This window comes from Zeugodacus cucurbitae, chromosome 3 (assembly GCF_028554725.1).
Source record: "Zeugodacus cucurbitae isolate PBARC_wt_2022May chromosome 3, idZeuCucr1.2, whole genome shotgun sequence".
NCBI lineage: Eukaryota > Metazoa > Arthropoda > Insecta > Diptera > Tephritidae > Zeugodacus > Zeugodacus cucurbitae.
The window spans coordinates 61146661-61218749 of NC_071668.1; the positions used below are offsets into that span (position 1 = coordinate 61146661).

Below are 72089 nucleotides of genomic sequence, written 5' to 3' on the forward strand. Positions count from 1 at the left end.
TCCTCTATGACCTGACCAATATTATAGAAGCGAATATTGGAAGGTAATGCGTTTTTGGATGGTCTTCCTAAATTTCTATTTGAATTACCTAAAAAGTGAGAATTATTTGCAAGTTGGGCTTCTTCGGTTTTCATCAAACTAACAGCAACGTAAGATTTAAATTCTAATTGAGTCATAGATCGCCCATTTATCGCACTATCTATCAAATGGATGAACAGTGACCACCACCACTTTTTCCCTCTTACTCGAATCCTATAATTGGCAATTCCATTATCATGCAGATCGGCTCAACGTTCTAGAACCAACTGAATAATAAAAACAAAACAGAACTACTCCTTGAATAGCGAGAACCCATTATTGACAATACACTTCTAACACGAATGGCATGCTGAGTAACAATAACAACTGACTATTGTTACTCCCAACGTTGCTTATACGCAATGTTTCCTAGAGATGTAAGATAAACAACACGTGTAGGTAGTTTTGTCCACCAAAATGGTTTATATCACAAATAAGATATTATTAAAGTTTTGTACAGTGTAAAAAGTAAAGCTTTATTTAAATTTATATTTTTTATGATTGGATGAATATATCGATCCCGAGATGACTCAATTAGCAGTTTTTGAATGATAAAAATAAAATGCATTTGTATTTGAAAAACCATAAATAAAAATTTTTGTCTATCTGTTAGTTCTTCTTTTTGAGACTGGCTTAGATTTCATAGATTTATTTCCTTATTTTAGAAATACAAAAAAAAAAAAAACAAATTTGAAATGTTGTGCTTGCGCAACGTTGGGTAAAGATGGGTTAACTTTACATTGTATGCCTTAAAGGTCTAGAAGATATTGAGTATTTAATTCAAATTGAGTTAGCTTAGCTGCTTTTCTTCTGTGATTTCCGCTTGGGAAATATTTTAGGAGATGTCTTAAAGGGTATTTTTTGTTGGCATATGTGGTGTGTTCCCCCGATATTTTTAGTAAAAAACTATTTCCACTTACAACCGTTGTGAAGGAAAGCAGGACTTGCAGGTACGTGGTTTCCTTCGACTGACTACATTTCAATATGTATTTTATTTTTATATATATTTTGCAATGCTCGATTTTTCATATACACTTTTCTGAACTTTCTTTGCATACCATCGAATTCAACTAGAACAGCTGCTCAGTTAGCGTATATGCAAATATTGTCTTTACAGGATACAAATGCAAATGGCTTGATAGAATTATGTGGGTTAAAGTGTACAACGACCGGAGAAGCTCAAAAAGTATTACAGAAAGAAATGCTTAGAGTTGAATAATAAAATTTGAAATAGCTTAGCGTCTAAAAACAAAAAAATCACTCTATTCTGTAGCTTCAGCTTCTAGTCAAGCATTTTTTGATGTTCAATTGTTTAAAGTAAACCACTCTAATTAACATACACTTTGGCTTTTAGGAAGCTGAAGTTATCCAAATTTCATTTAAGTACTGGAGGATTTTTCGGTTTTCTAATCAAAGTTAAATTTTTCTTTAACTTTAAATCTCAAAACAGTGTCTACCATGAAACACAAAATTATGCCTCTTTTCAGTAGCTCTAACAGTTGTTTAAATTAAATAAAAAAACGTGAAAAAGTCATACTTTGTTTTTTAATTCCTCTACTCGAAGTAAATGCTTCTAATTGTATATATACACAACCCGACGATATATAATTACATTTTGCGGTTATGAACAATAACAAAGCCAACAAAGAGTATGAGTTACATCTATCGGTTATCACTGAAGCGTTGAGTTCCACAGTGCCGTTATTCAAAGCGATTCTAGTACAGTAGGTTAAAATATCAACCGTCAAAAAAGCAATAACGAAGACTGCAATGACAATTCGTTTTAGTTAAGTTCCAGCTGAGATAATATCTAGGTCTGAACGAAAAACTGAAAAGGGTCTTAATTATCATTAATGTTAAATTACTCATGCCATTAACAATTATGCAGGCACAATTATATACATGTATTTAAGGTTGTAGAACTAGCAGACAATATGCTAAATACATGTTGTTCAAATGCTGGCCAACGATGCATACGCTTCGACACACAAATTGTACCACATCAACAGAGTAGCCAGATAGGCGAAGTACACGCTGGCTCACGTTTGCTTTTATGTATATGTGTATCAATGCTGCGTGGCTATTCACTTACATGGCTTTTATAACCATTACAAGCCTATAGGCGCCATGCTTGTAAGAGAAATAGGCCTGTGGCCTATCCGCTAATCTAGCCGCAATCATTCAATGTCAGTGACTGACGACTTATGGTGGATGTTAGCCGCTGGTTTCAAACCTTTGATCGTTTATGTGATGTTTACATGCTGTTGCTGTTTGATTCGAAGCAGATGGCGGTAGAGTGTTGTCTTCATCGCATGTTTGATGTTCCTGGGAAATACGACGTAGACACTTAATGTGATTGGAATTTTAAGTAGAATGGTGTTGTTAATGATTCCTGAATGCCATCTCATCCTTAGCCATCAATGTATATTTGCTATCAGAACTAAAAATATTATGGCCACTCAATAATTGGTCCTTTCGATTGAGTAGGCGCCGGACTTCAAACTCTCGTATGTAACATATTATATATGTATATATTTTACAACTATTTTTGCAGCTAAAACTTTTATGTTCATATTCTGTCTATGCATAATGTACATATATTTATGTGTATGTATACACAACTTTACACTGGACGCGCCATTAATGGTGCTATTATGGGAGGCGAGATCGGCGCTTTTTCACGTAACTTTGCTACTTCCGACTTTAACACGATTTGCTCATTAAATTTTTACGCCTTTATGCAATTTCAATTGGTTTATGTGTTTTTCCAGTTTTTCCGAGTTTTTGAGCTCTGCTGCAGTACGCTTGAGCTCCAAGGACGTAGCGCCCGACCTTTGAACCATCCATTGGGGAGCTAGGTACACTGATTGATTTGGTGCGCAACGACTGCTAATAGTTCATTTAGTGGACAGGTGTAATAGTGAACATTTTTTACGGTGCTGCAGCTCGAAACCTTTGCTGGCATTTCTCTTTTCTCATATTTCTTTGCACTTTCCTTTATTCTATTACAACTTTTCCATAAATGAAGATTTGCCAATTTAAGCTTTCGACGAGCAATATTTTTCAATCATAAAGTATAATTTACAAAATTTAAACCACGCAAAGTTTTTATTTGTTTAAGTGTGGCTTTATTGGGTAAAAATCACTGTTGCAAAAATATAATTAAGGTAATAAAAATGTGTCATTGTTGGTAGTCTTGAAATAACATATTGCGCCTTCATCTGTTTGGATTTAATTAATTATACATGTACGAGTAAGTGTATCAGCTCTTAATTATCATATAATTAACAATATTTTGATTGGAATGATAAACACCACTCAAAGTGAAGTATGATGACGCGGCAGAATTTAAAAATTTTCAATATACATATAGTAGAAAAAACAATTTAAATCCATTAAAATTTTATACATTGAAATACCAGATCTTTGCGATGTAAAACAATTCAGCGGTGGCACAATAGTATTACCAGGTTATATATATAAGTGTGTGGCGATTTAACGCTATTGCTATTGAAAAAACTGACTGTTCTATTTTTTTCCCAATAGGAACATGAGTTTCTATTAGAGTGACATTATGAAATTACCTTAAAAATTACAAAATGTTATACCAAAAACTGTGCATATTTGACTAAAATTGAAAATATTCTAAATAAGCGAAATAAAATTAATGCAAAAATAATGGATAATGGCTAGTGAAACTCTATATGTATTTAGGGATGCAAACATCGTGAAATGAAACATCGATGGTTCGATGTATCGATGTTTCTTCAAAACCCATCGAAATCAAAAACATCGGCCATTGAAACATCGATACATCGAAACATCGATATATTTTTGAAATTTTTTTTGGATACAGAAGAAGAAGCATAAATAAAGGAAATGAAGTACGTCTTAAGTTGATACATTTTATTTCACTTAGCATTATATGTCTGTTAAAGTTTTTTCTCAATAAATAACAGAATTTGAAAACAAGGACAAGGAAAGTTTTTTCACTGATATTTTTTTCGATTTTACTTCTGCGTGATAGTTGCCCTGGGTTTAGAAAACGGTCGTTTACTCGGCACTGAAGTAGCCACAATGTGTAAATATTAATAAGTCTATTTATACAACTCCGGAAACACAGTATTCATGTCAACCCAAACTCTATTGGCTTCTGATTGGTAGGGGTAACAGCTGAGATACACTTTCCTTCAACCTTCGGTCCCTGTAACTGTAGATAAATTTGATGGCTTATATTTCACCTTTTGGTGGACCAAATGTTTATTCTGGTTCCAAATATCAAACGAGTATTCTGTTTCACACTCATCCGAAGATTCCGTTGTATCAGCGCGATTCTTTGATTTTTTTATAAAAAAAAAGGTATTTCTTTTAACAATAGCATCTTTAAAATGTTAATTTGAATCTGATCTAACGCAGTAGCCTATGGAGTTAATACCCGAAAAAGTGTGAAGGTGTGAAATCAAATTTTTATATAAAACATCGACATAAAACATCGTTGAAAGTGACATCGATGCATCGATGTTTTTAGATTCGAGACATGGCTAACATCGATGCTTTTTGACGAAAACATCGATGTTTCAAAAACATCGATGCATCGTTTGCATCCCTATATGTATTATAATATAATAATTAAAACGCATAAATTTGCAAAGGATTTATTTATATATACATAATTGAATGATTCTATGAAAACCAACATTTATTATGGTAACTCTATTACTAGATCAGGCGATTGGCAGTGTTGCATTTTTATAAGCCAATATATCACGTATACGCAGTGTATGCCGTAAAGAACCGCATGGGCATATTTATAGCATCACTGTTGTCAAATAATTTATGTTAATAACAACACATCTATTATACATCTATCATAAGAAAACGGCACAAATTAAAATACAAATATAGTCAATAACACATTCCCGCAAAATTTATTTATTTTTTATAATACGTACTTGTCGGCATATGAAGAAGTTGTGGAAGTTTGCGATTTTTTCAGTCATTTCATAAGTAATATATCTTCTTTATTATTATTTTCCATACTCTTCTGATTAAATGAAAATTTTATTGAAAGGAAATATTATTAAAGTAATTGATACTCAACATACATATCCATTTAGTTATAGACAAATAAGTGATTTGGTTTTCAGATGAGCACCTCACATTATACTAATATATGAAGTGTTTCCGAATAATTTCAGATTATAAAGTGTGTAAGTGTACTTTTGTGGTATGCCTAAGGGGTTTTCCCATCCTATTTTTATTTTCTCCAATAATTAAATTTATTTGTCTTTTCTTGCTAATCTATTAAACAATAAATTCTCTAATCTATCAATACCTCACACTTTGCGTTATTAATGATAAATGCGATTTTCTCTAAACTGACAGTTCAGCAGAAAACATGCTTATGCTTACATGCTGCCACAAGTTTACGCCCATAACACTACTAATACAATTTTAACAGAGATTTTAGTTAAGCCGAATTACAACAGTATTTTCGCAAGCATTTCAGATATGAATATATTTTATATACTAACATATAAACTAAAGTTGCATTATTAGCCTATGTTGGCTGTAAATTATATGATTTACACTGAATAAACATTGTATTATAATTATTTTTATTATTTTCAGACTAGTGCATAACTCGTTTTCAGTTTCATGAAACCATTTTATTAAGTCTTAATACTTCTCAACATACACACTCTGAGATACCATATATCATTGCTTTGACATGTGGTCAAAGATATGTTGTAAATTTTCACATAAATCATATGTTGAGGTTGAACTAAACGGCATATTAAACCAACACTGGCAGACAACATGTCACCGAATGATTGTCAAGTTTATAAGCTGTAAAGGTTTTGTTAAAATTGTGCGATTATCTGTAAGACATGTGTTGTCGTCTGAGAAAAATTTTAACACACAATTTCCACATTAAATGTCTACGTATCACTAATCACCTGTATTTTTTCAGAAGTACATTTAGTTGTGCTCAATAATTTAAACACTTCGTAAGGAAGGCATATGAGAGTTTAAAGTTTTCTAAACTTTAATGGTTGAAGGTCTTTAAACTATGCTTTCTGATGTATATTATAGCCAAAGGCTACAAGGCTGAATATCAGTGATAAAGTGTACCGCCAGTGTACCACCACAGCGCACCAACACGGTGATGGCATAAGTTATATATCAGTCCACTGCCCGTACTATTATTTTGCCGCATGCATAAACTAAATTGCATATAAACTACGTTGTTACAATTTCCGACTGTTAGTTTTACCTACACATATTCGCTTTTACTGCCCATTATTCGCGTTATTTGTGGTAAGATTAACAAGCGTGTAATTCATGTATATTTGATACTCTTTCTCGCTCCGACGACTTTAACGCATAAAACCTTTTTGTGAAGTAAGCTGAAAATTCGAGTGTGTGTCAGTGCTTTTGTACAAATACCTTGTTGTTGTTAGCCACGTACCGTAAAATATGCAATGGATTGTTAATAGTTTGCGCTTTGTGGGACTCAAATCCATTCAATACACAACGATATCCCTCAGTTTTTAAATGCCGTAAATTTATTTACGATTGTGCTATCAAAATTAATACATTTATATAAGCTTTTTGTTTTGTAAGTTTGATGGCACTATTTCTTGTTTTTTTTTGATTTTTTAATAATGCGTTTGAGTATTTGTTACGGTCAGATATGTATGTCTTTATTACAATTAAGGATGATTTAGTTGACTTATTGACTTGACTGACTCAGCGATCACAAACAAAACAGCAACACGAATTAAACACAGTCGGTGACTTTTTAGTAAATTTTTAGCAGACGCCCGTCTCTTGTGTTACAGTGTTTACCATAACAATAAAATCTGAAATATTCCAATCTAATGTACACAAAACATGTTGTATATATATTAGGGCTGTACTTTATCTTATTAAACGAATATATAAATAACGATATATTTGAGCTCTTTGAATTGTCGCATAGAAGGACACGATACATACTAGTTTGGATTATCCATGAAGAATCAATGCAAAAGCTATTTATATTAAATACACTACTAATAATTATTAATAAACCTTCGATTATTACAGCTCCTACCACTGCATAACATTTCTTAATAATATCTCCTTAAGGGGCTATACCAGTGTAACCCATGAAAAATTAGGCGATTTTCGTGTATTTTTTTTTTTTTTTTGAAGTACTCAATCGAATATTTCGAAGTTTTTTGACATATGTAATAAAGTATACTTTCAACTATATTTTAACATTTTTTTCACAAAAATATTGAAAAATAACGGAGTTATGTGCTGTCTTGGGAGGTGCCAAAAAAAAGAATAGCTGAAACAAAAAAATTCACAAAGGTTATCAAAGTTGAAGGTACTTTCCATACAATGTGCTACGATTTTTGAAAAATATCAAAAACTAGCATACAGCTCCGGCTTCGCACGGGATTAAACAAACATTTCAAAAGTTCGCCCACACCCTGGAACTATTTCTAGAAAGTTGATATTCTAATAATAAATATAGCCTATGTTACTCGGTATAGCTTTCCAATGGTGAATGAAGAATTTTTGATTTCGGCACAGTAGTTTTTAAGTTTATTCCTTACAAACATACATACAAATCGTTCCTTTTTATAATAGTAGTATAGATTAAGAAAATTGCTGAAAAAAAAATTTCGTTTTTTTAATGCCACTTAAGTATACATTTTTTTACAAATCACAGTGATATAAAGCTCTACAAAATATGCTTAAATCGTATTATAACACAATAATTACTATGTAGATAATAGCTTCCTTAATGATCTTTTCATTAATATTCCTGCATTTTAAGACCCTTATTCTTCAACAGACACATTATGTCAACTATGTCTATGAGTAGTAAATATATCCAAAAAAATTAAATGCCAATGGAAGTCAGATTACCTATCAGTTATTTTTGCACCGCTATACTGTTGATAACCGTTTCCTGCCGTTTGCTTTAATTGTAGCCACCCGCTGTACTTAGGTTGCCTTCTATTAATAAAATTAATTACTATTTGTTCTGTTATAATTTACACAAGCATTTCGAATCACGTGCTGGTGTCCATTAGTAAACATTGAAATAATTGAGACCTTGTGGCTCTTCTGTTTTTACTTCGGCGTCTTCTTGTTTTTACTCCAAATAAAGATTTTAGCATGACAATGGTGCAGCAACAACAACAGAACCCCAAATATTTATCAGCTAACTAAGAAGTGAGAAAAATCATATTTGAATCATTAGAAAGCTCAACAATAACTAAAAATTAACTTGTATAAAGTTTGGTTGTGGTGTCATTTTTAATATTTTTATGTTATGAATTATGAATATAATGATCTAACAGTGGAATAGTGCGTATGAGCAACATTTTCGCTCATATTTTTAACGTTGTGCAAATATTATATGCTTACCAATCTCAGACGTAGATTAAAGATATTGATATCTGTGGGATCTTGCTATAGAAAATTAGACTCAAATGTTTTAATTTTCTAATAGTCAAACTCTGCGGTGATTATCCAACTACTAGCTACTAGCTAACTAGCACTTTCAAATGCGAACAAAAATCAAAGTAGAGGAAATAGATTTGTGAGTTGAATGCATATATCTTCTTATGTTTTTAGTTCTCCTTAAATCACATTTCGGATTTCAAAGTGGCATTACGTATTTTTCTTCGAACCAGAACTTTTACTTAACTCCCAATAAAACTTCCATTAATTTTTGGCCAAACCCTTAAATACTTTACAACGCATCATCAGCATTATTTAAAAAAACTTAAAATTAAAATTTATTATTTTATTGGAAATATAATATAAACATAAATTTTATATAATATAACGCTTTCATGTTGCCTTAGGCAAATGTATATGTATGTACAATAGCTGGAAAATTTGTATACATTTGTGTAATGTTGCCACCTTATTATCATATGAATTTTCTATTAAAATTCCACCCATGGCGCATGACGCTTTGCAGCGTTGGTGTGATAAGTTTATTCACATAATTGCTGAATTTATTTGCTGACATTTTTTATGCGATTTTAACGTACACGAAAGAAGAACAACAAAAAACGTCATATAGCCAGGTGTGCACATCACAGGGGGTAGTTATGTAGCGAGATGACGCATATAAATACATATAAGTATATATACAATAATGTGGATATGTTCCGTAAAAAATTACTTGTATCACTATATACCTGCATATGCAAACAAAGAAAATTGTGCGTTAACTTTTTTGTGTTTGCTAATTTTCTGCAATTTGGCTTTCGGCAGCTTATTGCAGTGATGGATGGTGGAATTCACAGCCAGAAAAAAATATGTGTAAACAGTTAACAGAAAATGTGTACATTAAAAAAAAACACCAGCTCTGCTGCGGATCCTTGGTTTCTCATGAAGACTTGTATTTTCGTATGATAGGAGAGCTTAATAAGCCCTAGAAAATAGAGCTGGACATTATTATTATTGCAAATCTGTACTGAAAATATTCTATAGAACAACCCAAAATCTAATTAAATATTAAAAGCCTATCTTGACATCGACGTCATTGATTACCGTTAAGAAATTTAAAGAGGCTTGGTAACCGTTTAAAAGTAAAAGTAATTCAATGAAATAAATACATTATTGCTGTACAGTTTGTTTAAAACCGTTTGTTATAACCGACTAATTTACAATAATAAAATAAGGCACCAAAAAAAAAAATGATGATACAATGAAAAATTATACATTCCTAATTTTTCAGATTGTCTCAGCGATGGTTGGCAGAAAGAGAAGCACACAACTTTCAGTGTACGGAATTGTGCCAGATTAATTACGAAAACTCTTGAGAGATTGTTGATGAGATATAATGAACGCCAATCAACAAATTGACAAATGACGACAGAGGCAATAATTTGGCATACATTTGGCAAATTATTTGCAACAGCACTCGGAAAGTTTATGTTTATACCGCACCATAACAAAAACGATAAGAAATTGAGGAAAAGGAATATAATGAATAAGCTTATAAAAAACTGGAAAAAATCAAATCAAATTAATTTTCCTCATCGCCTTCATGCACTTTTCTTCAATGGTTTTTCATACTTCTTTCATTTTTCGTGTTCTTTCTTTTCATTTTATGTACTTTTTTTTATTTCCGTGATGGTGTAGCGTCGCTACCTCATACCTACAGCCACCAAAAAATGCCTGCGGTGCCGGACAAACGAGTGTGTGACAGGCAGCGTGAACTTTGAAGTTTTACTAGCTCACGCTACTCTGCAGCGATGTACACTGACACTGGTAAGCATACAATTGATCTCGACTTATTTACGGGAATTGGATATTTACTATGAATGTATTTAAATTAGAAATCATACAATCCAATGGCTACCATAATGCGGAATACACAAAGCTTATGAACTATACAAGATTTTCGCTACTAAGGAATTATATCATAAATACATACATATATGCATATGTAACCGTACATTTGAAGTCATTTGTGGGATTTGAAGACGTGTAGTTGCACCAATCAGCAGACCCCTTATTGCTACTGACCGGCAATCATTATTAAACGTTGTGTGTTTATTTTTAATTTTTTGGTACTATCTGTATTTAATTCAATTTAGACTTTATTCCACACTTTCTTGTGAAGTTTACACGTACCGTTTTAAAGTTATTTCTTAGACCTGTCAATTCTCTTTACAGCCACATGGGTCCCATTAGCACCGCCAAACGTATAATTTCACACCATACTCTCTAAAGGTATACGTTTACTTTACGTTTTACACAAGTCGCTGTCATTTGAAACTCTCATTCCTTCTTCGTTACTTCTTGTCTTCAATCTGCCCCATCGGAATAGCTTTACACAATTCGTCAAGTGAAGTTATGCAAAGGCAGCAAGAGTGGCTGCAGCGGTCGTTAAAATTGTCAGGCTTCACCACTACAACTACAGCCATAAGAACAACAACAACAGCAGGAGCAACAAGTAAAACAGTCGCAGCTATAATTTATACGGTACTTGGACAGCTACACTTGGTGGCGGCAAATAAGACACGATTGCACCATATGTGGTCCCTGCTTGACTTATCGCTGATATCTTCCAACTGCCATTTCTCATATCAGTGATGAATTAAGACAATATCATATTAAACTATATTGATTCTGAAGCATACAGTGGTATCTATTTCGAAGATCGAGCAATATATATTTGAATGCAATAATTTCGGTGTAGTAATGTAATGTAGTCTTCTATTTGTCAGTTAGCATAAAAACTATAAAATTGTGCTTGGTATATTTTTCAAAATCAAAACGAATCATAACTTCGCTACGCGATTCAATTTCAATAGATCTTTTGCCTTTAATACACTCACACTGCGCGATCAAATTGGCGTTCCATTGAATTATAAAAAAAATACACTCACACACAGCTGCGCAATCAGATTGACGTTGACATTGTATTATAAACAAAAAGCTTTAGTATATTACTCATACGCCGAGGTGTACTGCGAATGTTGTAAAGCATAACCATTATTAAGGGTAGATAGGAAAATAATATGCCCGATATTTATAACTTATGCAGATTCAAAGAAAAATTTGAAAATGGTTGTTTAAAACTTTTCTTTTAGCTTTGAAAAATCATTTATCAAACTGCCTTTGTCTGAATTTCAATGTTTATTAGACTACGGTTTATTTAATTTTAACATATTTACTACTTACTTTAAAATCACAACGAACATTTGGTCAAATTATAATAATTACAAAAACTCTTAAAAGCCACGCGAAAATTTATAATCACTTCAAAAAATTTATTTTAGTTAATTTTTTCTTATCTACATTTTTGACATAGAAATAAAATCTTGCAGAGGAACTGATCTTAAGCAATTTATGGCTAAATTTTCGGTGACCCTTTATATTTAGTTTGTAAAATGCGTTTGGTCGTTTGTCATACTTTTGCCGCAGTTTAACTACAAAACACATAAATATTCAATTGCGAAGCGCTAAAATACTTTATTAGACACATTCAATGGATGAGAAAATGTATATGTTTGCAATAAAATGAGTGCAGGAAATAATGACATCACATATCGAAGTAACGCAGTCAACTTATTTGTAAACGTTAAGGCTGCTAATGTTTTTCGAAAACGCACTCGCGTTCCAATTTCTGTCCAAATTGACTTAATAGTGCTTTTCCCCCCTCTCTTAAATTTAAAGTCTCAATTTATCACTCAACTACTCCCTCATAATGACGAAAGTGTTGATTTGCGAACTACATCTTACTCTCTCCAGTGCTCACTTATTTAGTACACTGAGAAAAATAAGTTTGAGTTTCCTAGTTCATAGCTCACATTATTTGCGGCGAATTTTCGCAATCGCTCTAATGTTGTGGTTAATTCATTAAAAATGATAGTAAACAAAACTGATTTACCTTAAGCTAGTTTACTCTTACATATTTACATATATTTTTCTGAGTACATCGTATATTTATTCCGTAGCTGTAGCGACTCACAGGCGAACGAATGTTAAACAAAACAAAGTCCAAGTGTCGTGAAGCACTTAATATGCACAAATGTCAAGAAAAAGTTAAAAACAAAAGTGTAAATAATCATTAGAGAGAAGAAAGAGAGAATAGACAAAACTACGACGGAAAAATTATGTGATTTACCAAAAAACCGTCGTATAATAATGTCACACCAATAACAATAATAGGGTACTAATGATCTTACGTCAGGCAACGAAAAATGAAGCTGTTAAATGTCAACGCATCGTCACACTTAGCTTTTTGGAAAATAACAATTGAAAAGAAAAGAAACAAAAGAAAAGTTTCAACTTACTTAGCACAACGTTTGTTTTCAAATTATATTTCTCAATTCAGTAAGTGTCTTTCATAGAACGTTCCCTTGGCAATTCGTCTGTTACTATGCAGTGTTGTGCAATTAAATACTGATGGTACCTTTCACGATAATTTTCGACAATACTATGCTATACCATGCAGCGTTTGAAAGAATAGCAAAATAATCTTATTGTATTTAAGTACTACATAGCGTACATAACACACTATGAAGGGGCACATTTGGATGTAATTTTTTTGGAGAAGTGGGCGTGGCCCCGCCCCCAAATTGGTTTTTTGTACATATCTCGGAAACCAATAAAGCCATATAAACCAAACTTTCTGCAGTCGTTTTTTAAGCCACTTCTTAACACAGTCCAAAAATTAAAGAAATCGGATCATAACCACGCCCACCTCCCATACAAAGGTTAGGTTGAAAATTACTAAAAAAATTACTAACGAAAAACGTCAAAAACACTAAATTTCACATAAGAAATGGTAGATGAAAGCTGCACTCAGATTTATTTACAAAATGGAAAATGGGCGTGGCGTCGCCCACTTATGGGTCAAAAACCATATCTCAGGAACTACTCGACCGATTTCAATGAAACTTGGTTTGTAATAGGTTCCTTACATCCCAATGATGTGCTGTGAAAATAGGCTAAATCGCTTCACAACCACGCCTACTTCCTATATACCACATTTTTGAAGACGATCTGAATCGTTTACTTTACAATATATAAAGTAAGCACTAGTTTATAGTGTGACAGCCCCATTCTAAATATCGCCGAAATCGTACCATAGATTTTTAAGGCCCAATATATCGAACACGAATAAGAATGATATTCTTAGCTATGATTGTATAAGTATATGAATCTTTATGAAAATATATGTGCGATATATTTATAGTAAGTTCAAGGCTTCTTTACATACATATACGTATGTAAGTTTAAATGTGCCATGTCTTTTGTTGCCCTGTCTGCCAAGTTTGTAGACCATTTCAGACTTAGACTCAGTCTGGTCGTTTACTATGTATGTTAGCATACGCAATGTTATTATTCGGTAGAAATGTCCTTCAGCGCACTACGAATTTTTTTCACATTTTCGTTATTTTGTCTGCACTGCTTCGGTTGAATGTCTGTATGAGAATGAATTCGTTTTGTTTGTCTTACCAACTAAATTGCCGGCTGGTATTTTATTTTGTTGGTGGCATATCTTCAGCGTACAATTGGACTCCAAACTGCTTATTTCAAGCATATATGGACTTCCATATATAGATATACTTTATTCTTGTTCTTCTAATGCAGTTTGTACATGTTTGACCTTGCATATAATTTCTAGTTTTTTATTCCTTGTTTACACATTCTCAGAAATATATACACATACTGAGAGAGTATGGTAATAAGAGCACGATTAGTTTGCGAAGGTTTGAAAAAGGAGCGTGCCATGTATCCTGTCACAGTATGGCATTCGGTTGCACAATAGCGAAGCAACCGCGCTGTCAGGTGAATCTGCGGGTTTTTTTATGCGATAGTGGGGTACTTCGTTATTATTATTATTATTATGCTTCAATGCATATATACATATATTGTCAAATGTCTTGTGCAAGAATTACTGATCGGCTTCAATGAATGAACAAGTAAATGCTCCACTTCTATACTAAGAGATTAAAGTCACATTAGTGGTAATACAGTTAGGGGTTTTGTGTATTTAGGGGGTTATATAACTTTTGTGGGTCCGGAAAATTCGAAATTTTTTATGCCATATTTTCAAAAGCGTTTTGAGCCAAAGTTATATGTCTTTACAGCGCGCATTATGTTTATGTTACGCAGCATGATGACAACTAACACTACTTTTAATTGCAAAGTGAGTGGTGATAGTACAGGCAATTTTAAATAGTTTGGGATAATTGACCACGTCATCCTGGTTTGACGATTTTGCCGAATGGTGTTTCGTTCATTTGCAATTTAGGAGTAATTTCAAGGCCGAATGTGCCGTTTGTTTGCCTACTAACAGGTGTCAAGTTGTCCCTATTCCCGTTAACCTTGGTGGTGAAAATGAGTGGAATTGGTTCCGGAATTATTTTTTTCTTTTCGCTTTTTATATTTTTCTAGTCAACTCGAATAAAATTTTCTTATTATTATCTTCCTCGCAATTTTTCCATATTTACTCACTTTCTAATCTTTTTATGGCTTTCCACGAATTTTTCAAGACTAAAATTAGCCAGATTGGTTTGGCCGTTCTCTTTTTTTTTGCGGGAGAAATAAACAGCAATTCATTTTTATATTATATTATTATCAAGCGACAATTTTTTTTAATTCCGCACACGACCATTCAGTAGGGACCGCGCGAGTGATCTTAACCTCCCTCCCGTACCTACGTGCCTGAGTGACGCCTAAAACTCTACAACGCATATATACGCGATATTACACTAAACGAAATTCCAAAAACAAAAATTTAATTTTTTTGGAAATCCTGACTACCCCTGACCCCACTGCAGAGTGCACCAACGAATATTATTTATTAACATTATGCATATTTTTTTGGTTGTGATAGGGTGAAACGCCCTTCAATCGTTTATTTACCATAAAAATGGATAGCATTCACTGCCCAATCGATAGCAATTCATGATTTCAGTCGGCCGCATTAATATTTTAAAGCTACGCTTGTAAAAAATGGGTTATTTGTTGTGTTTGTAAGCAGTCGTTGATACTATCGGTAGATTTATACACCAACTTGCCGTGGTATAAATTTAATATTGTTTTCAAAGTGGCATGCATGACAACGCATACAAAGTCTCACTTATACTAAACACTACCAACTTATTTTAAAATCCATTGCCGTCATACCTCCATGACCCTGCCCTAGTCGTACCATGGCCATGTGCATGTTTTCACATATTCATTGTTGTGCCATGGAATTGTCAGCATGTTGCCGTGGTGACTAGACGGAAACGGTTATGATGCACGTCTATATTTGAAGTTGATAATAATTTTTCAAATTATGAATATACTTGTAGTATATTTAGGCATGGTCTTTAAAAGCGCTTTTGCTAAGTAAAAATATCTGCTGGTTATAAAATTTGTTTATAACACTAAAAATTCATTTTAAAGTTATATGTTTTCACATTGCACATCTTCTGTTGGTTATACTTTCCTGTGAGTATTCGCAAATTTAAAATTTATTTTGGCGCGCAAAAGGCAAAAGTTAACAGGCAACGCTTTTTATTTTTATTTGGTTGTCGGGAATTTGCTGCACAACTGAAGTAGAAATAACAAGTGTGCAACCTTACTACCCAAAAATTATGTTATTTTTATATATTTATTAAAATATTTGTAATAAAACTGTTAAACGCATTTTTATCTTGACATTTTAGAATTAAGATTTTTCGCTTTTTTATCGGATTTGTAGATTTGTCATATCGATCGGAAAAGACGTGAAACTGCAATGACCTAAAGTACTCTGCAGAACAAATCGAGCTGACCTATTGGTTACTATTTCAGTTGAACCGCAAACGACAGCTTTCCCAATCAAAAGCGAATCATTGATACGGTTTCAATGGAAATCGACGAAGCGACTGGTATACTATTCGTTTAGGCGCATTATACAAATTGACATGAATTCAAATTAAAATTGCTTAAACAAATGTATATGCACCTATTTTTCTATTGCATCATTCTTAGAAATGAGAATTTCGGAAATAAATGAGTTTTAATTGAAGATGACGAGATGTGAGCAACATCTACTTTGTTGAATTGAATTGTTTAGAGAAACGAGTAAAATCACATTATGTAAAGCATACTATACAAAAAGTATCTTATTAAGCCACTATATTCTAGGAATTGTATTCGGTCCAGAAATTTATTGCGAAATTTCAAATCATTAGGCCATTCCATAAATTATAGTTTAATTCCAGATTGTATATATTATATTTATAACTTTCCTATAAAAATATGAAAACTGCACAAAAGCTTGAAAAGCTTACGCACTGAAGAACATATGATTCTGGTCAATAAAGCTCTTGCTGCTTTCTAGTTGAAGCGAATCTAGATAGTGTTAAAAATCTCAAGAGCTGTTTATTAATGTGGAATATTTGATATTATTTGAATATTATTTCATCTGATTTAACCTGATGAATATTGTCTGTACCGAATATTTCATTGCATTTTGTTTAAAATTATATAACATACCAGCAGACCACACAGGCTTCGCACGGGCTTCAACAAACATTTCAAAATTTATAAGTTTTTACACACTTATATACACTCTCCCATACATATGTATATACTTTCCCATTTGGTGTGTGGGTTCATTTTAAAAAAGTGAAATGAGGAATATTCGACATGACTTATAAGTACGTGTATGTAATAGTTATTATGACAAAATTAACAGGACACCAGGTAAACAAGAATTGTAACTTTAATCTTTAAAAAGAAAGATGCAACTCGTCCTAGTAATCCATTTCAGTTACGACCTAAAGCAATGTAACAAAATAATTTTCTGACATAAGATCTAACCAGTGTTACTACAGGGTTTCTGCATGCATTCTCAATTTTCTAACTACTACAAATTTAGCATTGGCTTTTTAAGCTATAATTTGTGCAAAGTGTCGTCCTATCATTGCTAATATCTAGCCCCAATTCTTTGCCTGACTGGTGTCAAAGACAAACAACGAAGCAATTAACTAAAACACCGAAATCCTTTCATCGTCTCAACAAGTGGTTGCACAATTTAGTTTTTATGCCACTTCTCGGTTGAGAAACTTCTTTGCCATTCAACATTCAGCAACTGCCATAGAAATGAAGTAATCTCCATTTCGTTTCTGCATTGAGTCACCGGGGCATAAACTTGGCAGCATAACTAATTGTATAAGTATGTGTGTTTTTTTTACAGGTGTATACTGTGTGCAACACTGTTTCACGGCTCATTGCTGGCAAAGCCATTACATTATATATATGGTACATATGTACATATTGCTTATTGAAATTGGCGTCTGCAGCTACGAGCGATTCAAGAGCAAGTTTCATCTCAAAATCCACAAACATAGAATGAATATATAGCTAAATACTCGAATGAAATTTATTACTATTTTGTACCTTTCTGCAATTCCTGCTTCCGACGTACGGTCTTTACCTTATATATATGTTTGTATGTTTGTATGTATGGGTGAGGTTTTGCTTCCAATGCATTTGCTAATTTTTAAATAACAAAACCAACCGACCAACTTTGGAGTCTACGGTGCAAGCCAACAATACCAGCTACATTCGAACTGGCATCCAATCCATACTTAGGTGTCACTGTATACCCGTGGGTATGTAGGTATGGATATGCGGTTGCCAGGCATTGGCTCTGCTTAAATATTTAAAGTTTTAACTACTTAAACTTAAATTCTGAACACTGCTACAACTACCATTAAATCTACAACTACACATAGAGCAGTGCATTCTATTATTTGTGCTATGTCTTAAATTAACGATCTATTATGTATACAAAAAATTTAAACAAATAACGTCGGTGGGTCGTCTTCAGTGAACATAACCAATCGTCTACGGACTCTCATTTTTTAAGCATATATTTCCATCCAGTCAAAAGTGGAAAGGAAAGTCTGAATTTTTTCATGAGCTGATTCCATATTTCAGATGAATATTTGATTTGATATATATGTCTATCGATATGTGGCTGTATCTCAGAAGGTTCCTTCGTGGAGTATGAAAGTTTTGTTTTCAATTTCCATAAACTTAAAACAAATAAAAGCTCCACAACACATCTGTTCCACGAGCAAATTCAATTTTGTTTACAAGATTGAAATCATAACCATTAGAGCCACATTTACTATTAGCTACTAGGTCTGATATCATAGAGAAATCTATGATTATCGTTAATATCCCATAATGTCGGGCAGAATGAATATGCGATGCGATGATTGTGACAAAAAATACTTTTCGATAAATGGGTGGATCATAAGCTGTCTGTGAATGGATATCATGAATTAATTTCAATTATCGGCGTATTTAATGAAAGCAACAACAATATTAAACTGAATTCAGCACGATAATATTTAACGTTTCTCAGAATATAATAATGTGCATATGCAATTAGCATGGCAAATCTGTTTATAGGATTTACTCAGCTTAACTCCTTGCCAGCACACAATTGTTGCAGCAACATAAATTAAAGCTGCCGCGCACATGCTCATGCATAGACTCAATAATAAAATGCCCAAATAAAATTTGCTGTCAAACGAATTGCAGACTAAAGCACCTTACAACCTAACAGCACTCTTGAACGTATTTCTGTACGCTTCATGAGTATCTATAAGTAAGATAGTTGTGAGTAATCGTTTAACTTGTGACCATTTTGAAAGTTGCTCTAAATGCATACCACTTCTAGTCACTTTATATTTCGCTCTTGGCAATCAATTGACTGTAACGTAAAGAGGCTCTTAAGTATGTCGTTGAGATTGCACAACCAAGCAGCTGATGAATATGTTACGAGATAACCATCCAACCGAAAATAAACACAGAGGCATTAATATGCATATAAAAGATCAACGAGTTAGCCTGCTGGGTAGTGTTTTTGTTGATGATTATTCGGCCAGACGTCTTGCTTAGTATACGTAAATTGGCTTGTTTCCTTTCAAGTACGAGGAAATATCATGTAACCCTTCAAACTAACCTCACACGAGCCATCCAAATGATAAACTAGTTGAAAGGAAGAAAGAAATTGATTTCTAATGACAATAAAAATTAAGATTTGCCATAGTAAGTTTGGAAGTAAACAATGTTGCATTCTTGTCTTCAACTATTAATATATATATTAAATTGTACATAAATAATATATTTTATTAATTTTACTAGAGAGAGTAGTTCCCTCTTCTTCTTCGACATAAGTACATAGAAATATAATCCAATGCTATTCTTAGTGCCTATTAGATTGATTAAACTTTTAAACAGCTGGAAAATTATCGAATGTAAAAAGAAATAAAATTGTTGAATCTAAAAATGCAATGAGCTGAAATTAATTGCCTGCAACTGCTAACGAAATCCGATTTCCGATTGGTATGAAGGATCGCACTATGAAGGGGCATATTTGGATGTAATTGTTTTACTAAGTTTTTTGTACATACCTCTAAACCAATAGCTACATAAACCAAACTTTCTGCAGTCGTTTTTTTAGCCACTTCCTAATACAGTCCAAAAATGAAAGAAATCGGGTCATAACCACGCCCACCTCCCATACAAAAGTTAGGTTGAAAATTACTAAAAGTGGATTAACTCATTAACGAAAAACGTCAGAAACATTAAATTTCACATAACAAATGACAGATGAAAGCTGCCTCAGATTTTTTTACAAAATGGAAAATGGGCATGGCGTCGCCCACTTATGGGTCAAAAACCATATCTCACGAACTACTCGACCGATTTCAATGAAACTTGGTTTGTAATAGTTTCCTTACATCCCAATGATATGTTGTGAAAATAGGCCAAATCGCTTCACAACCACGCTTACTTCCTATATACCCGAACTTTGAAGACGATCTGAATTACAATTTATAAAGTAAGCACTAGTAAAGATATCTTTGCACAAATACTATGTTTATAGTGTGGCAGCCCCATTCTAAAAATCGCCGAAATCGGACCATAGGTTTTTAAGACCCCATATATCGCACACGAGGACCTCGGTGCTTCTAACCTAATATTATGGTTTATAAATTTCAATGGACTTTATACAATATATATGACGAATATGTGGGTCAAATTGTGTATTATATAATATAAATAAAGTTAAATGAATAAATTGCGAGAGTATAAAATGTTCGGTTACACCCGAACTTAGCCCTTCCTTACTTGTTAATAATTATTTTCAACTTCGTTGGCATGCCGCACCGCTTTTATTTAATACAAACCATTTCAGGTCATTCCAAATATCACACTTCGAATCCTATATTGAATAACCATTACTAATATTTTATCCAAAAAAAATCTTTATATGTGATTTCTTCGCTGAAATATTTTTCAAATAAACATCCTCTCTTTTTAACTACTTTTGCTTTGACATCCTTTGCTAATAAAATGCTGCAAAATTCAGTAACGAAATGGGAATCGTTTTATGCTAACATACGTTGATATGACACAAAACGGTGGACAGGAACATTGGCGCCTAACAGCATGCGTCGAAATAATTTTTTTGCGTTTACACAAAAAAGTAAAAAAAAAACATGTTTACAATCTAAACTTTTCGTGAGTGCTGCAAACACATTCAAAGTTCAACTAAGCAAAGAATATACTTTATATTAATATATCTGTGACATGATATGACTGTTTGAAATTGTAAAGAATTATGATTAAAAATATGCTGAGAAAATAGAACATGGAACGAATGCGTTTGTGGCCGCAATTTTGGCAGCTGCAAGAGTCAGCAATCCAACAAGAGTGCAAAGCGTGAATATGTGTGCTTTTTTTTTGTAAAATCACATAACAGACGTTCGGCAGGATACGGATTGTCGTCAATTGGCGCTAAGGCGAAAAATTATATTTGTTTCATATTGTTCAAAACAGTGTTGAAAGATTTCGCAGCCAATCATGCAATTATGCTATTTTCAGATATACTTTGTTATGTGGTTTCTTCAATAACATAAAATTGTTTATTTATTGTTGATAAATGGGTTGAGTACTTTTTGTATTAAGTATCATAACAACAACACCAAGTACTAAAATATTTGTTTGTTTTTTTGCTTGTGTTAACAAGTAAGGAAGACTAAGTTCGATTGTGACCGAACATTTTATACTCTTGCAATTTATTTGTTGAATATTATATAATAGACAATTTGACCCACATATTCGTCGTATATGTGGTATAAAGTCCATTGAAAGTTGGAAACCATAATATTAGGTTAGAAGCACCGAGGTCCTCATGTTCGATATATGGAGCCTTGAAAACCTTTGTTCCGATTTCGGCGATTTTTAGAATGGGGCTACCACACTATAAATGTAGTATTTATGCAAAGTTCTGTTCCGATATCTTCACTAATGTTTACTTTACATATTGTAAAGTAAGGAAAATATTACAAACCAAAACTCATTGAAATTGGTCGAGCAGTTTCGGAGATATGGTTTTTGACCCATAAGTGGGCGGAGCCACACCCACTTAAAATTGTGTATACCAATTTGGGTGAAGCCCTTCTGTACCTTCTTTATAATGAAATTTAAGGTTTCTGGTGGTTTCCCTTACTGAATTAAAGCATTTTTAGTAGTTTTCAACATAACCTTTATATGGGAGGTGGGCGTGGTTAAAATCCGATTTGCTCCATTTTTGGACTGTATAAGGTAGTACCTAAAAACCTAGAAACGATTCTAGAAAGTTTGGTTGATATAGCTTAAGTAGTTTACGAGATATGTACAAAAAACTTTGGGGACGGGCCCATTTCTCCAAAAAGATTACATCCAAATATACCCCTTCATAATGCGATCCTTTGTAACAAATTTTTCCATTTTGTGGGCTTGGCAGTGGTCCGATTTTGCCCATCCTCGAAAGCAACCTTTCTATGGTGCCAAAAAACAAGTGTGCCGAGTTTCATCAAGATATTTTAGTTTCTATTCAAGTTACAGTTTGCATAGACAGCCAGACATCCGGATTTGAACTCCACCCTTCACCCTGATCACTTTGGTATATATAACCCTATATCTAACTCGTTTAGTTTTGGGTGTTACAAACAACCGTTATGTGAACAAAACTATAATACTCTCTTCACTTTATTGCTAGCAACTTTGTTGCGAGAGTATAAATATTCACTAGTTTATGCCAAGTGAGAACCAAACAATTTATTTTACCTTCAAAATAAATTTCAATTGATACCACATGCAAATATTTACTGGCAAGAAAATGCCACAAAATTGGTTACATGAATATGTATGTAAAAGGAGAGCCGCCATTTGCTGATTCGCAAATATTAAATAACGTTTAAGCTGGAAGGCTACAGGCTTGTGGACGAGTGAGAGCTCCGATGTGCTGTGCAGAATTGAAAAGGGATTGCGTTTTTTGGATACTAGCAATTTATACAAATGCAATATATTATTTACGTCCTTATTTTGTATATTTTGACATTTGGATAAGATTAGTACGTTACCTAATTTTGGCCACAAAAGCTATAATACATAATTAAGTAATTTTCACATATTAACAAAAATACACACATACTTGCTAACATATCATAATTGACGAAACGACTGCATAGAAATGCAATCATTCGCATTTGCAAGTTTATACAACCTATTGAAATGCCTATTCATTTCAATGCGGTTGCATTGACCCGCATCCGAGCTATTTTCTACAGTGTTCAACATTCCAATTGTTTAACTTTCGCATTTCAATTGAACATTTAGAGTTTGTTATAGCTCAGTGTCAGTCATAATTTACATATTTTGTCTATTTATAAACCTTATATAAATGTTACAAATCTTCAAAATATACATTCCCATCTTGCAAGTATCCCCATTAAAAGGTCACATATATTTTTATTTTGTTCGTCTTTTGTTTTCGCTTTTGCGCCGCCAAACATTCCAATCTCACTTTTACCAAATTTGCACCTGTCCAATCTACACTCCACGCATTCTCACATATTTGCTCTCACTTCCACCATAGTTTGTTAGGTTCAGTCGTAAATCGCTTTCTCTCTAATTAATATGCATAGCTTATTTTTTTTTTAAACCATGCTTCTTTAACCGAGCGGATACGGCGGTAATTGTCGGAAGTGGTCGCTAATAACACCGAGATACACACTGCAGCAGTTTATTAAAAATTTTTCTTGTTTTTTTCTGTATCTTTGCATTCAAATTCAGCTCTTACAGCAGTTCTGCTATTCTCTTCCATCTTCAAGGAAATCGCATAAAGTCCATGCGGCCGAATATAAGCAACGAATATATGATTTTGGTTGCACTTTTTGTCTGGAATATTCAAAGTAAAATAAGTTGCATGCCACGCTTTTTGGAAGCACGTTCGTTGTAAGTTAATTTTTCACAATTTAACGCTTTATTCCGCAGTTGCGTTAGCGTTTTCCCAATATTTTCCGCAACTAAATTTTACAATCTATATCATTTCTCAATTTCTACTTGCTACGAGAAGTGATTGCAAGACTTATAGTAGTGAGATATAATAGTTCTTTTATTTTTCTTAATTATAATTTAAAGATAACATTTATTGTCCTTATAAATATACGGCCGGTGCGTATACGCAACATTAAGATATGCAAGGATTTGAATATTTTTCTAGGGAGGCAATTATCTTTTATTTAGAAAATAGTAAATTAAAATATATTATTTGTTTTCGTAAAAGCTTTTTATGAGTGATATGTGTTTGTCACGTTTTGACATGATTTGAACTAGAGAAACGCTAATTTCCACTAAGCAGTAACGGCACTTAGGCAGCAAGAAGTATGAAACATTTATTATAGTAACTAGCAGACCCGGCCACACGTCTTTGTGGCTAAGGTATACATTAAATGAGTAAATCTTTCAATGCAGAGAAAAAATTCTTACGCATAAAGACGAAAACGTTATAGCCGATCAATTTTAAAATGATTGATAGACATTATTGTTGATCTGTGTTAAGCGTAAATCATCATAATTTGTAAAACTTTGATTTTTTTAATCGTATATTGGAGAAAGTAACAAATGACCAAATTTCATAGTTGGCTTTATCTTGGCTTTGGTGACGATATTGATTACCTTCTTCACAGTCAGTCTTGTTCTTTTGCAAAGTTTGATGTTGATTCATGTTACGCAACATGATGACAACTCGCACTACTTTTAATTGCAAGTGAGTGGGGATAATCAAGCAATTTAAAGTAGTCTGTTGGATAATTGAATACGTCATCCTGGTTTGTAGCTGTGCCGACTCTCTTTTAACGAAATTCGAAATTGTCGCATTAAGATCAAAGAGATCCTTGTTTTTTTACCACCAATGTAGGTCATTCAATCAGCCATTTATGTTTTGGTTTGATGTCAGGAAAAACACGATGAATAAGCTCCTCTTTCGAGGCCATGAAGTGACAGAAACCCGTTAAAAATGTTATTAATCCATCGAGGTGTCAGTATGATATTGTTAGAAAAACACTCGTATGTTATTTGTTAATTGGCGATTCTTTATGTGTCGCCACAAATTAGATGATTTTACGAATGTGATTAGTTCGTCAGCAACAGTTGATCCAGGAATAGTCTGGCGAAAATCACCTGCCAACAGAATCATGGCTTCACCAAAAATATTTTCGTTGTCGCGTAAATTTTTTAAAGTCCTGTGCAGTACCCCTAGCGACTTGAATATCTGGAAAATCTTCTTTATAGCTCTTTTTTTAGTGATTTTGCAGACTGGTGTTTCGTTGATTTGCAATTTAGGAGTAATTTCAAGGCCGAATTACCGTTTGTCTGCTACTAACAGGTGCCACATTGCCTCTATTCCCATTATAACTGGGCGTTGAAAATGAGTGAAATCGGTTCAGGAATCACCTCAACCCTCATGTACTATATATGCTGATTTTCGTTATTCTATTGGACTTTATTTCAAATTGTGTGTAATAAAATTACCTCAATAAATTGCGAGAGTATAAAATGTTCGGTTGCCTTTCCCTACTTGTTACAAATTGTTTTGGGCTATCGACACAGCCTTATACAATTGAACAATGATAAAAATATTTTAACAAAGCAACAATGACAACTTTCAAAATAATATTATTTTTTGTTTTGTGTTTTTTTTTATAATTTTGTTGTCAATTCAAATAAAATCAACACATTTTGCGATTCATTTTTATATTATAGAAGATATAAGTAAAACATAGCGATAATACTACCAAAAGAGCTCAAAAATGTGAAAAGCAAAGTGAGTAAATGCATTAAAATGCAACAACACAAAAAAAAATTGTGTAAACATTCGCTGCAACGAGGTAGTTGGTTTATAAAGCAATTCAAAAACACTTGTAATAAATAAAAAATACACAGAAAGACAAGGAACAGCAAGAGCGAATAAGAGAAGCGTATCGGTTAAGTGGTGTCGTTGTTATTGTAGCAGTTTGACAAAATGAATTCCTTCTATTATAACTACATTATCACTAATAAATAATGTCCCAAAGACCGTTACATTAAGTTTGTGTGAATATAAATATCTTATCTATAGTGTTCAGTTCGAGTTGCTCGCTAAATTACCATCATACATACCCCACCTATTCATGATTTATAGAAGTACTGACCCATTATGCTTAATTCTTTGTTCAACCAATATTCGCGAATAATCTAACGACATGATAAAGCTTTATTTTTCGGCCACATATTTTACTCGTCTATATAATATATATATATATATATTTTACTCGTCTATAATATACTTATTCTTCTTCATTTCTGATAGAGTTTATCTACAAATTCATACATTTTCACTAAATATGATTGAGCATATTAATGGTTGATAAAACTATACTTTTCCTTCCAGCATATGATAACAATGCTTCTAGCATGCGATAACAATTCTTACATTATACGTTATTGTAGTCATAAAATAGTAAAAATTGCAGGAAGAAGAAAAACCGATGGTTTCATCACGGCATCCTCTCCGAATATAGTACAAATATAGGTCAGAAGAACAATTATTGAATATTGCAACAACAACAGATGCATATGAAAGGAAAAACCGATAGACACATCGAATCACTGTCATTGCCGACAAAACATTCGCCTTGGAGAGTTGGATGTGGAAGTCCACTCCGAAGCCCATGACTTAGTTAACAATCAAAAACTCGTTAATGTAAATATTATTTATTTTCTACAGCCAATACGATGAGACGACTCTTGGGGTTTTCGAGAGAAAGGTTTTGCGCAAGATTTATGGTCCTCTAAACATTGGCAACGGCGAATACCGCAGACGATGGAACGATGAGCTGTACGATTTATACGACGACATTGACATAGTTCAGCGAATAAAAAGACAGCGGCTACGCTGGCTAGGTCATGTTGTACGGATGGAAGAAAACACTCCAGCTCTGAAAGTATTCGATGCAGTACCCGCTGGAGGAAGCCGCGGAAGAGGACGACCTCCACTCCGGTGGAAAGACCAAGTGCAAAGTGACCTGGCTTCACTTGGTGTTTCCAGTTGGCGCCAAAAAGCAAAAAGGAGGAATGAGTGGCGCGCTCTGGTGGATTCGGCTATAATCGCTTAAAGCGGTTCCTACGCCAAATATATATCTATATATAATACGAAAATTCATTTATCATCTTTAAAAATTTTGCCAGTGTTTGTACAAAGATGTGCATATTTACTACTTGGAGCACTCTCATAATAATCACAATCAGATGTTGAATTATTGCCTTTCTTGTACATATAAGTATCCAATACATTGGTGTTTGAGTAATTACAAGTAACATGTATGCAATACGCGGATTTACCACAGTTTTGACATAGCGCCAAACTACACCCAACAAAAGGTGCACGTTAGTTTGCAATTGCGGAGAAGTGGCCGATCTTGACCCAGTCCGCGGTACTGAAATTCGTTTAAAAATTTATTACATAGTTAATTTTGAAACTGGTTTTAATTAGTTTTAAGATTTTATAACTTATTTTTAGGCTTTAAAGAGTAGATACAGTAAATAAATGAATATTGCAAAAAAAGCGCTCTAATGAAAAAAGCATAACTTTATTTAACTGGAAATATGTCACAAAAGCATCACACAAAACAATTAAATTCAGTAATAGTTAAGTCAATTTATCAAAGAGTTGCGCACAACCCTTTAATTGTAGTTTCCCCTGCTAACCATTACTCACATATGACTGTTTTCGGTATCAATTATACTTTTGCAAACAGGCAAATGAAAAAAGAAGAAAAAACTACTTAGTTAAATATATCAAAGCGCAATTTTTTTTTTTTTTTTAATTTTAACAAGATGAGTAAGCCATATGAGCAGATATTGTTCACAAGTTGGCACTGTAATGCATGTCACAAGTATGTTTGTGTTTGTGATGGCGGCAAACCTGCAGCCGGCTATTGAGCTGCGTCTAAAATATAACCCGTATGTTGCGACCGGATGTGCAAATCAAAAAACCGATGCGCATTAAGTTATGTTAAGAAATGTGTTTCACACGCCCACTAACTCTGAGTTACTACACCACTGAGTGTGCAACTACTATAATACACTCGTTGTCATAGGCTTGATTTTGAATGCTTTCCATTGTCATTGCCTTTCGAATAACGTCTGATGGCCGAGGTGGCCCGAGGATACCGCTTCCTACATACATACTCGCTGACAATGTTAATTTTCTTACTTTCGAACCAGTGAACGAATGAACAAGTGAAGAATCAAGAGACACACACATCTACACCAATGTTTTGGTTTATCCGAGTGCAGTTGGATTGCTCTTATCAATAGCCTTAGCATCTAGGTTACTATTTTTATTTTCTATCCTTTGACATTAGGCTTTTTATTATTGCTGCTCTATCTTTGCATTGCTAGCGGTTATAGCAAGTGGAACGCGGGTTTACATATTCGACAGAGTTTGTGTGAATTTGTGCTCTACAGCATTATTTTTTATAGTTGCAGCATTAATGCTTTGACTGCGGTTCTTATTCTGCATTCAATACGCTGCTGTTTTCACAGTCATGCCAACGCTTTGGTTTATTTTACACTGCACTTCTCAATTTTGATTCATGGCATTTTACCATCGTAGCTGTCCAAGATCCTATTATATAATATCGTACACAGTATACGGATATTAAAACGTAGTTTTGCTTATAGTTGTCAGTCTTAATTATACTCAAAGTTTTGAACAAACAGTAATATATTTATTTGATGGCGACATGACTTGCAATTTCCGCAGCACAATGTAATAATATTAAGTTCTTTCACTGAGTTAAGTAATTGCAATGTAAAAGAGCAGTCTACATATGTCTCAAGTATAATATTTTCAACTCTTTGCGCGCGCAAACACATCTCTGCATTACTTTGATGTACTTCATCCATATGCAGACGTTTTTACACTGAGTTGCAGCCAATACCATTTCTTAATTTAACATTCAGAAACTGAGGCTGCAATAAAGTCGGATTATTATCAATTAAGCTATCAGTACATATGTATACCTGCATATACTCGTAGATGTTGAAATATATACACATTATTGGAAGGCATTGCTGTATGTATAGTATGTCTATACACACGTAGAGAACATTAACATTAATGCTGCATAAACGAGCTGATTAATATTCATGCGTGCCAGACGCAAAAGTCCTCACCGGCAGTGTAATATTATATGATAAAGCCGCATTATTGTAATAAAACAGTCATCGCAATGGCCATGAGTGGCAATGGAAATCACTTAACGCTGCCATTAATTCGTTATGTATGCATACATATATCGAATATATGTGAGTATAGTTTTTGCTTGTTAATGTCAACCATATTCTTGTAGTAGGATAAATCATTCATATTTGCATTTTTACTAAATGCCAATGGGAAAATTTGCATGTTAAACATTTTAAACTTCATCATGAATATTTTAAGTTTTGTTCGAGTGAAAACTTTCAAGTTTTGTATAGAGTTTATTTATTTTCAACTTGCTCATATCTGAAAATATTTCGTTTGCTTCTCTATTACAACATTTTGTAATATTTCTAGCACAAAATGTTATACCAAAAATCTATTACAATTGAAATAATAAATAATTTTATTTTACTATAATACATATTTAATGCACTGAACTTTAAATAAAACTTCATGTCAAATGGGTGTTTCCTCTTTTGTTCTTAGCCTACACAAAGCACATTGCCTATTATTGAAATATTTTACGAAACAATTCAATAAGAGTATTTGGACAATGATAACTATGTTTTATATGTACTTGTACGATACAATTGCAAAGTCCCATGTCAGCCCAGCGCTCTTTGCATATGTCAACCCACTTTCTCGTTCCCATAATCGCTTTTTTCGTCTTAACTTAGGCACAAGATGCAATTTCCATGAACGCAATGCAATAAATGTATAATGATATGCATTATTACATATCATTACATAACTGTATGTATGTGTTTTTACAGCAAATATACTCAGTTTACTAAACTATGCGAATAATTTGCACAAGAATTCTCATTTCTGCTACAATGCAAGAGTAATATTGAAAATTACTATTCTTAAGTGTTGGTACATACGCACCATTTCTGTGCATGAGTATTTCATCTACACGTAATTACATATTCAGTCTACATTTTGTGCATTTTGTTATGTGTCAAGTGAGTTGTCAAGCTAACGCATTCTACCACACGCGACTTTGAATGCAGCACTCGTAACTATGGCAGAGAATTGTTATGTGGCTCTTTTGCGTACAGAATACAAATTTAATTTTATTATTCAGAATTAGATACTAAACTGTACTTGAAGATAAACAGCAAAGATTTGAATGAAATGCAGATAAAATTATTTTTCTAATAACGACTTTACTTGAAAATCTTAGTATCATCTTTGTATATTTGAGGAAAAAGCAGCGATATTTAAAAATAAATATGACAAAGGATACTGAAAATATTTTTACAGCTATAGTGGCGCCACTCTAGTCTTCTTTTATAGTTCCAAACTCATGGGATTGACATTGGTGCATCGTTATTCCGATCTATAAAATAGTCGAAACTTAGTTGGACTTTCATGCTCTTTTTCACTAAATACTAACTCTATCATTTAAAAAAGAAATCGAAATAATGCTTTTTTTAATTGCTTTCTCCATTCCACATGTGTAAATGTGTAAATATTTATTGTTTTGGAAATATCTGATGTCTCTGAAACAAAGTTGGTATTTCAGTTTACTACAAATCGATGTGTGTCAATGTACGTAGTAAACATAATACCATAATACTTTTATCATGGTATTTTTACCACATGTGTGTCTCTGTTCTTCTGGTTACAAAAAACATCGATAAAGATGTTTTTACATGTAGTCCTTAAAGTGAACAATAAGCAATATTGAAAAGTAAAGAACAGTGCGAATATCTGTGTTGTAAGTAAATTTTATTACAGATTTTTGGCCTAACACTTTTGAGTATTTGTACTACTGTTGATAAGTTAGGCCATTTATATATAGTATATGCGTTGATTAATTATTTACATTTATATTACAGTTATATTTGCACATATTATTAAGATATTCCTAAAGAAATATTCTACTTGCATTTGTGATCCTATAATTAATTGGCTGTTAGCCTAAAAGTAGGTCAATCAATTTATAGGTAGAAACCACAGAGATTATTTTGAAATAGCCTGCGGAAATTTATTTAGCTGCTTATTTAGATGCTTACAAAGCAGCTATAAGGGGATTCCACATATATTAACTCATTTAATGAAACAAATGTGAGTCAGTAGTCTACAGAGACGTTATGTAAAATTTTATATGTCTGCAAAATATAATGTAAATAAGACTACCGGTGATTTTCGTATAATTAGGAAATGAGAATACAGTTGTATTTCCCTTATAGCGTTATAACTCCTATAACAGATAGATGTATTTCCTTAAATTTCTTAATAATATATAATTATATTTAGGTACCAATATCTTCCGTAAAAATACCACCAATAGCAAGCGATTTTATTTACATATGTATACAAATAATTAGAATTTATAATATTAAATTAAAAATCAAAATGTTATAAATACCTCTTCCTCGGCTTCCACCAGCGGGTACTGCTTCGAATACTTTCAGAGCTGAAGCACTTTCATCCATTCGAACAACATGACCTAGCCAGCGTAGCCGCTGTTTTTTTATTCGCTGGACTATGTCTATGTCGTCGAATAACACATACAGCTCATCGTTCCACCGTCTGCGGTATTCGCCGTTGCCAATTCTTAAGGGACCATAAATCTTCCGCAAAACCTTTCTCTCGAAAACTCCTAGTGCCGTCTCATCTGATGTTGACATCGTCCACGCTTCTGCACCGTAAAGTAGGACGGGAATGATGAGGGACTTGTAGAGTTTGGTGTTTGTTTGTCGAGAGAGGACTTTACTTTTCAATTGCCTACTTAGTCCATAGTAGCACCTGTTGGCAAGAGTGATTCTGCGTTGGATTTCCAGGCTGGCATTGTTATTGCTGTTAATGCTGGTTCCCAGGTAGACGAAATTATCTACAACTTCAAAGTTATGACTGTCAACAGTGATGTGGGAGCCAAGACGCGAATGCGCTGACTGTTTGCTTGATGACAGGAGATATTTCGTCATGTCCTCGTTCACCACCAGACCCATACGCTTCGCTTCCTTATCCAGTCTGGAAAAAGCAGAACTAACGGCTCGGGTGTTGTTTCCAATGATATCGATATCATCGGCGTACGCCAGTAGTTGTACACTCGATTGGAGAAGCGGCTTCGCCATCTCCTGTTGTTGTACTTTCACTGTCATTCAGCAGGCTGGAGAAGTGTTCCCTCCACAAACTCAGTATACTATGGTCATCAATAACAAGATCACCTCTGGGGGTCCTACAGGAGCGTGCTCCGGTCTTGAAACCTTCAGTTAGTCGCCGGATCTTTTCGTAAAATTTTCTAGCATTACCCCTGTCGGCCAGCTTGTCAAGCTCTTTAAACTCACGCATTTCGGCCTCTTTCTTTTTTTGTCTGCAAATGCGTCTCGCTTCCCTCTTCTGCCCTCGGTATCTTTCCCATCCCGCTCGTGTTGCGGTCGATCGCAACATTGCGAGGTAGGCAGTCTGTTTTCTCTCCACTGCGAGACGACAATCCTCATCATACCAGCTGTTTTTTTAACTTTTCCGAAAACCAATGGTTTCGGTAGCAGCTGTACGTAAGGAGTTTGATATGCCGTCCCACAGCTCCCTTATACCGAGATGCTGATGAGTGCTCTCAGAGAGCAGAAGTGCAAGTCGAGTAGAAAATCGTTCGGCTGTCGGTTGTGATTGCAGCTTCTCGATGTCGAACCTTCCTTGTGTTTGTTGACGTGTGCGCTTTTCTACACAGAGGCGGGTGCGTATTTTAGCTGCTACAAGATAGTGGTCCGAGTCGATGTTGGGACCACGAAGCGTACGCACATCAGAAACACTGGAGACATGTCGTCCATCTATCACAATATGATCGATATGGTTGCGAGTGATTCGATCCGGGGACAGCCAAGGAGCTTGATGGATTTTCTTATGCTGGAATCTAGTACTACAGATGACCATATTTCGGGCCCCGGCGAAGTCGATCTGCCTCAGGCCGTTTGGTGATGTTTCGTCATGGAGGCTGAATTTTCCGACTGTTGTGCCAAAGACACCTTCTTTACCCACCCTAGCGATTTTGACATCGTGGCGGGGGCAGCGATCATAGGTACGTTCTAGGCGCTCATAGAAGGTATCTTTGATCACTTCGTCCTTCTCTTCCGTCGGGGCGTGGGCGCAAATCAGCGATATGTTGAAGAACTTCGCTTTTATGCGGATTGTGGCTAGACGTTCATCCACCGGAGTGAATGCCAGGACTCGACGACGGAGTCTCTCTCCCACCACGAATCCCACACCGAATTTGCGCTCCTTTATATGGCCGCTGTAGTAGATGTCACAAGGACCCACCTTCTTCCGTCCTTGTCCCGTCCATCGCATTTCTTGGATTGCGGTGATGTCAGCCTTTACTCTTACGAGGACATCAACCAGCTGGGCAGAGGCACCTTCCCAATTAAGGGTCCGGACATTCCAGTGCATGCCCTTAAATCGTAGTCCTTTAAACGTTTGCAGTGGTCGTCATCAAAATTGGGGTCTCTCATTCGAGGCTGTTTTGTTCTTTTCATTGGGGGGTGTTTTTATGTGGTGGGTCCCAAACCTTACTCACAGACATTGTTACATTGAGTACTTTAAATAACGAACATCGGGGATTTGTGAGTACTCGGTTTAACGAACAACAGGAAGAAAACATATGAAGAAATAGATAAAATCAAATAACATCGAACCAGAATGAAAAGTTAAACTTGGAAAAATTCAGAAGAAATTTTTTCCTCTGCATTTTTTCACGCATTGCAATTCTTTAGTTTGCCAAAATTCTTCGATCTCTTCACAATAAGTTCCACTTTATCAAATTAAATTAACTGATCTTCATTTTGTTATCTCTTAAGTGTGTAAGGTAAACCGCATAATTGCATCCCTGCAACACAAAAGAACGAGCGCACCAACAACCCAGGAAGAGTCGTCGAAAAGAAAGCAGTGTCGCATCAGCATCGTTCGAGACTGGTCTATTTTTATTTTTCATTTTATTTTAACTTTAAAAAACGAGTAATACATTTAAGCAATTGAAATATCTAATAATAAACAATATTGTATGGAATATAATCTTTTAATAATAAATAAATCGAATCCTGACAAACTCTAAAAGATCTAGCATCTTTTAGTTCAGAAGTGAGATGCTTCTCATAGCCTCACATGTGTGTGTTATTGTTGTGATCGGTTTGAGCAGTCGCACATGCGAGTGGTCGTGCGTTTGAACATAGCAGAGCAAGTGTGGCAAGAACGTCATGTTGGTGACGGTTTGCGTTTGAAATCAAACAGAATTGTTGTTGCGATTAGCCTATCGAGCGTACGAATGGACGAGCGATTAGCGAAGCATAGAAACGAAACCGGCGGTTTGCATTTAAAAACGTAGACATAATTGTTTTGTAATTTGCCTGTTGCGCGTACGAATGGACGAGCAGTTGGCGAGGCATAAAAGCAAGAAAAACGAAGGTTTGCATTTGCGCATGTACAAACGGACAAGCGTTCGGTGAAACGAGAGAGAGAAATAAATAAAAAAACAAGTGACGGTTTGTGTTTGAATTACATTCTCGCGTACGAATGGACGAGAGTTTGCGAAACGGATACATACAGAAAGTGTAAAAACAAAAGAAGACAAACAGTGACAATTGTGTGTTGTATTGTCTAATTGTGAAAAGTAAAATCCAATAAGAATATTTGTTAATAAAAAAAAAAAAAAAAAAAAAAAAAACGCAAAATGAAAGTAAAAGTAGCATCTTTGAAAGTTGACGAACTGAAGGAGCAACTACGTAATAATAATTTACTAACATCGGGTTCAAAAGCGGAATTGATAATGCGATTAAATGATTTCTTAGGTAGTGATGAAATCGAAATCGAAACAGAATCTAATTTACAAAGCCAGGTAAATGATTTGCGTGAAATGATGCAGAATATGATGACGACTATGCAAAGTTTTGCTGGTCAAATGCAGCAAAGAAATAATGATACAGTGCGAGAAAATGTAAATGAAGAACGTTTAGTTACTACACCACAGAATTCAATACGAACAGAGGGACGAAGTGCCAGTGTAAAGGAAATTGCAGAGACAATTCCTGAGTTTGACCCAACTACTGATAACTCACTAACAGTGACACAATTTGTAAATAGAGTGGACAGTTCCATAAGTGCTTACGACTGGGACGAAAAGTGTTTACTCTTAGCCGTGTATGGAAAATTAAAAGGTGTTGCGCGTATGTGGTTAGACGCAGCACCAGCATTTTATTCCAATTGGCCTGATTTGGCGAAAGCATTAAAAAGCGAATTCGGTTGTGAATTGAATGAAGCGCAAGTACATTATAAAATGGGAAGTACTACACGTATGCAAAACGAAAAGATTTTAGAGTATTGTTTTAGAATGAGCGGACTAGGCCGACGGTATGGCCTGAGTGAAAGTTCAATTATAAAATACATTCGCGACGGATTGAAACACCGTGAATTGCAGACTGCAATAGCTGCATTGAAGTTTAATTCGTTAAAAGATATGCGCGAAACAATTGAAAGTTACCTTCAAAACTTAACTGTGACAAAGCAACTTAAAAATGAATATACGAGTGATCGAAGTAAAGACAGTGCAAAAGACATGCGCCGGAATACAATCGAAACAAAAGGCATAACGTGTTATAATTGTAAAGAATGCGGACATATCGCGCGGAATTGTCCAAAACCGAGGCAACCGCGTAAATGTAAAGATTGTAATAAATTCCACGGAAGTAACGAACCAGAAAATTGTGGTAAAAAAGCAGTAGCTGTGAAGAAAACACACATACACCAACCATCTAAGTTTTTCGAAAAACCAATCAGCGTAAACGGTAAGGCGTTAGTAGCTTTCGTAGATACTGGTAGTGAATGTAGTATGATACGACGATCAGCTGTAACAAATTTAAATACCAAGAAGTATCCATGCGCTGTAGAAATAATAGGCATTTGCGGTGGAAAACGTACTTCAACTGAGAGTATCAACGTGAACATGGCTGTTGATGATGTAGTTTTAATCGTCAATTTGTTTATTGTTGATGATGATATATTAACAATGGACGTGCTTTTGGGGCAAGATATTTTTAAAAACGCAGATGTTGTTGCAGAAATAAAGAACGACGACTTCGTATTTTCTACGCAGGTTACAAAGGTAGAACTTAAGCATCGAGAAACTGATTTCAGCGAAATTATTAGCAGTATTGACGATATAAATGTAAAAGCCGACTTGCAAGTGTTGTTAGCTGATAACACAGACGTTTTTGCGGAAAATCTTACTGATATTGGCTTGACTAACGCGACGGAAATGAAAATCGAATTGACAACGAATGTACCAATAGCTCAAAAACCGTACAGGGTGCCGGAGCCGAAGAAGCATTTAGTTACCGAAATGATTAGAGAACTTTTGGCATGCGATATAATTGCCACATCTAAATCCGAATACGCAAGTCCAATTATTTTAGTAAAAAAGAAAACTGGGGGTGAACGCCTTTGCGTCGACTATAGGCGACTTAATCAGCATACGATAAAAGAAGTTTATCCAACACCAAATATTGAAGAAAGGCTTAGCGAAGCCATGCGATACAAATATTTTTCAGTACTAGATTTAAACAGCGGGTACTATCAGGTACCAATAGAAGAAGGGTGTCGCAAGTATACAGCGTTTATAACAACTGAAGGTTTGTTTGAGTTTAAGAGAATGCCGTTTGGCCTCAGAAACGCGCCTGCGGTATTCCAGCGGCTAGTGCAAAATATCAAAGATAGAACTCGACCTGGTGACATGATCCACTATATGGACGACATATTAGTAGGTAGCAGTAACGTCACCGAGATGTATGAAAAACTTAAACGTGTTTTTAAGGCATTGCGCGAACTTAATTTAACATTAAATATTAAAAAATGCGAGTTTATGAAGCAGACGATCGAGTTTTTAGGGCACAAACTTCATTCAGGTGGCATAAGTCCAGGTACTGTGAAAACAATTGCCGTAAATTGTTTTACAACTCCAAAATCTATAACAGATGTAAGACGTTTTCTTGGTCTTAGCGGGTATTTTCGACGCTTTGTACCAGGCTACTCGATTATAAGTGAGCCGTTACGTTTGTTGCTGCGTAGAGGTCAACAATTTCAATGGGCAGAAAAACAAGAAGAAGCATTTTTAGCATTGAAAACAGCGTTAACATCGAAGCCATTGATGACAGGATATCGTGTCGAGGCAGATCATCAGATTCATACTGATGCTAGCTCTGTTGGTATTGCGGGTGTACTTTTACAACGAGAAGGCGGCGACTGGAAACCAGTTGCATATTACAGCAGATCTACGACAGACAGCGAGCGAAACTTTCATAGCTATGAGCTGGAAGTACTGGCGGTGGTGAGCAGCCTAGAGCGTTTTAGGTATTATGTGCAAGGGAAAGAGATCGTAGTTGTGACTGACTGTAGCGCGGTTACTACAGCAATGCACAAACGTGAGTTGATACCACGAATTGCACGTTGGTGGCTACGTATTCAAGACTTTCTTGTAAAATTGGAACACCGACCAGGTAGAAGAATGGAGCATGTCGATTTTCTCAGCAGAATGCCATATGAAAAAGGTGAAGAAATCGATACAGCGTCTCTGAAGATTGCGAAAACAACTTTAGACGTAGGTGACTGGATATACAGTATGCAGCATCAAGACAAAGATATTCGAGATATTGTAGAAAAACTCGCCAGCGGTGATAAAATTACTAATGATGAATACAAAATCGAAAACGGAAGACTTTATCGAAAACAGAAAAGTAACAAGCTATGGGTAGTACCGAAATCAATGCGATACAAAATTGTACAGAGCGTGCACGAGAAAGTTAAGCATCTTAGTACAGAAAAGACTTTAGAAGAATTAAATAAATATTTTTGGTTTCCTAGAATGCGTAATTTTGTAAAGACATTTTTGAAATCGTGCATTGAATGCGCATATAATAAACAGCGGGGTGGCAAAATAGAAGGAGCGTATCATTATGACGAGATAGAACCTGTACCATTCAAGACGGTACATATCGATCATCTAGGACCTTTTCCTCGTACCAAGAAGCAGAACGAACACGTAATAGTCCTCGTTGATTCATTCACGAAATTTACAGTATTACGAGCTGTTAGAAGCACAGCGACACGACATGTATTGACATTACTTAACGAAGTAAGCAGCTATTTCGGAGTGCCAACACGAATAGTAACCGATCGTGGAACAGCGTTTACTTCTCAGGATTTTAGACAATATTGCAACGATAATGATATTAAACAGATTTTGAATGCTGTTCGAACTCCGCGCGCAAACGGACATGCAGAGCGTACCAACCGAACTCTACTGGGTATGTTACTTCCGTCGACGGAAGACGACAAAACCTGGGATGATCAACTTAGAGGTATACAGTGGGCACTAAACACTACAAAGAACAAAACAACTCAGCGAACTCCACAAGAACTTTTATTCAATTACAAGCCTCGAGATATTCTTCAGAATAAATTAATATTAGCTTTACATGAAGATGATGTTACGAGTAATGACGAGATGAACGAAATTCAAACTGAAGCAGTAAGTCGTATTAATCAGCAGCGAGAAAAAGCTAAACAGCGTTTTAACGAAAAACATCGGAAACCTACACAATATAACGTTGGTGATTTGGTTCTCGCCGAGAATGAGCCTGTTAGTACTGGTGGTTCTCGCAAATTGGAGCCACTATACAAAGGTCCGTTCATGGTAACCAAGGTGATTGGCCACGACAGGTATCTCGTTGAAGATATACCAGGGTCGAAACGAAAACAACGACATTATACATCAATCTATGCATCTGATAAGTTGAAGCCATGGTGTAATTTGCCGAATTTCGATGGGTTTGATAATGATGTCGGAGTCGAGGTCGACTCCTGTAATCAGGATTGGCCGACTGTAAGGTAAACCGCATAATTGCATCCCTGCAACACAAAAGAACGAGCGCACCAACAACCCAGGAAGAGTCGTCGAAAAGAAAGCAGTGTCGCGTCAGCATCGTTCGAGACTGGTCTATTTTTATTTTTCATTTTATTTTAACTTTAAAAAACGAGTAATACATTTAAGCAATTGAAATATCTAATAATAAACAATATTGTATGGAATATAATCTTTTAATAATAAATAAATCGAATCCTGACAAACTCTAAAAGATCTAGCATCTTTTAAGTGTTTAATTTAGGTGATTATATCACAGGCCGAATGCTCGTTTATTTTATTTTATAAGAAATCAAGCGTAAAAGTCGAACCTATTCATTTTGGCCTTTTCCCATATGCAATTGTTTATAAGCTTCTTTATATTTTGCAACATACACACATTCGAGCTGATATTGTTCACAATTTGGCACACAGCCAAGTGCTCACATTGTAAATATTTGATTGCAAACATGTGTGCGTGTGGACAACCGACAGCCGCTCAATTTAAACTCACTCAATTATGTCGTTCGTAATATTGGGTAGAAGCTAAAATGGAAAATCGTTGTGGCTACTGTAGTGGGTGAAGCGCATTAATTTGTCACAATTTCGAACAAAGGAATTATGGAAAAAGTTGTAAAAAAGGAAACAATTGTGTGAGCATATACAATTATGTAGTATTGGACTGAATTCGATGTAAGCGCGTAGGTATATATACAAAGCCGTTGAGAGCCCTACGATTCAATGTGGTTGTGCTCTGAGTGGCGCTTAAAAAAATGGATTTTTCGCATGGTTTTGTTGGCAAAAGCCATGACAATAATGGTAGTAATAAGCATTTTGATGCAATTTCGTTTTTTTTTTTACTCCCTACTTATGTAGGGGATGACAATGTTACAGTGATTTTTTATTTTTTTTAATATTATTTTTTAGTATGCGTAATTTATTGCATTTACTATGCGCTAAATATATAAGAAAGCATTTTTTCTTCCGAAAGGGATGGACTCTACTCATCTAAATATATCTTTCCACATCATATTGATAAAAGTTGAATCAAGATTAGTATTCTGGAAGATTTATAAAATTACAAACTCAAAAAATTGTACATTTTGTCAATTTGACTAGGACTAGTCTTTTTATTAGCTTGAAAATAGTAATTTTTTCGGGAAACATTATCTTACTCGAATCTCTATTCAAATGAAGAAGCTATGGCTAAGAAAACTGAATATGACTTATTATTTACCATAATTAAAAATAAAACTCATGAAACTACAAAGAAAATCGGGAGAAAAGTTCAATTTAAATTTATGATATTTCTGTTTTAAAAAGATTTTTTGTTGGAAGTATTTAAAAAAAAATATTTAAATAAACATAAGCATTTTGATGTATTTACCTGGTAATTGGATTACATTTAAAACTCATCCACATTAATGCGCCTGGGCGTAAAGAAACGGAAGTAATTTATAGACGAAATACGCGCACATATGCCTTAGGCAGGCAATTTAAAACGAGGGCACAAACACTTGAATACGTACATATGCACACCAACCAACTTTACCAACATTAAGCATTGTTCTGATATATGCAGGTGAATGCCCAAGCCCAATTGAATATCATGAATACACATTACATAACATTTCTAGTTCTGAGCTATTGCACCACTAAATCACCTACATACACATATTAACACATCGCGTTACTTTAGCACATAATTAACGCAACGCTGCGTTCGTTCGTTTACTCGAAATACCTAGAAAGTAGCTACACGTGCACACACATATAGAAATTATTAAGAGAATGCACTCTTTTGCGCGTCTATCTGAATGCAAGCACTCCATTGTACAGCATTTCAAATATAATTTGAAATTGCAACTATTCACTATACAGACTTTGGCAAATGTGCTTATTATCCTTACCTGATTTTAGGCACTAAACCCGTTGTAATTATTACCGCCACCTCCCGTGCATTACTGTTGCTGTTCAGTTGAGTTGAGTTCATTTGATTTTCAGACTACGATATCGACTTTGTGTTGTACGTACTTACAGCTGATATGTTTCTACTAGTTTTTATGCATTCGTCAATAAGCCATTCAGTGGCGTGTTCTGTTCCTATAATTTTCCGGAACCACATTTCAAATCTCAAACCTTTGTTATCAATTGCATTTTAATTTGAAAACATAGCCATTATCAAACTAAAAGGTACATTTTTAATAAGAAATTTTCTTTTGTTCTCAATTAGAGAATATCCACATCTCAAACATTTTCTCAAATATGAATACGAGAAAATGTTTTTTCTCAAATTGTTAAATGATGGAAACAATTTTAAGAAACGATTGAGAAAATGTTGTCTTTGAAATTGCATACATGTTAAACTTCAAATTGAAAATTGACATCTTCTCCAACGTTGAAAATTTCAATTCCAATATTTGTTGGGAACTTTCGACTTTTTGACCTTTGCGGTGTAAACGCTTGGATACAATTTTGAATGAATTTGCAACTATTCAATTTGCAACGCAAAACTTAGAACGAATTTCATTTCTTTCACCCCCTGCGGATGAACGTAAATCCGAGAATTGAAGATTAATACATATACATGACGTAAATGCAGCAAAACAACACAAACTTTATTATTCATTATACTACCAATGGATTCTATACCCAGCTTTATCCACGTATTCAGCACGTGCCCTTTAATAGCGATGATACCCTTACTATAGCAGTTTATATTAAATTTTTCTTATTTTTTCCGCATATTTGCACTCGAATTCATTTCGTAAATTCCTCCAAAAATCTTGGTATATTACATTCTCATGGAAGTCTCGCAATGGCCATGCACTCAAATATATGCAATGTTTTATTTTGGTTGCACTTTTTGTTCTGGAATATTCATCGTAAGGTAATTTACATTCGCCATTTTGTGGTAGCACGCTCGTTGCATGTTAATATTTCACTATTTTGCTCTTCATTTGGTAGTTGCTGCAAAATTAGCGTTTTCCTATTATTTTCCGGAACTAAGCTTTAAACTCTTTTTCATTTTACTTTATTTTTCTTTTCACATTAGCGACGAAACGAGTTTGCTAGTTTTGGTGAATATGATTTGCTTGTACCAAATTTGTATTGCGGTGTACCAAAAAAGTATAGATAAGAATAGTATAATTACGAAAAAGAATTTTCAGATTCTAACATTATTTATGACCGGTTTTACAGTCTCTTAGCTAAGCATTGTTGTAAACTACGTAGTCGAGTGCGTTTCACAATCGATGCTTATTTTCTATAAAACTTTATTATGATGGAAAACATATGTTTGACAATTTGAAATTATTATGGATGCGACGGAAAGAGATTTATTTGAATATTGTGAATGAATAAGAGCAATAAGACGACACCGAATTTCTCCGCAAGGTAGTCGGGCACCTATTGAAACTCGTGGAAAATCATAAAACCATCGCCATTAAAATTCGAAACAAAAATCAAGTGTTTCTTAAGCATTGCTAACATTTTCAGTTCTTAAGCATAACTTAAGTATGAACTGTAAAACACTATTTCTCCATTTTATCATAATATAAACAGGGACTGTGAAACCAAGCATTAATGCTGTTGTAAAATATGAAAATTGCGATAAGGGTATTAACTCGCCTCATTTATATTTTTACAGCTATAGTCTTTAAACAAATGTAAACTTTACACTTGATGACATGACATATGTATTATCTGTCAACCTGTCAGTTAATCAGAGGTTGATGCCGTCGTATCTCCCTATCTACCTATAAATGTGTGGTAGCATTTGTCAGTGCTTGAATGTTGTCTCTCGTTTGACATTGAAGAACCACAACCATACAACCAATATTTAGGGTATTTTGTTTCATACACGTCAAAGCTAAGTCAATGAATCACTTCATGCCTAGCTAAATGATGTTACCATGCAAAATAAGGTTTCATCATTTCACTCTTATTCTCTCGTTCAGTGCCTTTAGTACCACCAGGCCCTTTATATGTTATCTCTTCAGACATGGTAATGTATAATTGGGGTAAACAAATAGTGTTTTAATGACTTTGCAAATGACGGTGACAGTGAGAACGCGAAAAAAAGAAGACTAGCGGCAGAGTATCACTAATAGCCGGACACATGTGTGTCTCTGAAAAATTAATTAATGGTGACTGACCGAAATGTGTGGGCACTTATTGGTTTTTGTTACATTTTTATTTCCGCTGGAATATTGAATGGGAGGGAGTTACAAAATGACAACTTATTTTTTAATTGGTAGGATTCCTTTAGGGATAAATAATCAAAATGGCATCTTCTGCAGGTGGCAAAATGTGTGGAAAATTTGTGTCAAAAATTATTATTAAATTTTGTACATTATTTTAAAGTCAATATTGTAACAACTTGGCTTTTGACAAAATGGGCATTTTTAAATAGTACAATATATTTAAAATATTCTCCAAAAATATCAAATTGATCCAAGTAAAATTCTGAGAGATTGTCCCTTTGGAAGTTCCACCCATCATTTATTTTTCAAAATATAATTATTATCAGAATTTTTATATTTTTATACTCTCGCAACAAATGTTGCTAAAGAGAGTATTATAGTTTTGTTCACATAACGGTTGTTTGTAACACCCAAAACTAAACGAGTTAGATATAGGGTTATATATACCAAAGTGATCAGGGTGAAGAGTGGAGTTCAAATCCGAATGTCTGTCTGTCCGTCCGTCCGTCCGTCCGTGCAAGTTGTAACTTGAGTAAAAATTAAGATATCTTGATGAAGCCAGGCACACTTATTTCTTGGCACCATAGGAAGGTTGCTTTCGAAAATGAGCAAAATCGGACCACTGCCACGCCCACAAAATGGCAAAACCCAAAACACATAAAGGGCCATAACTAAAACATAAACAAAGCTATGGAAATAAAATTTGGTATGAAGGATCGCACTATGAAGGGGCATATTGGGATGTAATTTTTTTGGGGAAGGGGTCGTGGCCCCGCCCCCTACTAAGTTTTTTATACATATCTCGCAAACCAATTGAGCTATAAAAACCAAACTTTCTGCAGTCGTTTTTTTTAGCCACTTCCTAATACAGTCCAAAAATGAAAGAAATCGGAACATAACCACGCCCACCTCCCATACAAAAGTTAGGTTGAAAATTACTAAAAGTGGGTTAACTCACTAACGAAAAAGGTCAGAAACACTAAATTTCACGTAAGAAATATCAGATGGAAGCTGCACCCAGATTTTTTTACAAAATGGAAAATGGGCGTGGCGTCGCCCACTTATGGGTCAAAGACCATATCTCAGGAACTACTCGACCGATTTCAATGAAACTTGGTTTGTAATAGTTTCCTTACATCTCAATGATATGTTGTGAAAAAAGGCCAAATCGCTTCACACCCACGCCTACTTCCTGTATACCAGAACTTTGAAGACGATCTGAATTGTATACATTACGATATATAAAGTAAGCACTAGTGAAGATATCGGTGCAGAACTTTGCACAAATACTATGTTAATAGTGTGGCAGCCCCATTCTAAAAATCGCCGAAATCGGACCATAGGTTTTTAAGGCCCCATATATCGAACACGAGGACCTCGGTGCTTCTAACCTAATATTATGGTTTCCAACTTTCAATTGACTTTATACAATATATATGACGAATATGTGGGTCAAATTGTGTATTATATAATATAAATAAAGTTAAATAAATAAATTACGAGAGTATAAAATGTTCGGTTACACCCGAACTTAGCCCTGCCTTACTTGTTTATTTATAATATTTGAAGAAAGTTTACACAATTAATTCATATCTATAAATATATTCATATATATAAATATAATGTTTAATATTCAATATTTTCGCTTTTATTTAGTCGCTATTTCGCTATGGTCTTGTATTTTCACCAACGCTTATTATTATTGTGATAAGCAGGATAAATTATGTGGTACTAGTAAGCATTTTATGTGTGATCCGGATTTTGTGGCTACTTAAAGAAGACAAATGTCCTGCGCTTTTGCCGTTGATAGACGCAATGAATCGCCATTATGTCGATCGACACAATGAACATCGCAACAGATTAGCAGGGGGTGAACAAGAATTTAAACAATGGAACAGTGGAAAATTTCCTAAAACCAACCGCATGCGAGAAATATTCTGGAATGATGAGTTTGCATATATAGCCGGAGTCCATGCAAAACGTTGTAATATGCAGCACGACAAATGTCACATTACTTAACGGTTTTTAAGCTCCGGTCAAAATTTGTATATGTGGGGTGGATGTGTAAAGCCAAAAATAGTAGTTGAGGAGGTGAACATTTGCATTAATTAGTTGGTGGTCCGAATATCAAGTTTTTATCGATGAGAATGCTCTGACAAACGAATAATGTAAAAGGTAAGCGTAAAGAATAAATGTTTTTAAATTTAAGAATGTTAACGTATGTTTTAAATTAATTGCAGCGCTGTCTGGTAAAAGGTCGCCCACATCACAGCAAATGCAAACGAACGTGCAGCTTGTCGGTTGTGGTTTGGTGTTTTCCAAAACTGTACTGCTTATGATTATTGTATCGAGGTTACTTGTAATTACTAAAAAATTTAGTGGGTTCGCTTATGTACCAGAAAGGAAATTCATCAGCATCTGAATGTGATCATTCTGAAAGTGTTCAAAGTAGTAAATATCAGCATCATTGTGAAAATACCGACAAAATGTTTGAGTTGAATGATGATGATTAAATTTGCGTATTGGCTGTATTATGTTTCCATTTTTAGTTTCTTGTTGTTAAAATTAAGAATCACAATTGTTTATAACTTTCTCTGGCACTTTCGATAATTGCGCTATCACTACACTCTTGAGAAGAATTCATCAAATTATTTGTAATCCTGAATGATGTAAAAATATTCCAAGACCCCAAAATGTTTGTCTTTACATTATCTCGTTTATTAAAAAAATAAAAAATTATGACACTTCTGTATTCAAAGAATACTGCGTTAAATGTTTTCGAGTGTCTAGCGTATTTCTAAGTAAACAAGTATTGAAATGCAAAGTTGGGGTGTAGTCATACATTTTATAATCTCACAATTTATTGGATTAATGTTATTAAGATAACACACAATTCGGCAGATATGTTTGGCATGAAACCCATGAATAACGAAAAACATTATATATAGTATATGGGGGCTGAGGTAATTCCTTTACCAATTTCAACTGTTTTTAACCAAAAGAGATAATACATAACAAAAATGCAGAATGTGTCTGTACAGCAACTTCGTATTTATGATGAGCATGAGCAATACCATTTTCCTGCACCAGACAGTACAATCTCGTTAATGGTCTACGTCATATCCCTCATGAATATTTAGCACCGTTGCCGCCCAGTTTCAATCACCGGCGAGCAATCAACCGCCAACAGCGTTCGTTCCTCGTTGACGTTAGCGGATAGATCAAAAAACCTATTTTGTCTTCGATCGCCTACAGTAATGGTCATAAAAGCTATATGTAGTCAGGTACCAGTGGCAATATTAACAATGCTAACAGCTTGCTTTTTTCCTGTCTGCCTACTCTCAGCTGTTGATGTTATACATTTTGAGTCGGTACATATGTATATGTGGTATGCTATGTGGGAGTGTTTACTCTATTGGTCATCATTGAAGGCAACATGTGTTAGGTGCATGTTGATGGGTAAGAATTGTATATGTAAATCTAGATGGCAACTTCATAATAACCCCCTCGTAGAAGCCCGCCCCTTATTTGCGATTACACAAGCCTCTTTTGAGTTCAACTTTACACCACAGGAAAGAGGACAGGAACAGGTGCTAATCACGTGGTAATCCGGGCTATATGGTGTAAGCGATAAAACCTTCCATCTGTGCTCCCGTAGCATCTGACGAGCCATCAACGAAGTGTGTGGTGTGGTGTTGTTCTGGTGGAACACTACTTCCTTCCTGTTGGCCAATTCTGGACGCTTCTGGCCGATCGCCTGCTTCAAGCGGTACAGTAGTTCGCAGTAGATGGTAGAATTAGGCGCCTGCCCATATGGGAGCAGATCATAGTGGATGATTCCCTTCTAATCCCACCAAACACACAGCAAAGCCTTCCTGGCCGTCAAACTGTTTGAGAGGATTCACCGTCCTTCGTCCAGGACCTTTTTCGCATTGTCGTTTTGATATTGTCGTATGAGATCCCCCTTTCGCCAGTCGCCAGTCACCATCCGCTTCAAAAATAGGCCTTTTGCAGTTGGTTTAAAATGGTTTGGTGACTAACTCCCATCTCCTGGGCGATGTCACAAGTTGCCACATGTCGGTCTATCTCGCTGTTTTCCATGATTTGATCGTCATCAGAGATCTTCCGCCGGCTTAGTTCATTAGTGAACTCGATGTTTACACGTCTATAACTAATAATGCATAGCGTCGTTTTGTAGGTTATGTCAAGACCTTTCAAAGATGTAGATATAGTATTGCTAGATACGAGGTCTGTAGCGCTTTATACATAGTCGCGAAATTCAAACGACAAAAAGGCGGAAGGGGTATATTTGTATAATATATATAATAAAAATCCGTATTCGTTCTAGTTATTTTCGCTTGATTTCCCTCTTACACGCGCTCACTCGTTTTCTGTTCTCTCTCAGTTCAAATTCCTTCCATGAATTTGAAAAGCATTTACTTTCGAAGTTACAAATTATTTAAAAGCATCTGCATTAGGGCTATGAAGTAAAATTTGTGGCTGTCAGCACTAGATTAAAGCATTGCGGCATACAATCTATCTTTCCCCTTCTAGAAAATTTCAAATATTTCCTTATTTTATTCTATTTAAATTTTAATGTTTTCTACAAATATAACAAACATTTATTTGCATACTTGAACAAGAAACTCTAACAAATTAAAACAGGAAATTAGGGCAATGTCTTGATTTAAATTATAAAAGTTTTTGAACAATAGTTGGCATTGAGGTAGCTGTAGCAGACGTTGTTGAGGAGCTGTTCTAAGGAAATTTTACCTTGGCTCGTTAAATAGTGTAACAAGAAGGCGTAATGTTTCAGTGCGTTCGTTTATGGGGGGTGGAAAGCTGGCAAGTTTGTGCCAAGTACGGAAGTGTAAATAAATTCTTTAATTTATTTTTTTACAAAAAAAGGAAGGAAAGGAGGAAGTGAAAATGAAACTATAGTCTATATATTCGACTGATAATTATCTTGTTTTTATTCATTGGAAATTGTCATGAAGATATGTGAGCAAGTTTAAAATCTGCTGTCGTTGCTTCTAATATTGAAAGTGTTGCCATTTGACTGAGTAACCTTTTACAATAACAACACCTATATTATTTTATATTCAATTGAGTAGCAATTTCATTTAACACGGAATAAATCAACAGACAAAAAAAATATTTCTTTATTAGAATACCTTCCATAACATATCGATAATATTTAGTTTAGTTTTAGATATCATAAACTAGTATAACTACTGTTTTCAATAGAATTCCATCACACAAATTATCTACATCTTCTGTCCAATTGAATATACATTTTTATTATTTTAATTTTTAATTTAAATCCTATTATGTCGAAATAAATACCTCTACTGAGTATGTTTAAAAATATTTATCTTTAATCCACTTAATGTTACTCCAAAATTGATTGATATTACCACAATACGGATTATAAATTTTATACAATCAAAACCAGACGCTTAATGGCAACATTATGGCAAAGCTAATAACATTATCAGCTGCAATGGCAACAACACAATTAAAAGTGTCAACAACTGGAACACCAAGTCGATGCATTTTTCCAACAGGAAACGAAAACACACAAATACACACACGCTTTTCACTACTGTGAGTATCTTGTTATATGGTACAAAACAATAATTAATATATTGGTTTATTTAAAAAAATGCACAGCATGTTTCCCTGACTCTATATTTGTGATATAGATTTGCTTTATTTGCAGGCGTGTTTGTACTCAATGCGTGTGTAAACAGTCAACGTATACTATGAGAGATTCATGGTCTGGATCAAAAGTACTTAAACATATTAGAAAGTTAAAGCACAAGAGCATTAATTGATGGAACTCGTCTTTCACAATTTTATTTAGTAGCATCATCATAGATAGCATTATATGAACTCTTAAAATATATTAGTTTCTCTTCTTCCAAATAATGGTTTCTTTTATTGATCTCTCTCTTATTCTTTATAAAATATCCTTTCTAATTAAATAATTTATATTGTTTTTTTTCGTGAGTTTTATTTATGGGTTGTGTGTAATATCATGATATGATGTAACGCGATGTGAATTAATGCGATATGATGTATTCTGATATGTGCGATGTGATGGAAACTGAACTGATATGATAATGTAGTATAAGCCGATGAACGATGTGATGATTTGATGTAGTGTAATGTGATGCAAAAGGATACTATTTTAAGAAATGTGCCAAGTTTCATCAAGATATCTTAATTTTTACTCAATACTTGCACCGACGGACGGTATATGATACCCTATATATAACTCATTTAGTTTGGGGTGTTACTATAATACTCTCTTAGCAACTTTGTTGCGAGAGTGTAAAAACGTTACAGGGTGCATGATGATAAAGTGTATCAAACGCCACTTGGAAGTCGATAAAGATGAGCTACAGAGTACATAGTCAATCCACTGATTGGTCCACTATAACACGTAGGCTATTTATCTGATAGATGCTGGAGCATCCTGTACGAAAACTAGCTTGTTCTTTTCTCAATCTTGTAAGTGGTCCCTCAGCTGAGTGATTGTTCTTCTTCTTGACTGGTGTAGACATCGCTTACGCAGTTATAGAGTCCACAACAGCGCGCCACGCATCTCTCCTTTTGGCAGTTTGGCGCCAATTGGTAATACCAAGTGAAGACAGGTCCTTCTCCACTTGATCCTTCCATCGGAGTGGAGGCCTCCCTCTTCTTCGGCTTCCACCAGCGGGTACTGCATCGAACACTTTCAGAGCTGGAGTACTTGCGTCCATTCGAACACAGGAACATTTTTAACTGTGCCTGTGGATACAAATATTTCCACTAGATGCTCAATTGTTGATCTGACAGGACTATTATGACTATAAATTGGACGTATCGCTAATTACTCAGAATTTCGGTAGTAAATTTTAATACTTTCCACTCACTGTTGGATCGTATATCTTTCCATGATGAAATGCCAAACCTTACTGAAGAGAAAAGTTAAAAAAGCAGGAAAATAATGGCGTCGTTTACTGTCCCTTCAGGTCTACTTTTGTAGCGTCCTTGTTGAAAAACCCTTTATATTCAAACGGATATAAAAATATGTTGTGTATGTATATAGTTTCCTCAAATAACTTGTAAATATTCCAGGTAACTTTAATGTAATTTGAAGTAAAAGATTTTCAGTCAAAAGTTTCAAATTAAAAATTTTATTTTTAGCTTTTAATTATTGAAGAAGGTTTACACAATTTTTCCATATCGCAATATAAAAACTTAAATATGTTTAATATTCAATATATTCGATTTTATTTAGTCGCTATTTCGCTATGGTCTTGTGTTTTTACCAACGCTTATTATTATTGTAATAAGCAGAAAAAATTATGTCGTAATGATAAGCATTTTATGTGTGATCTAGATTCTGTGGTAAAGGTCCAGACCCAAAGCTGGCTGGCTTTACTTGCTTTGCTGTGAGAACTGTCAACACTGAATAGAACTATACTTGAGCATATAAAAAGAGACCAAATGAAGCTTTGCTTCAAGCGCTTGAAGTTACGAATAGATCTATGCTCTATTTGCCAGCGCTTCTGGGGCTTTTGATATTTGATATTGTAACTAGAGTTACCAGTTTGTGCGAAATGTACCAATTTCAGTAATTTTTTTGATGCTACATTGACACGCAAATATTTATAACATATGCGTTTGCCAGTACAAATAGTTAAAATGTAGAATATTTAAAATATTTGATATATGTATGTAGAAATTTACAAAGGGTTTATAATAATATAACATTTAACTAAAACTATTACCAAGTTTTGATTGACTTTTTGATTTACAAAAATTAAGTGTGTTGCAACAGTGATTGTGATATTATTTTGAAAGCGTTCAAAGCGCTCATTTGGTCATACAAGCATTCAAAGTACGCAAAGTCAACGAAAGCAAGTAAAGCCAGCCAGCATTGGGTCTGGACCTTAAGTGTCTTATTTATTATAATTATATGTATGCGTAAACCAGTAACTATATATTATATTATAAGCCTAACCAAGTTGAAGTTCTTGGTGTTTTGCCATTGACAGGATCTATGAAACGCTTTTACGTCGATCGACACAATGAACATCGCAACAGAATAGCAGGGGGTGAACAAAAATTCGGACTTCCAAGTCGTGGATATTTTCCTAAACCCACTCGCATGCGTGAAGTAAACTGGGATGACGAATTAGCATATATAGCCGAAATTCATGCGAAGCGTTGTCATATGAAGCATGATACTTGCCACAGTACTGAACGGTTTCTAGGCTCTGGTCAAAATCTTTATATAGGGGGTAGAGATGACAAGCCAAAGGCAGTGATTAATTATGTTTTGCGTGCGATAGATGGTTGGTGGAAAGAATATGAATCTGTAGATGATGGAAACGCTCTGGCTGATGAGTACCCGAAAGGGTGAGTGTGAATAATAAAATTTAATAAATATAATAATGCAGCGTCGCGGACTGGGCTCAGGTCGGTCACTTCACTGCAATGGCAAACGAACGTGCTGCTTTTGTTAGCTGTGGTTTGGCGTTATGTCAAAACTGTTCTAAGTTCTTTTATTGTGCAGAGGTGACTTGTAATTACTCACCCACCAATTTATTAGGTACGTTCATGTACAAAAAAGGCAATTCATCAGCATCTGAATGTGATTATTTTGAAAGTGTTCCAAGTAGGAAATACCCGAATCTCTGCGAAAATATTGGCAAAATTTTTAAAGATTAATGCGATGAATAAATATTTGTATTTTTTATTCACAAAATTGACCTTAAGAAGTTTTTGTGTTGTAATTGATTTATATTTGGACCACTGAGGTCATGAAAAAAAGTTTTGTTTGGGGCTATTTGTGGGGATATTTGTCTCTTTCAATACATCTCTGATGTCATATGATATAATGTCATACGATGTAATATCATAGGAAGTAATGCAATGTGATGTGATTGTGATACACATCCCTTAAATAAATGCGCCCATATTATGTTGTGTAGTTTACTATGTAGTATGATTGCTAGCCATTGCAAATGTGATGCTTTCGAAATAATGGGCGAGTAAAAATGCGAGTTCCCGTAAAATTCACCAATTGTGTGTGTAAGCGTAGCCGCATTATAGGCAAAAGCTAAAGCCTGTCTTTTGAGGAACTATCACTTTGCTTGAAGGCATTCGCCCTTTATTATGATTAATTTACCATAAATGCATATGCTCACAAAATCAAATATACAGTTGTACGTCTCTGTGTAGTATTTATGTTGATTGGACACTAATAGTTACCCATCAGCCTAAGATGCATCTTTAAATTATTTAAAGCTTTACTTTCCACTTATTTGTAGCTGAATTAAAAAAAAAATTAATTATTTATTATTTGTTCCAAAGTTCACAAAGTTATATCTATGTAAATAATAATGACTGATTAGCGGCAAAGTCCACCGTAAGTGGTCTGGAAACGTCACTATCTCATCACTGCCGTTCAAAAACGATAATGAATATTTATTTATTTTTATTAGATATGCACAGGTAGTCAAAATTATTTACACATCGAACGTTTTTTTTTACAAATTTCACACAAAAAGCGTTTGCTTGTTGTTATTGTTGTCGCACGGTAACAAAATGGTAGAACAGGTAGAAATATGGCGGAGAAATAAGCAAATGAACTGAAGACTCGCAGTAGTCACAAGTATTTACACACATTTTTTTTGCGTCAAATGTATTTACGCACCGCAATTTAGCCTTTATCCTTGGATTTGATTTAAGCAGGAGTAGTGATTGGCTTCTATTGCATTCATAACTAACTAACAAAGCTTTAAGATATAAAAATTGGTAAATAAAATGTCGAAACCAAAGGAATTATGGATTATAACTAGATCGGAGACTGTTACTAAGTTTAACTTCGGAGTTAGTAAAAATTTATAGAATTTAGAGGAATACTGTTTATAATGTTATTAAAAGGAAGGGGACGAACAATGGCAAAGATACTTTAAAGAGAACTGGGCAGAAACCTGTGATAACTCAAAGAGAATGCAGAAGATTAGTAGGAACTGTCATACAAAATCCCACAATTAGTCCTCTCAATATTGCAGCATCATCGAATTAGCATACCGCATGAACAGTCAATGATGCTACACAGTTCAAGACATTTAAAAACATAAATAACTATAAATAATATGTTGTGCATAAAGTGGTCAATATTTTCGAAACTAAAAAAGCGATATGCCAGTAATTTGCCTTAAATTTGATCCTGGAGTTTGTCGTAGGCAGATAAAGCTGAATTTTAATTCCAGGGCTTGTTTGGTATACGCTTTATAAATTTACCACGTGAGAAGAAGAATAATGCAGTTTAGACGCTAAATAGAGTCGGAGATGACATTATGATTTTTTGGGGAACTTTTCCTTACTTAAGTTTTGGAAATTTGGTACTAATTTATGGCCCTATATCACCCGGATATATCAGAATTCACATGACCATGCCATTGTAGTATTGACTACATTTTACAACAGGATAATGCTCCATTTCATAAAGGATCGTTACCTACAATACTTTTAAGTGAAGCAAATCAAGTTGACCTGCGCAGTGCCCCGGTCTAAACTTTATTGAAAATATTTGGGGTTTCGTTAAATATCAGAGGACAATTGATATAATAACCGAAAACACCGAAATTACCGACATTTGGTCTAAATTAACAGTTAACTTTGCGCCCAATTGCGTTAAATCGATTCGGACCATAAAATAGGCTGTTATAATTCCAAATGGGATTTAACCAATTATGAATTTACCGCCTTAGAATAGTATCTTAGAATAAACATTAAAAAAAAAACCTTATCAGCTCTTCGCCGCTCTATTTGAATATCTCGGCCGGTAATCCATCGGCCCCCGCCGCCTTATTGTTCTTCAAGCGGGTAATTGCTATTCGAATTTCTTCACGGTCGGACAATGGAACATCTGCTCCAACCTCGTCGATTGGGGAATCGGGTTCGCCATCTCCTGGTGTTGTACTTTCACTGCCATTCAGCAGGCTGGAGAGGTGTTCCCTACACAAACTCAATATACTCTGGTCATCAACAACTAGATCACCTCTGGGGGTCCTACAGGCGTGTGTTCCGGTCTTGAAACCTTCAGTTAGTCGCCGGATCTTTTCGTAAAATTTTCGAGCATTACCCCTGTCGGCCAGCTTGTCAAGCTCTTCATACTCACGCGTTTCGGCCTCTTTCTTTTTTTGTCTGCAAATGCGTCTCGCTTCCCTCTTCAGCTCTCGGTATCTTTCCCATCCCGCTGTTGTGGTCGATCGCAGCATTGCGAGGTAGGCAGTTTGGTTTCTCTCCACTGCGAGACGACAATCCTCATCATACCAGCTGTTTTTTTACTTTTTCGAAAGCCAATGGTTTCGGTTGTAGCTGTACGTAAGGAGTTTGATATGCCATCCCACAGTTCCCTTATACCGAGATGCTGATGAGTGCTCTCAGAGAGCAGGAGTGCAAGTCGAGTAGAAAATCGTTCGGCTGTCGGTTGTGATTGCAGCTTCTCGATGTCGAACCTTCCTTGTGTTTGTTGACGTGTGCGCTTTTCTACACAGAGGCGGGTGCGTATCTTAGCTGCTACAAGATAGTGGTCCGAGTCGATGTTGGGACCACGAAGCGTACGCTCATTAAAAACACTGGAGACATGTCGTCCATCTATCACAACATAATCGATCTGGTTGCGAGTGATTCAATCCGGGGACAGCCAAGTAGCTTGATGGTTTTTCTTATGCTGGAATCTAGTACTACAGACGACCATATTTCGGGCCCCGGCGAAGTCGATCAGCCTCAGACCGTTTGGCGATATTTCGTCATGAAGGCTGAATTTTCCGACTGTTGTGCTAAAAACACCTTCTTTACCCACCCTAGCGTTGAAATCGCCAAGCACGATTTTGACATCGTGGCGGAGGCAGCGCTCATAGGTACGTTCTAGGCGCTCATAGAAGGTATCTTTGATCACTTCGTCCTTCTCTTCCGCCAGGACTCGACGACGGAGTCTCTCTCCCACCACGAATACCACACCGAATTTGCGCTCCTTTATATGGCCGCTGTAGTAGATGTCACAAGGACCCACCTTCTTCCGTCCTTGTCCCGTCCATCGTATTTTTTGGATTGCGGTGATGTCAGCCTTTACTCTTACGAGGACATCAACCAGCTGGGCAGAGGAACCTTCCCAATTAAGGGTCCGGACATTCCAGGTGCATGCCCTTAATTCGTAGTCCTTTAACGTTTGCAGTGGTCGTCATCAAAATTGGGGTCTCTCATCCGAGGCTGTTTTTTCTTTTTCATTGGAGGGTGTTTTTATGTGGTGGGTCCCAAACCCTACGCAGAACCGCATAGGCGGTGGCAGAGTAGAAAGCAGAAAGAGTAACACTTACAAAGTATAAAGTAAATTCGCAAAGTAAAAATTTAAAAAGTTTCCAGCAGATTGTAAATTAAAAAATTGCAATCCCGTTAATTAGACTTTTACATAAGTAGATATTGGATTAAGTTTGTTCAGAGTTTCGGGAGTTTTAAAATTAAAGGCTCTCTTTTATACCTGTTTCATAAAATGTCATTTGTTTAATGTATCTTTATTAAACATTTAAAATGACAGCGTTGTTCTCAGCATCCCTCTATCAATTCTATGATAATATTAATCAAACACTTTTGACCCCAACTACTATACTATTATGTTAGATGTTTGGATTATGATGTTTTTTCATACTAGGATGATGTTAATATTAGATGGATGATCAATATTCTTCTGCTTTTATCGGAGTTTATTTGACAAATGGATTGTTCAACAAGTTATAAGGTGGAAGTGATCCTCCAAACCCACTGAAATTGTATTTAGGAAAACGTTTTTTGGATCAAAAAGAAAAAAGTTCAACAGTAATTACGGTTAATTAAAAAATATGCATTTTTTCCATGCGGTGACTCAAGTGGTCATTGATAACGGAATTGTAGGGGATGCAATTAAAAGCACTTGTAATGAGTAATGATTTTTCATTGGTAGTCGCGCTGTTTTTTATAGATTTTCGCTTGTGTGCACAAAAATTATAATTGATTTAAACACAAATTAACCTTAATAAATATATGAATGAGTGTGAGTTATATAAATTATTCCTGAATTTTCAAATTTGTTTGGAAATAATGACAAATTGAATACTGTTGCTTAAATCTTGACTTATTATATGCTTTGGAAGCACTTTGATGTTTTTCTTGTCACTAAATGTCTCGAGTTGTTTTCAGCAAAAAATATATCTCGATTTCTTACAATGGATATTGCTTTTTTCTTACAATTAAACTGGCATAATATCAATAGTCAATTGAAATGAATATAAAAAATTTTTACCAAAGGCGTGATCCAGAAGTTTTGTTCCAGAATAGTACCACCGCGGTATCGAAACAAATATATAAACTATGATTACAAATAAAAACTACCTCCTTTTGTTTGACTGGTGGACGTGATCCGTTAAAACAAAGCTTTCGTAAAAAAGGTGGCAAGTGGGTAATTCCGCAGGTAGGCGTGATCCAAAAATAAAGGGTTTATTTTACCCTTTCGAGGATTTCTTAAAAACCAAAAGTTAGGTCAGAACAGGTACAAATCAAACGGTACTTTACAGGTGCGTTTGTACCTGCAAATTATAAAAGGACAACCTATGTGCCAATGCATATCATAACCACAACGGAGTTCATTAGAGCAACATTAAAATTATAAACACACAACAGTAACAAAATAAATATAAAACATGACATCGTTAAACAAAAGTAAAATCGTCCAACGAAATAACGCCGTCAGGAAGATACATCCCATTAACTCAAATTGGCTTTTGAACAACAAAGATAGTAAATTATCTTTAAGCGGACGGCCACAAACCGGAGTTAACCAACGTATCGGTGATTCGAAGACTATAACTGGAGACGACAAGAACCCAATTAAGAACAACAAAGTCAGTGGTAGTGAGTTGTTTCTAAGAGAAAAGCCACAAAATGGAGTTCCAAAGGCAAACATTGGAAATGACAAATTGCAACACATATCGACACGTAAAATTCGTGAACGACTAATTCATATGCTGGGTTTTAATTCGTATACCAAAATTGAACTGTATGCAATTCTACAAAGGGAAGGTTTACGCGATTGCGAAAGCAAAGTAATCCCCATAGTACTTAAAAATATATCACAGATATGTAAAGGTGTATATAGCTTGCGTCAATGCATCTGGAGAGAAGTTGACGAAAAATGGCCTTATTACACCGACAAACAGGTCCAACAAGTGAAAATACGCAAGGAACGCGGTTTAAATCCAACAAACAACTCAAAAGAAGTTACCTCCGTAAAGTCCACGAGTTCTATATCAACATTAACAACTAGAACCAATCCACCGCAACATGAAAATAAGCCGCTCAAAATTGATAATGCATCAAAGCGCCCAAGCGCTCCTCCAAGTGAGAGTCAACCGTCGAAGAAAAGACGCACCGATTATGCTACCGAGCACCTGAATTACGACTTTGGCGATTACACAGAAATCATAAACTTGGAACAGCGTCAACAATATAAGGCTGCATTTGACCGATATTACGCAGAATATATGCCACTCTGGCAGCAACACGATGAACTGAAACGCAGTTTCCGCGCACTTGGCGTGCAAATTCTTGATATACCTGTAGATCATACCGACTTCGAGCACATCCAGAAATGTATTGTGGAGAAATTCAAGCGTATTAATAGCGAGGACGAACTCAAGCGTAAGCAGCGTTGTGACTATTTGCATGCTAAATTGGATCACATCAAGCAGCTCATTACGCTCTATGACCGGAAGCGTTTAGAGGAAGCAGCAGTGGCTTTTGCAATGTCAATTGCTAACCAATATCGCCAGCAGTCAGAACAACAGCACATTATCAGGATGGATGATAGGGAAAATTTGACGGCCCCAAAAAGTGATGGAATTCCGTCTACGAAAAAAGAAGGAGCAGCAAAAGTCCCTAAAGAAACTCCACACACAAAATACGACACTATTCCTGATATTATGACCGACGATCTGGCGCTGTCGGATAACGACAGTGATGAGGAAATGATAGCGACTACAACTTCAAATGATGTTCCGGCTACAAAAGACGATGGAGCAGCAAAAGCTCGTATGGAAACCCCTTCCACCAAATACGAAAGTATTCCTGATATTTTGACCAACGATCTGGCGCTATCGGATAACGACAGTGATGAGGAAATGATAGCGACTACAACTTCAAATGATGTTCCGGCTACAAAAGACGATGGAGCAGCAAAAGCTCGTATGGAAACCCCTTCCACCGAATACGAAAGTATTCCTGATATTTTGACCAACGATCTGGCGCTGTCGGATAGCGACAGTGATGAAGACTGACTGAAGACATTTACTATTAATTAGATTAAGACTTTTTATGTTACAAATACAATTTTTATATTAAAAAAATAAAAATTACAGTTAAGTTTTTTTAAGTTTAAGTATCAATTTTTTATCAATAAGGAAAATAGATGACAATCTCTGGCATTGTAGAGAAGAAGAATTATTGCAATAATCTGGACTTTTTGTTTTTAAGTTTTAAAACAAAAGTATAGCAACATTTTAACAAATTTGATTACAAAAAATAAATCAGATTTTTTTACATAAATAAATATTAAAAAGGAATTATTTACAAAAATTTATATTGAATTTGAAACTATTTTAAACAAAAAAGAGATTCAGGTGCAACCGAACATTTTATACTCTCGCAATTTACTGCTATATTTTTATTACTAACGAAAATCCTCATATATAGTATATAGGCTGAGGTAATACCTGAACAGATTTCACTGATTTTCACATATACACATTTCATATATCTAAGATTATATGCTCACTTAATTAGGCTAAGATATTTCACATATTAACCGATTTATAAGGTATTAATAAATAAGGTATCATATACACTATTTGTGTAAAGTTTTATTCCGCGAACTCCATTGATTCCTAATGTATATGTTATAAAGTGATCGAATCATATGGAATTCAAAATTGAGTTATATGGGAAGTAGACGAGCTTGCAAACGGATTTCCGGTGTCAAGAAAATATTATATATATAAATTAAAATAAAAGCACACCAAGAGAAATAATATGAAATTATGCAAAACCATTGGCTTTCATATAATAATTTTAATTTTCTAAATTTTCTAAAAATGTAATAAAATTTTAATTTTCTAAAAAAAAAATATCATTAAAAATAACAGGATAATAGATTTCAAGTTGTGTGTAAATACTTTTGACCACTGCGTGTTTGGTTATTTCTCCGCCATATTTCTAGCTATTCTATCTAAACTGACTTCCTTTGCTCAGAAATAGATCAAGGTTTGCAACAACATAGCATTTTGTTACCCTGCTACAACAACAACAACAAGCAAAAGCTTTTTCTGTGAAACTTGTTGAAAAACGTTCGATGTGTAAATAATTTTGATTACCTCTGATTATATTGCTTTAGCACATTATTATTGTTTTTTTTTTTATATTTCGTTGGATGACAACAAATTTATTAGTGTGAGTAATTGCTTTAAGTTCATTTAAATAAATGAAATATATATATATATATATTTGGCGTAGGAACCGCTTTAAGCGATTATAGCCGAATCCACCAGAGCGCGCAACTCATTCCTCCTTTTTGCTTTCTGGCGCCAACTGGAAACACCAAGTCAAGCCAGGTCACTTTGCACTTGGTCTTTCCACCGGAGTGGAGGTCGTCCTCTTCCGCGGCTTCCTCCAGCGGGTACTGCATCGAATACTTTCAGAGCTGGAGTGTTTTCTTCCATCCGTACAACATGACCTAGCCAGCGTAGCCGCTGTCTTTTTATTCGCTGAACTATGTCAATGTCGTCGTATAAATCGTACAGCTCATCGTTCCATCGTCGGCGGTATTCGCCGTTGCCAATGTTTAGAGGACCATAAATCTTGCGCAAAACCTTTCTCTCGAAAACCCCTGGAGTCGTCTCATCGGATGTTGTCATCGTCCACGCTTCAGCGCCATACATCAGGACAGGAATAATGAGCGACTTATAGAGTTTGATTTTGGTTCGTCGAGAGAGGACTTTACTTTTCAATTGCCTACTCAGTCCAAAGTAGCACCTGTTGGCAAAAGTGATTCTGCGTTGGATTTCAAGGCTGACATTGTTGGTGTTGTTAATGCTGGTTCCCAGATAAACGAAATTATCTACAACTTCAAAGTTATGACTGTCAACAGTGACGTGGGAGCCAAGACGCGAGTGCGCTGACTGTTTGTTTGATGACAGGAGATATTTCGTCTTGTCCTCATTCACCACCAGACCCATACGCTTCGCTTCTTTATCTAGTCTGGAAAACGCAGAACAAACGGCGCGGTTGTTGCTTCCGATGATATCAATATCATCGGCATACGCCAGGAGCTGTACACTCTTGTAGAAGATTGTACCCTCTCTATTTAGTTCTGCAGCTCGTATTATTTTTTCCAGCAATAGATTGAAGAAGTCGCACGATAGTGAGTCACCCTGTCTGAAGCTTCGTTTGGTATCGAACGGCTCGGAGAGGTCCTTCCCGATCCTGACGGAGCTTTTGGTGTTGCTCAACGTCAGCTTACATAGCCGTATTAGTTTTGCAGGGATACCAAATTCAGACATCGCGGCATAAAGGCAGCTCCTTTTGGTGCTATCGAAGGCAGCTTTAAAATCGATAAAAAGACGGTGAGTATCGATTCTTCTCTCTCGGGTCTTTTCCAAGATTTGGGGCATGGTGAATATCTGGTCCATTGTAGATTTTCCAGGTCTAAAGCCACACTGATAAGGTCCAATCAGTTCGTTGACGGTGGGCTTTAATCTTTCACACAATACGCTCGACAAAACCTTATATGCGATATTGAGGAGACTTATACCACGGTAGTTGGCGCAGATTGTGGGGTCTCCCTTCTTATGGATTGGGCAGAGCACACTAAGATTCCAATCGTCAGGCATGCTTTCTTCCGACCATATTCTACAAAGAAGCTGATGCATGCACCTTATCAGTTCTTCGCCGCCGTATTTGAATAGCTCGGCCGATAATCCATCGGCCCCCGCCGCTTTGTTGTTCTTCAAGCGGGTAATTGCTATTCGAATTTCTTCATGGTCGGGTAATGGAACATCTATTCCATCGTCATCGATTGGGGAATCGGGTTCGCCATCTCCTGGTGTTGTACTTTCACTGCCATTGAGCAGGTCGGAGAAGTGTTCCCTCCATAATCCCAGTGTGCTCTGGACATCCGTTACCAGATTACCTCCTCGGTCCCTACATGATAATGCTCCGGTCTTGAAACCTTCTGTAAATCGCCTCATCTTTTCATAAAATTTTCGAGCATTACCCATATCGGCCAGCTTTTCAAGCTTTTCATACTCACGCATTTCGGCCTCTTTCTTTTTACGTCTGCAAATGCGTCTCGCTTCCCTCTTCAGTTCTCGATATCTATCCCACCCGAACGTGTTGTGGTCGATCACAACGTTGCGAGGTAGGCAGTCTGTTTTCTCTCCACTGCGGAACGACAATTCTCATCGTACCAACTGGTTTTTTGGCGTTGCCGGAGACCAATTGTTTCGGCTGCAGCGGTATGCAATGAGTTTGAGATGCCGTTCCACAGCTCCCTTATATCGAGATGCTGATGAGTGCTCTCAGAGAGCAGAAGCGCAAGTCGAGTAGAAAATCGTTCGGCTGTCGGTTGTGATTGCAGCTTTTCGACGTCGAACACAAAGAAGTGTTTGTTGACGGGCGTTCTTTGCTGCACAGAGGCGAGTGCGTATCTTTGCTGCTACGAGATAATGGTCCGAGTCAATGTTTGGTCCTCGGAGCGTACGCACGTCTAAAACACTGGAGACATGTCTTCCGTCTATCACAACGTGATCGATTTGATTGCGCGTGTTTCGATCAGGGGACAGCCACGTTGCTTGATGAATTTTTTTATGCTGGAATCTGGTACTACAGACAACCATATTTCGGGCCCCAGCGAAGTCGATCAGTCTCAGGCCGTTTGGCGATGTTTCGTCATGGAGGCTGAATTTTCCGACTGTTGTGCCAAAGACACCTTCTTTACCCACACTGGCGTTAAAATCGCCAAGCACGATTTTGACATCGTGGCGGGGGCAGCGCTCATAGGTGCGTTCTAGGCGCTCATTCTCTTCCGTTGGGACGTGGGCGCAAATCAGCGATATATTGAAGAACCTCGCTTTGATGCGGATTGTGGCAAGACGTTCATCCACCGGGGTGAATGCCAGGACTCGGCGACGTAGTCTCTCTCCCACCACAAATCCAATACCAAATTTGCCCTCCTTTATATGGCCGCTGTAGTAGATGTCACAAAGACCCACCTTCTTCCGTCCTTGTCTCGTCCATCGCACTTCTTGGACGGCGGTGATGTCAGCCTTTAGTTGTATAAGGACATCAACCAGCTGGGAAGAGGCTCCTTCCCAATTAATAGTCCGGACACTCCAGGTGCATGCCCTCAAATCATGATCCTTAGTACGTTTGAAAGGTATTGAATATTTTTTTACGTCAGACTCTTTTAAGAGGCAAATGCTCGTCGGACTATTTTAAAAACAGTCTGTAAAGTACTTGAAAAAATTAAGTTTTATTTTTCAACATAGTCTCCATTTAGCTTGTTCCAGCAATGCTCAAACTTTTTTATAAAATTCGTTTACTAGAGATATCGCTCTCGGTAATATACCTATGTGTCGAGTGACTTTTTTGGAGTTGGTGAAAGAGTACTACATATGAGACCGAATTCCACATCGAATCGGAATATTATATATCGTTATAATCAATGAGATCACAACTTACAGATGCATGAAATTGGTGGTCAACAGCTTTCCGGTCGATAGGACAGTCTACACCCGGTGTAGTGTACTCGACTGTTTCTTGTCACTGGTGTTGTATCGGTGTATTCATGTATTCATGGTTTGGGTTCAAACGGTGTGAAATGGTCCTGAGTAAACCAATAACTTACATTGCCCCGACAGCTTTCTATTATCCAATATTTCATACAGAATTCTTTGAGATACCTTGGCCGTATGACACGACTATTCTAAACTATTGGGATAGTGATTGTTGATATTGAAATTGACTTTCATGTTTGGATATATTAAATTTTTTCAAAGTTACAAATTCATATCGATATTGCTCTCCATTTTCATTTTCTTATAAAATCTGCAGACTGGTCTGCTATTAAAACAAAGATCAATTGGCCATCTACGAGCATGTACTGCATGATAGTAATAGCATTTTCACACAGAAGCTAATTGATCAATTCACCAGCTCGATTAAAGCGTTGATTACGATTGACTTACCATACAAAATAAAAATCTAAATTAATTATTAAACGATTTTTAATCGACTTGGAAATGAAATGCCACTCTGTGACAAAGACCGTATTTGTAATTATACAGTTGATCTCCTTTTTACACGGTTTTTTTTTTTGCACGGTTTTTTTTACACGGTGTTTTTGAACACTTCCCAGTTACCATTTTTACACGGTTTTATTTTTTTTACACGGATTTTTTATTTTAATTGTATACTTTTTTGCAATCAAATCAAAATTCCATCCGTCAATACGTCACAAATCCATTGCTGTTAATAGAATTTAATAAATTCTAAATTAAAATTAATTTAAAATTAAACTAAAAAATACAAATCTTAGTTCGAAAGCCAGTGAAAAGGTTGCAACAATTTCAATACGTAAACAAATAAATGAAGCTGTATGAAGAGTAAGAAAAAAGAAGACACAGCGATTAATGACGGAACTTTGAAAATTATTATTTTTTTACCATTCCCAGAATAGTTGTTGTTTGTTCCTTCTAACAGTAATATGGACATACATATAATACCAGAAAAGTCTATAACAACAACAACAGTGAAAATTGTCATTGTACGAATAGATAAAATTTCATGTAAAATTAGATCTTTTTTACACGTTTGCTAATTTTTGCACGATTTTTTTCTTAAATAACGGGTGATTTTTTTGAGGTTAGGATTTTCATGCATTAGTATTTGACAGATCACGTGGGATTTCAGACATGGTGTCAAAGAGAAAGATGCTCAGTATGCTTTGACATTTCATCATGAATAGACTTACTAACGAGCAACGCTTGCAAATCATTGAATTTTATTACCAAAATCAGTGTTCGGTTCGAAATGTTTTTATCGACAAATTTTGTTCAGCGATGAGGCTCATTTCTGGTTGAATGGCTACGTAAATAAGCAAAATTGCCGCATTTGGGGTGAAGAGCAACCAGAAGCCGTTCAAGAACTGCCCATGCATCCCGAAAAATGCACTGTTTGGTGTGGTTTGTACGCTGGTGGAATCATTGGACCGTATTTTTTCAAAGATGCTGTTGGACGCAACGTTACGGTGAATGGCGATCGCTATCGTTCGATGCTAACAAACTTTTTGTTGCCAAAAATGGAAGAACTGAACTTGGTTGACATGTGGTTTCAACAAGATGGCGCTACATGCCACACAGCTCGCGATTCTATGGCCATTTTGAGGGAAAACTTCGGAGAACAATTCATCTCAAGAAATGGACCCGTAAGTTGGCCACCAAGATCATGCGATTTAACGCCTTTAGACTATTTTTTGTGGGGCTACGTCAAGTCTAAAGTCTACAGAAATAAGCCAGCAACTATTCCAGCTTTGGAAGACAACATTTCCGAAGAAATTCGGGCTATTCCGGCCGAAATGCTCGAAAAAGTTGCCCAAAATTGGACTTTCCGAATGGACCACCTAAGACGCAGCCGCGGTCAACATTTAAATGAAATTATCTTCAAAAAGTAAATGTCATGAACCAATCTAACGTTTCAAATAAAGAACCGATGAGATTTTGCAAATTTTATGCGTTTTTTTTTTAAAAAAAGTTATCAAGCTCTTAAAAAATCACCCTTTAGTAATTTACTGTCCCAGTTAACCGTGCAAAAAGGAGATCAACTGTACATATATACGTCTTTTGTCTGCGAGTTGTTGTTCATGCTACACGACGGTAGATGTCGCTGTAAACAGCTGATCGGTCAAAAATTATTTTCTCAATTAAAATTTTAATTGATCAATTAATTGGCTGTGTGAAAAGGCTATAACTCTGTTGTATTAGGATAGAGTGACACCATCAGGTTGGTGAGTCGAATCGTTCTCGTACTTATTCACTTACTCTTCAGAAGTGCGAAAGCGAGAGATCTATTAATATATCTCATTGAAAATATAGGAAAGGACATTAAACATTTGATATCCTACATAGCGCTTGTAAAATCAATGGTTTTTTAAAAATGGCTCAATGCAACTTTAATTTATAACATTTTAGAAACCATAATATTCTGCTACTTACCTACTACACTCATTTTAAGTGTCCTCCGGAAACTAACTAGGTAAAGTATAATGCAAATATTGTTCATGCTCCACATGCGAAACTTCCAGTCGCAATCCTTTAAGAGCACCGCCGCTTTGCTTCTTACAGGCACAACAACTGTTTCGAAAGCATAATAAATTAATATGTACGTATGTGTGTGTACACAAAACTTACAAGTGGCCATAGCAGTGTCATTAATGTGACCATAAATGTAAAAAACAAAATTAAAAAATAATTTAAAGAATGAGAAATGTTGTTGACGTTGACGGTTGGGAGCGAAGGTGTGAGTGTACTTCACGAAGTTGTTGGTTTAACATTATAATTTTTTTCCATTTGGTTAAAGTAGCTTTTTGAAATGTTATAAATTATGAGATTAAAATGCATATGTTTGCGCTTATGATTATATTTGTTTGTGTATTTCTTTTGACCGAATGTAAGTGTGTGAAGGGGTAAAATGAAAATGAGTAAGGACGAAGAAAACTGACGGAGACTTTTGATTGAGGACTATATTTGCAGGTTAATTAATACGATATTATAGATAGATGTAGGTGGCAAAGTTAGATTTGGTGCAAAAGCAAATGTTTAGAAGATCTGTTAGAGCAGAGCGTACTGAGCTCTCTTACAGATTATTTTTTCTATAATTTTAGTATTTCAATAAACTTAAAATGTATACACACTGGTAAATAATACCATTCAGGGTATAAAATCATGGGTGTAAAATTCGAAATTATACGCGACACATAAATTAGAAGTGCAAATGGTGCCACAAAGCGTTGTGTGTTAAGCGAGGCGTGCACCTAGAAGAGGTTACATTTACTGCAGAACGACATTTTCTAAGTGGAGAAAAGTACACATGGCTATATTGCCCAAGTGTCTTATATGCAAGCAGACGTTGAGGATTTATGCCTGCAGCTCGTATGCTGTAGACCATACAGTGGGGTGAGTAAAGAAAATTGTGACCACTTAATTATCATATGAGTCTAAGTTTAGTAGCGCTGCCACATGCAGTGGAGCGAAATAAGATATTTTTCTGAAGAGCTGGAAAGGCAAAATGCAGAGAAAAATGCATTGAAATTTATTTCAAAATTAGCTGGCTACTTCACTGAAGTAGAAGAAACTTAAGAGATGTCACAAATAAATATTTTGTTTGTGCTAAATGAAAATAATGCATATACTAGCGGCAATTGTGGCAAGCGTAAGTAAATGGTGAAATGGGAACAAGATCGTATGCTTGACGTTTGTATGAGCTTAGAAAAGATTTAAAAGTACCTGAAGAAGGAAATGGATATATTCTAGAAAATAGTAACACTATATAGACAAATAAATTTTTTTCGGGGTGTTGACACACATCCATATTTTCGAGAGATACTGGTTATAAGTAACATGTGATTTTTGTCTTTTGTGAAGTTAGCCTCCACTAGAAGTGTTGCCACTTCGGAATAAAAACATGTAATGCATGAAATGTCAAAAATTGATTCAATATATTTATTTATAGAGTTTTGAAAATTAAAATCCCCTCTTTCCAATATCTTTTTCCGCACAGAAGCTAATTGATCTATTAACCGACCTTTGCTCGATTAAAGCGCTGATTTAAATCTATTTAACATACAAAATAAAAATCTCAGTTAATCAAATCGATAATCGAGTTGAAAATGAAATGCAAATCTGCGACAAAGAACGTATTTATATTTCTTGTGAATAGCAGTGCGAAAGGCAAAAACTGGCTTCTCACTTAAAATTTTAATTAATCAATTAATTAGGCTGTGCGAAAAGGCTGATAATTTAATTTAGCCCCGTGAACTCTGTTATTTAAGATGAGATTGCCTTACAAAAAATTATTATTTGTTTGAGTGAATATTTAGCATGGAACTCCAACAATTGTATTTCTTATTAAAGATGAAATCCTCTATAAATGATTACAAATAAAAACATCTAAAATATAAATAAACTCCTTTGATTAGTTCAGAGGGTGAGGTGTTGGAGTAGTTCTTTAATTTGAAATCGACTTTATTGCAATTGATAGAAGTTCGAAAATAAAACACGCATAAAGTCAACAAACATTTTTTATACGTATCTTAGCATATGATTTTATTTAATAACTTTTTTTATGCCACTACTACAACCACAAAAATAAAATTTAATGAAAATAAGTAAGGAATGGCTAAGTTCGGGTGTAACCGAGCATTTTATACTCTTGCAGTTTATTTATTTAGTGTTATTAGAAAACTCGTTCGCATTTATTCACTAGAATAACAAAAACCATTACATTGTGGTATAATGGGGGCTGGGGTAGTTACGGAACTTATTTTCACCACCAACATACAGTATATCTAGGACTATACGGTAACTTCATTTAGCTAAAGAATTACATATATATACGCGATTTAAAGCCCACCGGAAGTTTGATAAAAAGAATATAAGGTATATGGGGACTAGAAAAAGTTATACCCCGATTTTAACCATTTTTGTACAGAGACACACTAGAAGAAAAAGATTTCCTCTGAACTATATTTAAATATCTGAGAGATTTACCGATATTTTCGGCGAACATTTTCTCTTGGGCAATGAGTTCTTCATATTCGTTATCCGGGGTCTTGAAAAGTTATAGTCCGATTGTGACAATTTTACCTCAAGTTATGCCACACCACAAATACAGGTGATTAAAACTATTATACTCTCTTTGCAACATGTTGCGAGGGTATGTAAATGATTACAAAACAGCTAGGTTAGATTTTAAGTAAACTGTTGGACATAAAATACCCAACGAAGCAGAAATAAGTTCCCACTCGATAAGCTTTGAATAAATCTAAAAATGTCATAATCTAATTTTTCCGTTCAATAGTGTAGTTTTATTAGATACTAGTTTTATAAAATGATCTTATCTGCCTTTGGGAATGTCCAATGTGCCTCTTTATTTTCATTCTTTATATGCTTTTGTCAAATGTTTTTACTTATAAGACATATAGAGCTATATATTATTAAAAGTCATCAAGTAATTAAGTAGATTTAGAGACTACGAATCTAATAAGTACTATTTAAAGTTACCTAAAGTACGGGTCTTCCATTTGATAGGGAACTAATAAACATAGGTTAAATTGTGTTGATAGATCAATTATTTCAGACTTCTAAAAATTAAAATTAATTGCTACATCGATATATAAACAAAATTAATATTAACCAACTAATCGTATGGGTATATATTTTGCGTATCAACCAAAAACATAACGAATTCAGGGAAAGTCTGCACTTCAACTATTTAATATTAAAAATTTCCTTTTTTTCAATTCCACAATATGGCCAATAAAGCAACTGCTGTTTAACCAAACATTTGTGGTGGCTTTCGATATTTGTTTGTGAAAGACACAGCAGTGAGCAGTATATGCATGCGAGACAACGTAAAAAGCTTTCCACAAAGAAAACACGCTTTCAAAAATGTAACGAAAAAGCGTTACTGCACTGCAATGCAAACAAAAGAGTTTACTAGTGCTCCGCGCGTCCAGTAAAAACTGCGAGTATATAAAGGAGTATCCAATTTCACTTTGGTCGCATGGAAATTGGCGCATGCATGAATACCCACTGCTGCCCGCACTGTTTTTGTTGGCATGCGAACGAGTGGGAGTAAACGCAGCACTTCCCAAAGTAATTGTTGCAAAAAATTTGGCGTTTTAGCCGTTGGTTGCAGAGGTTATATTTGACTTGTTTCTTTTCCTTTGTGGGTTTGCGGCACTTAGAAGTGAAAACAAAGGGAAACGCACAATATGACTAACATTTATATAAACATACATATATTTACAAGTGTATATGATGTTGTCATGAGTAATATAGTATAGTTTGATATGTATGTATGTGATTGGCGTTGCAACCGTTTAGCCGGTTATAGCCGAATCGACGATAGTGCGCCACCTGTCTCTCTCCTTCGCAGTTCGGCGCCAGTTGGAGATCCCAAGTGTAACCAGGTCGCTCTCCACCTGGTCCCTCCAACGGAGTGGAGGCCTTCCCCTTCCTCGGCTTCCTCCGGCGGGTACTGCATCGAACACTTTCAGGGCTGGAGTGTTTTCGTCCATTCGGACAACATGACCTAGCCAGCGTAGCCGCTGTCTTTTTATTCGCTGAACTATGTCAATGTCGTCGTATAACTCGTACAGCTCATCGTTCCATCGTCTGCGGTATTCGCCGTTGCCAATGTTCTGAGGACCATAAATCTTGCGCAAAATTTTCCTCTCGAAAACTCCTAGTGTCGTCTCATCTGATGTTGACATCGTCCAAGCTTCTGCACCGTAAAGCAGGACGGGAATGATAAGCGACTTGTAGAGCTTGATTTTGGTTCGTCGAGAGAGGACTTTACTGTTCAATTGCCTACTCAGTCCAAAGTAGCACCTGTTGGCAAGAGTTATTCTGCGCTGGATTTCGAGGCTGACATTGTTCGTGTTGTTGATGCTGGTTCCCAGGTATACGAAATTATCTACGACCTCGAAGTTATGACTGTCAACAGTGACGTGGGAGCCAAGACGCGAATGCGCTACTGTTTGTTTGATGACAGGAGATATTTCGTCTTGTCCTCATTCACCTCCAAACCCATTCGCTTCGCCTCCTTATCCATGCGGGAAAAAGCAGAACAAACGGCGCGGTTGTTGCTTCCGATGATATCAATATCATCGGCGTACGCCAGGAGCTGTACACTCTTGTAGAAGATTGTACCTTCTCGGTTTAGCTCTGCAGCTCTTATAATTTTTTCCAGCATCAGGTTAAAGAAGTCGCACGATAGTGAGTCACCTTGTCTGAAACCTAGTTTGGTATCGAACGGCTCGGAGAGGTCCTTCCCAATCATGACGGAGCTTTTGGTGCTGCTCAACGTCAATTTACACAGCCGTATTAGTTTTGCGGGGATACCAAATTCAGACATCGCGGCGTAAAGGCAACTCCTTTTCGTGCTGTCGAAAGCAGCTTTAAAATCGACAAAAAGGTGGTGTGTGTCGATCCTCTTTTCTCGGGTCTTTTCCAAGATTTGGCGCATGGTGAATATCTGGTCAGTTGTTGATTTTCCAGGTCTAAAGCCACACTGATAAGGTCCAATCAGTTTGTTGACGGTGGGCTTTAGTCTTTCACACAATACGCTCGATAGAACCTTGTATGCGATATTTAGGAGGCTGATCCCACGGTAATTGGCGCAGATTGTTGGATCTCCTTTTTTATGGATTGGGCAGAGCACACTGCGATTCCAATCGTCAGGCATGCTTTCTTCCGACCATATTCTGCAAAGCAGCTGATGCATGCACCTTATCAGTTCTTCGCCGCCGTATTTGAATAGTTCTGCCGGTAATCTATCGGCCCCCGCTGCTTTGTTGTTCTTCAAGCGGGTAATTGCTATTCGAATTTCTTCATGGTCGGGTAATGGAACATCTGTTCCATCGTCATCGATTGGGGGATCGGGTTCGCCATCTCCTGATGTTGTACTCTCACTGCCATTCAGCAGGTCGGAGAAGTGTTCCCTCCATAATCCCAGTATGCCCTGGACATCGGTTACCAGATTACCACCTTGGTCTCTACATGAGGATGCTCCGGTCTTGAAACCTTCGTTAAGTCGCTTCATTTTTTCATAAAATTTTCGAGCATTCCCTCTGTCTGCCAGCTTCTCAAGCTCTTCGTACTCACGCATTTCGGCCTCTTTCTTTTTTTGTCTGCAAATGCGTCTCGCTTCCCTCTTCACCTCTCATAGTTTGATATGAATAATAAATTAAATGAATATATTATTAAAGCTTGAATAGACCTTCCTTAAGTTATAAAAAAATTAGTTTGTGCTTAATAATTGTAATTGAAAACTCTGCAGTTTTTGTTCAAATATTTTCTATTTTATGTTTCCTGTTGTTGTTATACTGTTTATAACTGCACACACACAAACATTACATTTTGCTGGTTTTTGCAAAGTTTTTTACCGTTACTAACTAAATATATTTGCTGTCATTTATTAACTCATTTTAATATACCGAATAAAATTTTAAACAATTTAATACTTTTTCAGAGCAGAAACAATTCAAAAATTAGCAAGAAAGGTAGAGCTAATCTCGAATGTAACCGAACATTTTATACTCTCGTAATTTATTTATAGGGTATAGGGTCTGGCCGGAGTTTTATTTCATTTGGACTATGAAAATCTGATGTCTACCAAAATCAAACCATACATATATATACTATATTTTTTACTTACGCACTCACTTTCACCCGGATTTCTGCTCGTTTCCATATAATTCTAAAGCATGTAATTCAATATCTAACTCGTTTAGTTTTTGTTGTTTTAGACAACCGTTAGGTTAACAAAACTATTATACTAAAGGGGTTTTCAATAGAAGAGTAGACCGATGGGGACATAAAACGCCGCCATATTTTTACCCGCTTTTTTGATATTTCTCTTCAGT

At 35.5% G+C, this 72089-nt stretch overlaps 1 long non-coding RNA gene across 1 annotated transcript; it reads left to right on the forward strand.

Moving 5' to 3' along the window:
• The first annotated feature begins 25520 nt into the window (after window positions 1–25520).
• Window positions 25521–27631, forward strand: LOC128920275 (uncharacterized). Its single transcript, XR_008470377.1, has 3 exons — window positions 25521–25771; window positions 26378–26689; window positions 27175–27631. It is a non-coding gene; the product is annotated as an uncharacterized LOC128920275 (long non-coding RNA).
• The last annotated feature ends 44458 nt before the right edge of the window (window positions 27632–72089 follow it).